A 72,089-nucleotide genomic window follows, 5' to 3' on the forward strand; every position below is an offset into this window, starting at 1 on the left:
TGAAGATGCCTATTGATTATTTAAATTCAAACGGTTTGTTATTTTCTCTCTCCCTCTGCCGATATAAAAATTTATAAGAACCAACAATTATTAGTATGGTATGTTAGGCTCCTAGAGAGGCTAAAATATTAGGAAAATTTAAGCAAAATCGGATTTTTTTATTGAAACAATAAAAATAATACACAAATTATTTATCATAAGCAGATTTGTTATCTTAGGTTGACTAATTATCTTCTGTGGCTCGTAATAGTCTGTTCATTTATATTGTGTTGACTTGTCAACTCCTGTAGATTCTCATGTCTGCAAGGAAATTCCTGGTTTCTTCAGGTGCAGTGGAGAGCTGATTCAATACAATAAACTTTCCATTATTAGAGTTTATTGTAAGACTTATTTAACAAAAAACACTAGGTCACTATATTGCTTAGGACAGATTTCATTTTAAAAACACTATTAAAAATTGCACAGTATTTTCGGGTTGAAGATGTAAAATCAGCATGACTGTTAGACATTAGAAGAGGAAATTAAAGGTAGAAGCTTTTACAGAATCATGAGAAAAACTGTGTTGTTTTGAGACTACAATTGAGAGCAAATTCGTAGTTAAAGCATTGACAGACGAATTTAGCACCTTTTTGATGTCTGACTGGCTGGCAAAATTGATACCACATCTTATGGATTATTAAAAGAAGGACTTAGTTGATAACGAAAAGCCTCAGCCATGGATGTCTTCTGTCGATTTGTCATAGTCGATCTCTTAACCCTCTGTGTATTAATGAGACTTCTCGGTTCCAGGCCTTTATGTGCGACCGGAATGCATTAACAACGGCTAATGTATCCGTATGCTGAGATTTAACTAACTTTAAAACGTCAAGAATCTTTAGTACATTGGTACAGTTGTAATAAATATTATAGAATGGTTTCATTTGTGCATTGGTTATAATCAGTAAATTTTTTGAATAGTCTGAACATTGCTTGTCATCTGCACATTTGCTATCATGTGGACATTGGTTATCATTTGTACATTGGTCGTCACGAGCCTATTGGTTATCATGAATCTATTGGTTATTAGTAGTGCAATGGTTATCTCGAATATATTTACCTTCTACCGTTAATTTTTATCCTTTGGGGAATACATTTGTTTGGTTATTTGTTCCTTATTTCCGGCTAGCTGTTTTCTGATTAATTGCGATCTCAAGTTCACTTTCTATCTTTTTCGCTTTTCATATTCCTTAAGTTTTATCGTCCCACGTAAATTCACAATCACGCGCAGATTGTCCAAGATATGCACGTGTGGATCTGCCGCGCTGGATAAGGAACGCCAGGCACGGACTCGCTGCTGTAATTGCGTCGGATTGCGTCGTGATTGTTGCGCCCCTCAAACTTGTTTAATATGACAACTTCGCACAGCTGGAGCGCGGGCTGTATTTTATAAATTGTATTTGATTCATAGTTTATGGCGAACATTTTGTGCACCAACTGTAGCGTGCTGCTGGTGCGTGTTTCTTAGGTGGTGCAGTTCAGCGGTGCGTTGCTGGTGCAGTGACAGGAGCGTGCAGCTGGTGGATTGAAAGCAAGAAAGCAAATTGTCTGTAGCGCCCAGCATTTTATTCATTTATTGTGGTGCGTAGATGGTGCAGTCAGCTGGACTAGTGCACTTATAGCTAGTACGAGAAATATGACGATATTGTATGACTATGAATAATTTACGTATACCCGTATTTATGGATCAACGGAGACGGAAATCATTTAAACGACGCCTCGTTTTCTGCAAAGATATCGCCGATATCAGATTCGCGGAGAACTTTTCCACTAAGAATATGACGTTAAAATAACGTTGATTACACGGTGTTGCAACAAAATAAACTCAAAATTCACGTTATTCAACATCATTTGCTGGAGGGTTGGGTCTCTCGCTAGCCGATGTTGAAAAGGAGCATCATTCGCAAATTATACTGAATGATGAACAGAGTTCAATATCTTCTCTTAGTCGAAGTTGCTTAAAAATAATGCCAATTGAAACCAAAGTGCTGAGAAGAGTTATTTTTATTGGACAAAGTAGCGTTGATTGCTTCCTAAGCGCCGTAAAGATCAGAATTGTTATTACCTGGCTCCGTTGAATTTATTCCTAATTATTGCAAACATATTAAAGTGGTCATTATTTTTTCGACATAACTGCAGACCTACGGAGTAGTTAATAATTTTGTTCGCTGTTTGGAAAAATTAAAAATGTCAACTGAAATTGATTGGAGTTGCTGGCTTCCATGCCTATCTTGAATCAAAGTAAGCATGAACTAACTAGATTGCGATGTCTTAATCATATCAAGTAACTAGCTCCGGAATACGACCGAAACTTCTTACTTTTACATTGATGTGATGTCCCACGTCGAGTTACTGTAAATAATAAATCAGACGCAATTGCTCAATCTGACAATCAATGTCGAGTTATTTCCGATATTTGACCGCTTCGCTAATTATTTGCCACACACAAGTAGCATGAAACGCGGATTACAGAAATAGTGAACGCCGAGATTTATGCCCTTCATTGTTTTCACCACCGTGATTTACGACAATCTTCGATCTTACCGTCGTAAGTTACGATCGTTGTAAATCTTGCGATCAGAAATTTCAAGAAGCGCATTCTGCCCAAATGTCTCATGTTTCCCACATACTTCAGCCAAGGACATGCTTTCATCCAGCCGTGATCTGATACATCAGTAATTGTTTATCTCTTCATTTTTGGGGCGGCTGGGAGACAAAACTGACAAGATCTGTCAGCGCGGCTGCCATACGAGCAGGCCAGAGATTTTAGAAGCTAGTAGCTCCACCATCATAAACTCTAGAGGATGAAGATTATGCTGAAAAAATTCAAAGTTATTTATGATAATTTAAGTGTCAATGAATTGAGCATAAACATTAGGATTTAGGATACATGCACGATATGGTCTATCTGTGTTTTAAAATATTAAAATTCGTTTCGCATAGCACGTTCAACATTCATTTCAAGTCTTGTGTCTAAAGTATGCGAAATCATTGAGAATGTTTTCTCAATAATCAATAATTACTTCCCGATAATAAGAACCGTCGGGTAAAACTGGGAGAATATTAAGATGGAACCAGCTAAGGAAACCTAACCAGAGAGAGGAGCTTTTGTATTTAAATTCTTAAAATGAATATGAACAATAATTGAGAGAATAGTAAATTAATTTTCGTGCGCACAAAATTGTCTCTTCTATTTGTCAAAACCAACTCATGCATGTCAGACAAGTTCCATGATGGAACGTTGGACTTGTTACTCCATTTTATTACGCTGTATGGAGCATTTTTTATTACCTTATTCAGGAAACTCTGGACGCGACTATGTGGCCAACCATGCGTACACTGCCACGTGTTACTTTCTTCTCAGATAGTTGGATAAAGTAGCGAGGCTTGCCTCCAAACTTATTGTTAATCAATGCAGCTCGAGTTCTCGAATTGATGGCTGGGGAAGACGAGAGGAAGTTACTGAAGTTACTGAACAATGCTGCGGTCTAGGAGCGATATTGCATTGTATCCTCGACACATCAACTATACCAGGGAGCAAATAGCGACAGAAGAGTACAATATTAAATAAAGAAGTATTGCAAGAAAAGTTATAATTTATATGATAAATGTCAATTATGTCGCCTGAAAAATGTTTTCTAACCACTTATGTAAAAACAAAAGCGGATAATTCAATAATATTCCTTTTGATAATTCCATTAATTTATTATTATTCACTGAAGTACAGAAAAAGGGAAAGAGGTGAAAAAAATTGTATAAAATCAAATATTAACTCATCGAAAACCATTTAAAAAAATGAAAACTTGAAGGAATTCAGGAGAATAGTGCGACGGAATGAGTAAGAATTATCATTCACTTTGAGGTATGTAAATGGGCTGGGTGGTTGACGCCTATTTAAGCGGCATAGAGGTTAATCCCTGTCAAATGAGGGTTAACGAAATAGTATTGAGACTGCAAATAATTGCGAGTCTAAGTTCTGAAAACAGTGAATTTGCCACCACTTGAATGAATTGTTGGAGCATTGTTTTCTTGTGTAACTATCAATCGCAATCAGCTTGATCAGATTCACGGAAGTAGTCACTAGCAAAGTTATCTAGTTTCTCAATAGGTTTAATTTCAATTCTAACTTATATTTTATATCTCTATAGCACCGCACAATCCTTAATTTTTCTGATTATTTGTCTTAATTTGCAATGCTGAGACTGAATCGTTCATGTTTCAATTTGACTACTAAATTCGAAGAGCAAGAAAATAATTTTGATTTGCGTTTTATCGGGTAATGTGGGAGAATCTTGCATTCTGGTAAATTTTAGAGAATGTTGTGGGTAATGTGGAAAGGTCGGGTTGAAAGTTGTATTAACTGATATTATTCCCGGATAAAATTCGCGTTCCCTTGCCTTTTGCTTAATTAATTAATTAATTAATTAATTAATTTTGCTTGCCACGGTGATACATTTTTATGTTTTCGTCTAGTCTGCCCATATATATAGCGTAGAGCGATTCAAATGCCCCAACCCTTTCCCTCATTATATGGGGGGAGAAAAGAGGGGGCTTTTTTCAATGCACTTTTCAGATTTTTCCGTGTCCATGCCGAAGCTATCAGGTGCCAAATACGCGCGCATCACGATCGCCCCAATTAAGCTCGCTCGGTCTATGACCGGATTCTAATCAGATGCTTATTTCGCTCGTACAACCAGAGCGTAAAGCGGACATAGAGTCGCTAATTTGCACGCTGGGCGAGCTAAAGGCGTCTTTACTTCAGAAGTTAACCATCCTTAAATTTTTGATAGGGAAGTACTGTTTTTTGTACAAATGATCGAAATATGTATAAATGTCTCTATTTAATCGGCATAACTGCCTGAGAGTATTAAAAATGCTAGATTATGAATCTGCATTCACTCGAGACACGTACATGAAAATTAATAATGTATGTATGTCGAAACTTAGAAAATTGAAAGAGTGGTGGAATTAGTAATATTAACTCAGAAAAATCTCGATCACAATATGAACAAAGTCCTGCAGTTGTCCTGACGAAATACACTGGCGAAAAATAGCAATCTAGCTATTTCATCTGGAGCAGGAGGACTCGGTGCAGGTGGCGTTACTTCGATGGTATTATTGCGGCGTTGGTGCGAGAAGTATCACTTATAACGCTCGGCCATATAACTCCCAGACACGTTGGTGCGAGAAGTATCACTTATAACGCTCGGCCATATAACTCCCAGACACGTTGGTGCGAGAAGTATCACTTATAACGCTCGGCCATATAACTCCCAGACACCTGCTTAACTTTCCGCACCCGTACAAGTCCCGAGCTGCACTTGCCGAACTTTTTAGCGAGTATCAAAAGGAAGTCGAGCGATGGTTTGCAACAGGGACTGCTAAATGTCATAACAACGCAATTCGCAATGCGAAGTAAAATTTTCTAAGTTCCTGGAGTATTCACATTTTATCAGACTACAGTCTCTGAATTTTTAAATATTAAAATGTAGGTATTAATAGTAAATATGTTTGATACGTGAAAATGGTACTAAACTCCGATCAAATATTGTTAAATTAAGCAATAAAATCAATTATAGACATTTTGGTTTCGGCGAATTCGAGTCGCATTTGGATTCTTGGCACAAGCTTACTGAAATTGATGCGTTAGCTATCCCTGGTAAAGCGTTAATTGTTAATTCATTTCACTTCTATTTAGATGAAATAGGGGTCGCCGGTCGGAAGGAAACCAATAATCAGAAACAATTTCCTCAGCTCGAAAAGGTTTATGTAATATATAAATCGCTTATGTTTTGTAATATTTGTGAAGCGATTTACTGTTTATTGTTATTTATTCTATATGTATGCATTATTTTGTCAAATTAATCTAACTGCAACAAATACGAATTCGAAGAAATTATCGAATAGAAATTACGAATAGAAATTATCGTTGAAAACCTCTATTTTAGATATACTATACTATAATATTACAACAATATCTGGCAATATTTAATGCTTCTGAACTTTTTTTCTTATTTATTACCACAATATATATTCCAGTTTGGCTTTTAATTTTATTATGTCATTATTTTCCATGAAATTGCAATGCTTCGCCAGTGAGCTCACTTAAAGGTCACTAAATTCCTCATCGAGAGTTCATTGCCAGAGTGAAGAGCTTTCACTGTAATTGCTTCAAAATGCGCTGCAAACGAGTGCATTTGCGCCGGCAGTGCGATGAGGCTGGCAAGTCTCTTTAATTTAATTTATTTCAACTGCGCATGCAAAAAATATATAAAATGCAAATAAACGTAACTTTATGCTCCTGAAATTTGAGGTGCTTAATTATTATGTCCGGAAGGGAGTTTTTCTCGTCTTTTATTGGCACAATTGGAAAACTGGTCGAGGAAAACAGGGAACTTTCTCACTTTCTTGAGTTTGTTTTCTTAGAAAACATCGCAAAAATTTTTTCCGAGAATTTCTGTTATTTTAATTTTGTGATCTGCAATGCTCCAGTCAACCTTAACATCCGAGTGCTCTTGGTGTTTAATTTTAGATTTTCCAGTAGATGCACAGCTTGTGCTATCTTGCAGGTATGACATAACTGCGTTGTACGGCATTAGATGAATAGCTTGTATGACTCATCATTAGATAAACATCGCATTCTATCCTGTAGCTTTTGATGCACGAATTCACTTCCTCTATTTTAAGTTAGAGATGCAGGCAACAGATTGTTCTTCTTGCCGAAATGCCGTCAAATAACCCAGAGTCAAGTGCAGGCAAAATTGTGAGTGCCGGAAATGCTGCAGTTTAGACAGAAGGTCTGAGCAAGAGAGTTAGTTCATGCAAACATTTGTTGAGTTAAAAGAGGCTTATTAATGGCTGGTTGTTGGTCTTTGCTTTCGTAACAGACAAGAAAATGTGTCATTAGTGATAAAATGAACTTGTGAATATTTTTCTGAAGTTAAAACAATTTAAGGAACTTCCTTCGTAGATTCAATGACTTTAGACGAAGAAAATTATTTCAATTCTTTCAATGATATTTTATGAACATTTATTAAAATCCTTTGATGAATGATCCCTGTATATAGACGGTTGGCGCAATTCTACCGACTAAATTCTACATATTGTTCAAGTAGAATAAGTCAGGCAAATTACTCGACATTATCCCCAGGAGTCTGTGACCCTAAATGATCGTTGTTGCCTCCAAATTTCCGTTATTTTAAGGCGCAGCAAATAATTCTGTTTCGCTGCCAGTTTATTTCCTCACAAATTTAGTTCATCTTCGGCCTTGGCTCATAAGTTCTATACGGTTGCATTTGGAACAAGCCTACAATCGAGAAAAAAACATCCCTGACATTTTTAAGAATAGTTGCTGGGCCTGGAGGTCCTTCAGGTATTCGGCCAGAGTAAACTGCTGCATTTAAGACACTGAAAATTTTTCGATCTCATGTAAACTTCTCATCGCATAGCAGGCAGATAGTTCTTGTTCTTTACATTATAATGTTATTTTAGCTGTGAATAATGCTTCACATTGGTTCCTTCATCTCGAAATGTTGTTCCGTATACATCTCTTTTGTTGTTCATTTATCGATTTTCTACTTTAAATGATTTATTTCTCCGATCAATTGTACGCCACTCCTATTTTGAGCACACAAAAACATGTTTAAGCGCTAAAATCATTCCTGGTAAGAGGTCTCGATTGATTGCGATGCTACAGGATTCAACCAAGAATAAGTTACGTATCCACTACAAAGTTCAGCAGGAAACTATAAAAGTTGACGAGCCATCGGACGGCTTCAGGGGCAAGTGAAATCCTCTTTTCTGAGAAATGAGAGCTCCTTGTGCTTCCCTCTCAGATCAAACAATGAGTTTGTTTTGGGATATTTATGAAAATATGACATGCAAAGGATTTTGAATTATCAGAGGACAGAAGATTGTATTCCTTCTCGATATTCCATTAGATTTGTCTCGGCATGTAAGAAATGAACGGAAGTCAACTTTATATATTATTTTATTAACACCTCTTGCATATTACAAACAAACATTTAATCGTAAAGAATAATACACCGAATACGCGAAAAATTCAGCATTCTCTTTTGGAAAGGTCTGAAGATTAGGTATCATTTTCCAAAGACAAAATTAAAAAATGACGTGAAGATAGGATTGTATAAAAATATAAAAATACTTGATTGAACAAAATAAGGGATTGGTCCATCACTCATGTCTCTTGCCCACTTGATTGATGAGGTCATTCTGAGTTTGATTCTTTATGAATTTTGCCTCAATAACAATTCAACAAACATATTGGTAGTGTGTAACCGTTGATAGTGCATCTTGCCGACCAGAGGAGCAGGTGAAGAATTGCTGCAGATATTAAAGGTGCAAGTGAAGAATTTTTGCTGCACAGCTCTGACCGGTAGGCAAATTTTTTTCGCCACTATATCTCGTGAAAATTATCAGCCTCCAAATCTTCTACTTTATCATCAAATTGATTCTCCAGCAAAGCAATTCATGTATTTAATCTTATATAAGTTCTTATGGGACGCGTCGAATTCTCCTCCTAACTTCTGCAGTTCACATGGTGGCGCAACTAAAAAGCATACATTGCCCATTCCCCAGTTTGACCTGGAACACTGCAGCTGCCATAAGCTTTGTAAGGCACGCCTTGCTGCCAAATTCAACGAGAAGCGCGCATTGTGTTGACTTGAGGCCAGGAATATCTTTGTCTGGTAGCGTTACACAAACTATAATGCAACTCGACGACTCAAATTCACACCATTTACCTCCTATTCAAACAAATCAACCTCACGCAGTGTGCTATGCTTAATGGAAATCTCGGCATCTAGAAATGATTTATATTATGAGAACTGAATTCAACAATTGGATTGAAAGGCAAAAAGACGGGATGGTTAAGGAATAAAAACAATATCATGAAAACGCAACATAACTTCAAAGGAAACTCTCGGGAGTCCAGCCTTCACAAACTGTATAATTGATAACAAGGTAACGGAACTAAGCTCAAGTAAACTGTGTGTTTAACATATAAATGGGTTAAAAACTGTAGGCGGTATTCAGCCAAGGCTACTGTATGATAATTTCAATGACTTCCACCGAGAATAAAAGGAAAATATTAAGCACGCCGTTTCGGATACCGGAAGGCTGTATTGTAGCGTGCCGTCATACCGACGTTAATAATACACATTACAACGATGGCATAGAGACTGCAACATTACTTCCATGCATAAAGAACTAAGTGATGTTATATTAATTAACAGGATTAGATGCACGTTAGAATATTAAAGGGAATCCATTTAATGTTAACTGTTTTCAATCAAATCAGACATATTTCAGTTGAATATATTTTCAAATGCAATAAAACGTTTTTACATCCTTTAGTTTTCGTCCGATTAAAATTTATAACGGATAGGTTTTTTTGCACGTGCGTAGTTATTTTTTCCTTGTTATTTGAAAAAAATCAGAGATGGAGAGTATAAAGATTACTGTTACATTTTATGCTGAAAAACTTATTACATCACTAGGTGTAAAATACTGTATTAAATATTCTAATGACACAGGCTTTACCTTTGAAAGTTTGTCAGCATGTCTTGATGAATATCTTGCAAAATTTTTCTGAAACTTTGCGATTTTTTGACTCCGGAAGGAATTTTTCAGCGCCGATTACTCAAACCTTCCGGTAAATTTCCTGATAGCGGAACTCTAGAAAGATGCTCAACTAATTCTTGAATTATTTTCATGCATAAGCTAAGAGGAGAGTTCCTGAGAAGCTGCACAANCACACCTAGCTCGAAACCCCTTGTGATGTACTATAGGTAACTGCCGACATGAGTGATAATCTCTCTCAACCGAGCAGGCATTCTCGCGGGGCATGCCTTCATTACTAGCGATAAAGCTGCGTTATAGAAAATAGCTCGGCTCTATCCTGCTATGTGCGGCTGTGCCGGACACGACACGCGCATGGCTTAGCTCTATAGTATATACATGAGTAATTTGCTCAAATTAATGTGGTCTAAAAGTACATCGCAATGCACTCCAGTTATATATTAAGCAAAGACCCAGCCAAGTAGACTGTGATCATTAAACTTCTAAATTTTACCTGTCTTGGTCATGCAAACCTTGAAAACCAAATAACTCGCGCTTTAGATGGATTTATTCAAGCAATGGTCAATAAAATACCTCTTATTTGTGCGCTATGAATTTAATCAAGGTAATAAATCAAACGTGACAGAACTGCATTTTTTCCTACTTTCATGATTCATCAAGCAATAAAGGTCGAGAGTTGCTGTCTGATGACTGGAAGCTTCATGGTCTCTTTGTTCTTGGAGATGCTGCTCGTAAAAGACGGTGCCATCTTTATGATCCTCCAGGAAATGATTATCATTGTCTTTGCAGTGACGGGGCGCTGTCATAGAAGGTTATATTAATAGGAATGATGAAGATGTAGGTAGCTTATAGAGGACGTGATCTGTTGTCATGCCTGAATACTTGAGCGATCGTTGTAGGTTCAGCTCGCGTAAACGGAATCTCAAATTGACAGCCTTTGCAGACTCGGAAACTGAAGTATGGCACCTAATTCTTTGTGCAGCAGTTTTGTCGAGGTGCCCTGATAAATTATAGATTAGGCTGAGAACTGTATGAGAACATTTATAGTCAAACGACTGCGAGCAGGAAGGAAATTTATTTTCAGTGAGATTCTTTTAGTCGATTTGCCTTCATGTAAGTTGTTTTCATAAGTTAGAAATTTATTTTCAAAATGAAAATACATAGTTAGAAATTTGAACCACTATGAATAAAGTGGTGCATGCTGACTGACCTAACATAATTACACTTACAGTACAACAAACCTTCTTTCTATCTAAGGCGTTTGAAGAAAATACATCAAATACCTCGTTCCATTTACATTCCTTCAATGAACTATTTTATCCACTGGTATTTTAACAGCTCGGGATGTACAGAGTTCTTTGTTGCACGCCCGTTATTTCCCGCATGCCGGCTCCCGCAAATGTCTGTGCAGAAAAATACTACAAGGCTATAAAAACAGCAATCAGCTCGGTCGGAGGACTGCGAATAAACAACGATGTTGTGCACAAAGTCTTTGTCTCGTTTCACGATTGGTCGTTTCGTTCGATGCAAAATTTTTACCGTGGAGCAGTTATCTATAGTTTTTCAAAAAGGTTTCTGACATTTTTATTGAGGTAGGCAAACGCTACCTATTATTTTTTTTGTTCCCTTTAGGATAGATAAACGACTCGTTCTATTCCCTGCTTGATATAGAATTTAGCATACATTTCCCATTCGTGTTATCTATTATTTATCTATCTCTCAGTGCCACTTTATTGATCGTAAAATGTTAAATGGTCGTAAGAGTGTTTTTTTTAGAATATTATCCAACGACATTGTTTTTATAGGGCAAACTGGCGAAAATTTGGGTCGATGATTTCTTCTGGCGAAAATTTTCATTGGATTCTTGAGAAGATGACAAAACTTTATTGAACATCCTCAAATTTGAATGTAGTTTACTTTCCGTTGTGCATTTGACAATATTCGTTAACCTACTTGAAAAAGTTTAACTCATTTTGAGAGACGATTTCATTTGTGATAGATTGGCAAGACGTCCGAACCGGACCGCTTGTTACGATCCAAACAACGTGAACGAAGGTTTCTAAAAATCTATTTACTCGATCGTGGTGTTGATTTCACGTGAACGATAACAAGTGAATGCTTATTGATTTCAGTGAATGCATATTAAAGCCGTCAAAGCTCTTACCCTCATCAAGCAGAAGGCCTCAGCAGATGACCCCGTAATCAAAGGCAAACGTGTCGGGCGCCGTGATATTGCTTTCTGTTCCGGACTGAATTTCCAGCCCTCCCGTGGCCCAGCCATTCGAGGCACAGGGTACGCACACAGTGAAAGCAGGTTGCCAGCGTGCTGGTTACCTGCTCAGGCTGGTGCCTGAAACCATAGAATACAGAAGCCTATTCGTTATCAGAAGCAGGTTGCCCGCGCGGGCAAACCTGCTTTCACTGTGTGCGTACCCATGGAGGGGGCATAATTGTTACGTCTAATGAACTAATTCTATGAGGTTTTATTATATAACCCGCAACAAGACATTGTCCATATTTGACTACATTCTGTCGTATAAGCAATTTCTGAATGAAGTTTGTTGAGTGAATTAACAAATACGATGTGAAATAAAATTCCACAATCAAGATATGAAAACAAATGTTAAATTTTACGTAAATTTATCAGCCGACACAAAAATATGAATCTCGTATTTGTTGCAGAACGCAATTTTTCCTTAGGAAAGCGAATATTATTCAATCCAAATCATCTGATCGTTTTTTCTCCGTAACTTGAGGTAGTAAATATATAACGTCATTATGTTAGGTTATAAAGTCCTCGATGAAAACATCACCAAATTCTTTGAAAGAAGACTTGACCTCTCAATAAGAGAGATATAAAAACATGGTATGGATTTCACTTTCACGAAAAGATTTCAATATTATTTCAATAGTCAATTCTCGGAACGGTTATGAATCATGTTTCTATCACGTGTATTGTTACAGTTTTGATTTATCTCTTATGAGTAAGTTTTTTTCCCGAAAGTAAACAAGTTTATTCACAAATAATGAACTTATTTATTGTTTGATTTATCACTCAAAATGAAATTTGAATGAACTTTTAAAATAAGCCCCATTTAATTTAGCTGTCCCCTTAGTGCATGATATTATCATTTAAGAAAGATCCTCTGTCCAATAACTGGTTCATGTGTTGTCACTAACGGCAAGCAACGAGATTGAACGACCCTCTTTGGATATTTTCCGTCGATAGTAAACCTTTAAACGAACCTTTAGTAAACCTTTTTTTCCGTAAACCTTTTTAAGCGCGTACTTCAGCAGCCAAGCTCCCTCCCGAGCACGATAATACTTTCATGAAACGTTCAATTGCGTTCATTTCGATCGAAAAGTTGCCGAGTTCTCTGTACAAGCCTTAGTATGCATCTAGGCGACCATTGGATGGCAGAAAGACGGCCGATGATAATACTACCATCTTTTCTCTGTAGGTCGCTGCAGATCGAGTGTTGTTCACGTGTTGTGCACAACTTCGCTTCAAAGGAAAGTAAAGAAGGTTCCCAACCTCGCACTCTCAATCCTGCCCACTAGCGGCAATATAGCATCTTGAAAATTTGTCGATTTCGTTCCAGCTTTTTAGCCGCTGCGCAGCCATATTTTTTCTCTCGTTAACTAAGTGCTGCGAATATTGAATATCAAATGTAGATGATATTCTTAATTATGTTGAAATTCTTCTTGTACGTTTATGAGGTAATACCATTATTTAAGCATATTTTATTTCACTCCGCTTTTTCGGAGCTCACTCGTTTGGTTTCCAGTTTTAAGGTCAGGAGTTCTGGAATGATCCGAGGTAACTCAGTTCTCTTTGCCTTCTTCCATTTTGGAAACATTTCTCACAACCTCATGGACCTCATATATAACACTTCTTCTTCTTTGAGCTGAGCTCGAACAAACCAGTGTTTTGACGCTGCTACTTAGGTTCTTACCGTGGAAACTCGTATTTTCATCACTAAAGCTCATGGATAGTCAAAAAAAAAAAAAAGACTCAATACTGATAGGGTATCTAAAAAAATGTCGCTCTAGATATCTCTGTAATGTACTCAGAGAGAAATTCACTAGATATTTTCTAGTGATTGAGATCCTTTATACAGTTCTGCGATGCTGTTAAAGCGATAATATTATTCGCAGTAAATCGCTGCCGATTGAGTTGATCATATGGCTACTAATATGGAAAAGTTTAAATTCGTTCTACGCACAATTAGATCTAAAGACTTTTACAATAAAAAGAATGAATTCAAGGCTGATTATCCAAAAATGAATAGAAGATTATTCAACTCTGAATTTATTCGTTGATCTTTAGGATATTTGAATTGTTCTGCAAAAGCACACCTACAGTAAGTGGCAGAAATAGTCTGTTAAGGTACATGATTGTGTAAAATGACTGAGGTTAACTTTCTTTAATCGGGATTTATTTCTAACATAGGACTTGAACTTTGAATACATGTAAATAAATATATCCTTATACGGCTTAGGCATTTTATGGTATGATAATTTTTGTGCTCTCGCTCATAATGAGATCATAAATATTCTATTCACCTTCCCACTACCCTGTTTAATTCAGAGCAAAATTTTCTTCTTACGAGTAGAAACATTTTCTACTGCTCATCTCTTGACACTTTTTTCTTCCATCTTACAATTCTCGAGCGTTGCAGCAATTCAATCAAATTTCTCCGGGCAGCTTTCTTCTTTGCTCTGCTCTATTTTTCTGATCCGAATCTTTATTTAACCTAAGCATAAAATTCTGCTCTTCCATTCCACATCGACCCGTTATTTGCAACGAAGCTGACACTCTCATTTTTTACTCACGGTGCCTCGAAGTGAAATTTATTTGAAGTGACGTCTATTGATGCTATCTAAGTCGCAGGTTTCTTGCTATCTTTAGTCCTGATCAGAGATCGCCTCCTGGAAGTTAGGCCAAAGTTCGCTGCTCCGGGTGGGTTCATGCAGCTCCATCTTCCGGACCAAAGAACAGTTCCGCAAACTCGAGACTTGAGGCATTAGCTCCTCTGGGAAAGTTGCTAGCTGCGCGAAGTCTGGACTAGAAGAGGCTTATCGTGACCACACTAAATTGCAATATAACGTTACCGGTAATTTGAAGTATTTAAAGGTAACAATAAAATAAACCATGTGTAATAATTTATCGTTAATTTAAAGTATTCATGTGATTATTCTAATTTAATTAGAAGTTTTAATGCCATTAGGCAAAAGTTTAGGATTAGTTATTGTTTTTGCATATTTCATGATGATTCAATTACTTTATCGAATGCAAAGCACCAAGATAACTTAATTGTTAATCAGGCAAGTTTAGAACAGTAGATTTTATTTTAACTTGATTCTCAATAATTTATGTGCGATGGCGTTGGCGTCGCTCTTCGTAATGTAATTATCATCTTGAATAAATTATGATGCAGGTTTGAAATTATTTGTGTAAAAGATGCATTCAAAGCGACGCATTTTGTAATTTATAAAAAATTTCAATAGCAACATACCACCTATAAAGAATTGATTATTATTAACAATTTTTTTATTATGAACACAGGGGCACTGTTACTTTTCTCTTTTCATAGAAGAGCCTCTCACTTAGTCGTTCTATTCGCTCATCTGAATGTTTTATTGATGCATTCGGATTGAATTGAATTAAAATTCGAATTCTGATGCTCAATTCCTGTAAGTTCTCACGTTTTTAAATTATTTCTTTCTTTTCAACCGTCATTCCCACTGACCCATGACCGGCCGGAATCTCAAAAATTCTTACCTCTCTGTGAATTCACATACTCAACTTTTGCCGACCGTGGCGATCGCAGAAGTTTTGGTGAACGGATACCACGAGTTCCTGAACTGACAATAGCCACAGGAAGAAAACGAAGTCTCTGATTCAAGATTAGAATTTATACTTCAGCTATGTCTCGTGCTTAGCAACAAATGCAATTCAGAGACTTAACTTTAAATATGGTCGCGTGATATATTTAACAAAACGTATGATAATCACGGAATATTTTTTCCTAATGAACTTTTCTGTATGATTGCCTATGGCATTTTATTTCTATTGATAGCGAAATCAGGACTGCATAGAAGTTCTATAATTATACTTACAGTCGATGGTAATTTCGCTTGTCTATTTAATTGCAATATAATTCTTCTCCAACAAAATTTCGAATAACGCAGAGGCTTCGGCTGAGGAATCGCTACACTCGGCCTAAAGTTATTCTGGGTCTGATTGGCTGCCAGATCGAAATTACCTTCTCGTCAAACTCTCCTTTCCGACTTTATAGTCACCTGCGGGCATGACAAAGAGCCGTGTCTTACCGAGCATTCAAGCTGCCCAGAGGCTGTCCTTCAGAATCAAAACCGAAGAGGACATAGGGCGGCTGATTTACGTGTTCCTTTTCAGTCCTAGGCTACCCTTATTTCGGAGTCGGTCACGCATCTAAATTTTGTAAGGGATTATATATCATAGCATAGTTAAACCTGCTTCATGGGAAGTAGCCTGGAGATAATGCACATTATTCGAAAAAATTTCGATTTTTTTTTGTCATTTTTAAATGTCAATGACTTCACCCATCGTTGTAATATGTCCAGTGATCAACATTGAGTGATCAGTGCTGACTGCTTAGCGGTGGGTGATCAGCGTTGAGTTAAAGTTTTTTTCAAAATGGTTTTCAAGATCTGTATGAGTTGCCAGAGCAAGGCGTACAAACGGCAAAAGGGCAGTGACTTCAGCGCCCACACATTCAGCTGGAAGCTGCAGCCAAATTGCCCGTGCATCATTTGCATCTGCGCCGCATGCAGCTAACGCCTTGGCTTTTGTTCACCGTCCTTGCTATTCACACGTGCATATGTGCTCCTGCCCTTGCTTAATAGCTGCAGCTGTGCTTACTCAATAAATACCTTCACAACAACCGTAGAGATATCTTTCTTGGATCAATGTTTTTGATTTTAGTTTCAATATTTTTCTTTGACAACACTTCTCTTTAACTTCACTTCTTGTCCGTCTGTCTGCAACAAATCTTATAATTGATATTTACCACACTTCTACCTGTCCAATCGATCTGAAATGTGGCACACTTGCATAAAGTTGGAGACAATGCATGAATCAATTGACAGAATAAATGATTTTAAAAATATATTTTTTTCAAAATTAAATAATAATAATAATTAATTTTGTTAGCTACAAATCTTATTATCGATATTTGACACACTTTAACCTGTCCGATTGATATGAAATTTTGCACACTTGTGTGAAGTCGGAGGCAATGCATAAATCAATTGACAGAATAAATAATTTGGAAAAATTTCATATATTAAAAAATGAAAAAATAATTTTTTAATATGCGAAGATAAAATGAGAAATTCATTGTACATCTGTAACATTGGAGACAATGTATTCTTTAGAAGTGTTGTCTTTAAAGAAAAAATTTTAAACGTATATATTTTTAGTTAGCGCACGCTTATTATGTGCAAATATATAATAAACCTTGTCGGATTGCATAGGTGCAGTTGTTTCTTATTTCTTTAACTATTATGCTTTAAAATCATACCGTCTGACACTTAACATGGCTAAAATTTTCTATTACCCAGATAAAATTTAAAGCTGGAAATGAAACCAGCAGATGCAGTCAAAGAACTGATATAAAGGCGAGAGAAAAACGCAGCAAAGCAGAAGTTTCCCTCAGGCTCCCTGGTAATAGAGACGATATAGTCAGCCCCGACCAAAGAACTCGTTATAATCTCCACACCTGCTATGACATGCTTCATCCCACTACTACTCAGCAACGTCACGCATCATATGCTCTAACCAGCCAAGCCCTGGCGCTAAATTGGCTCTTGCAGTGCACAGCTAGCGCAGTAGAGCTTAACCGTTTTTAAATGACAATTTTAAATAACTATTTAATCTTCTCTCACTGAAGTAATCGAAACTCAATTCTTACAGGTTATTTTTGCACATTGGATGGGATTTAACGACTTGAATGGGAAACTTTAACGGTAAAGTGAATGCTCTGGAATATGAATATCATTAGAACATTTCGATCTGAAATGTAACTGATTTTTCCAAATATCTTCTTCATTATATTTTTTATAATTTATTCGTGGCTTTGAGCATCAAAGATAAAAGATAAATACAAAGATAAATACGTTGTATTGTGAAGTTTTTTACAAACTTAAAAAATAACAATTCATGTTCCTTTAGCGCATTCTAAATATTTTAGCTGACCCGAAAATGGGCCCCAAATGTCTTATGGCGACACGGAATTAACAAGTCTATGAAGAAGTGACATTCACTCTTTGGTTCCTAATATTCCCACCTCTCCCTTCGCCGAACCCCACCAATGACCGATATAAGTAGTGAGCTGATATCTCTGACCGAGCAACTCCAATCCCAGAACTATCGTCGTTCACCCACCAATGCGATGCTGTGAAAGTCGATTAAAAAAATATCACAGTCGAAAGTCGATTCAAAATATCACATTTCAATTGCTTGGCATGGTAGGGGATGATGCTATGTGTGGAACGATAGTCAGATGATTGGTGATTAACGGAGGCATGATAACTTAGCAGCAAACACAAACTTGTGGCTGTTGTGAGTCTTTTAATTCTTGGTTCACACCATATTGCCGGGCACTTGCTAGGCATATGCTGGTCACGGTCCGCCCCCTGCCGATGGGCCATGGACTGTGTGAGGGAAAGCTCGCTAAATATTAGATCTACCCGCTAAAATTGTCACGTTAGGTTAAGCGCGCTGGAATCTTAGTCCACTGCTTTTCGAACGACGTGCCTACTTCAATCGTGGGCTGCTTCACCACGTCACCGTCAGGGGCCACTTCAACCTCGGGAATCTTGAACTTGCTTTAAGTTGAGTGGGGACACGTACGCGTGCTTCCATACCGGGTGTTGGTGTGCGAGCTCGTGAAAAGCCGACAAGGACCGTAGACTGTTTAGTTTAGTATTCACTGTCAACGCTGTGATTCAGTCTAGTATTCACTGTCATCTTTCGTTTATAATTTAGTCGATTGATAGTTTCCTTCAGACGCCTTCAGGTGTCTTAAGACGCCTTTAATCTTAATCTTTAATCTTAATCTTGCTTAAGACGCCTTTAATCTTAAGCAAGCAAGTTACCCGCTCGTAAACTTCTTGAATTATTGTTAATTCTATTCTTAGTTATACTTAGTATATAGAAATCTTCGTTCATTTGTCCTTCCTTCCGTCTACGGCCTTAGGGGTTGCCCTGACAGACTGAATATGTATAACATATTCAGTTAACTCGGGACTGAACATATCTTCAGTTCCCGGACTGAATATACGTTGGCCATGGGAAATTTCCGTACCAACAAAGCAACAACTTTTAGGCAACCGATGAAGCACCCAGCCTGGAAGAACACGTACGATCTGCGACCACTGAAATTTCATACTTCAACTGTTCAAGAAACAATCTTGGTTTTGTAATACTTAGAATGGCTGAACTTGAATCATGGTCTTTTTCCGGCACCAATGTTATGAGTTCCTAAAAACGAAAACATCAAAGGAGTAGAGAAGATCGGAGGTCGAATGACGAAACCTGTTAACGGTTAACGAACGTTACGGTGATCTTGAGTTAGTATAAAAATGTTCGTCAAGGAAAGTTCCGCATTTGCAATTAGATGGTTTTGTTCGAGTTAGTTTAGGTACTGTTGAATTTAAGATAACGTGATTGTCACAGAGAATTTGATAGCCTGTGAGCGACTTTCAATATAGGAGTTTACTTCAGTAACATGGATACGGACAAAATTTTTTGCCCCCCCATCTACGTAACCCGTTTACCTAAAGCTTGTTCTCTACCTACAGCTACACCCTAACCTTCGGAAGATGGCACCTTTATATTTATACCCTTCCCTAGGGGGGCAGGACAGATTGTTGTGGTGGGTAATGCCTATTGCTTGAACATATGCGGTGGGGGTCTGGGGGGCGAGAGTTCGCTTCCCCCGCTGGGGGGTTGGAGGTTTTTCAGAGGTGGCTTCGTCAGAAGTCCCAGCCCGGGATTCGAACCCTCGACCTCCAGATCCATCCTATTAACCCAAACCGACGCCTTTAACCACTACACCAAACTGTCTCGAGAGCTAGAAAGTTGAAACTTCTATTTGAATTGCGTAAAGCCAGATAATAAATTATTGATTAATTTCGCACGTAGTTTAACTACTCGTCAACTCCCAAAGCGATGGTGTCCTGAAAGCATTATTTGAAAGATATAGAAATTGAAATTTAATGTACAATTTAATAAATCAATATGAAAAATTAAAATATAATTTTTAGTATTTAGTTTTAGAGCCGGTGTTATTTTTTCGCTACCAACGACAGGCCGCGATCTTGGATTACTCTCCTGGACGCCCATGACTCGCCTCCTCAGCAAGCGGGGACAAGCCAGTCCCAACCCACCACCCACCACGCCCCTCCCCCACCCCTGAGCTTGTAACTTGGCTACTAAAAATTAAAGGAACCATAGGAAGTATTTATGATGAGTGGGACGCGTTCTGGAGGCTGTTGTTTGCAACTTGTTTTCAAAAGTCCTTTAGGCCTAAACTTTGCAGCCGCAAGCACCAGTTTAACCAGCATTTCATGTGCTAGCTGAGAAAATGATGAGAACCTGTAGTAATGGCTTCTGGGTAATAATGTAGGAGCAATTGTCAATTGTCATTCAAATAGTTGCATTTTAAAGAATATTTGAGGAATAAAAAATTCCTAGCATAGTAGATTTTAATTGAGTCATCACTAGGAATCTTCAATAAAGTATAAAAATTTAACTATCTTGCAGAAATTTCGAACTCCACATGCTAATATAAAAAATTTCTTTCTTAATATGCCAGGGAATTGCTTGGTACGGGAGTTCTAAAGTCTACGGAATTAGCTCCTGAAATTTAACTACAAAATCTAACCTCGTCTGCTAGGCAAATATAGCGTCTGTTATATATGACTTTCTTATAAGATTTGAATCGCATAACAGTAAATTCAGAAAAAATTATAGCCAAGTTCAAGCCAAGTAAATTTCGTCAAGCCAACTAAATCGCCACGCAGTTGGCTTGAACGCCGTTGTACCGACCATCGTTGTTACTGCTACCTTTGACAAGGCATTATTTTTTGCAAAATCCTCTCTAACATCATGTTTAGTTTCACTGAACGGTAATAAATGAGTCAATTTTGCAGTTGTACGAGTGTAAAAAATGTAATACATGATGTAAATATTGCCTCTGCTGAAAGTTAGCGCAATTGTGACATGTGCCAATTACACTTGTTGGGAGACAGTTTAGGGAAGGGGGAAGTTCGTGTGTATTTTTTATCATCTTTTACGTAGTGAAATTTTATTAAAAATATATATATGATGTTTAATTTGTGTATTTCAAATTTAGTTTGGAAATTTTGAAATTTGAAATGCGGAAGAGGTCTTTAATAGATTATATAGATTGTTCTGAGGTGTGAAACCCAATGTATGTAGCGTGTCAAGTCCTGATGAGTTTTTTTACAGTAGGATACGTGAATTGATGTAAACAATTGTTGGTATTATTTGAAATAATTTTTGTTTACTACTTTAATTTACGAGTCAGAAGTTTGCTCAACTTGTTCATTTAGGAAAGCCTCAAGACTGCAGGCTTAGTTCAGTACTACACGGTTTGCTTATACTGTAGTGGATGGATGCGTGCAATGTGCCATGAAGTGATTTCAAGTGGAGACTGTCGGTAAAAAATAAAACTCAGTACCCACNAAGTCAAGTTTCCCATTCTTCAGTTCAAGGTCTACAGATTGTGTCTCCATTCCCGAAAGGTTTTCATAGCTCGGCTAAGTTGATTGAAGCAGGCAGCATAACTTCTTAATTAAGCTCCAGGGGAAAAAAAACGCCGTAAAATAGTGAACTCTACGACTTCAACTAAATTTGAGGGCTCACTTGGTAGGGAGTTGCGTTACCTTCATCAAATGATCTCAAACTTCGACTGGAACTGCGTGGAGAAACTCGAGGTTTTTTGGTGGAGCGTTTCTGCTAAATTTGAGCTTCACAGCTGAAAAGGCTGAGCATAGATTCGGTAATAATTAGAATAATCGACATTTACTTTTATTGATCTAAGAGAGGTTTGAATAGCAAACTCAAATTCAATTTTTAGTTATGACTAATACGGGATCGGTTCGAATTAATGTCGATAGCCATGCTACATGATTTCTATCCTCCATTAATTAAAAATATTATATATAACGAGTGTTCCTTATTTCGGTGATAAAACATTAGCGGGTGCATAACACAAATTACACATTTTATTGAAATTTCAATCCCTTCAGATGCTACTTAACTCGAGATTCATTATTATCCATGTGGTTCTGTGTTAACATCTGATTGAATTGGAAATTTGTATTTGTATATACCTGGACTTGTTATTTTATAATATTTTTTTTCATGTCAGGATTAGTTCATTTATCTTAACTCAAACTATTTCACAACTAGTTTCATAATTACCTATTATTCTGTTAGGTTAATAATTGTAATACTACTTAACAAAGTAACTCCAAACCAAGTCGACAATGAAATGTAACGCATTCAGTCCTAAAGCTTACCATTTTACTGTATAATTTCGCCCTTAATTGCAAAGTTGTGTCGATATAATCGCCCATGATCAATGCAACGCATGTAATGTTTCGTGTCCTGACATATTCTGTATGTGCATCGGTAATATTGTTGTCTTATAAATCGAATCACTTATTTATTGGAAATGCATGGATATTTCACTTCGTATCAAGACACATTAAAGATTTTATTTACAAGTGCTGGCTCGATATTATTTTGAAAGAAAAAATACTAAAAGTATTTTTTATAATTTCAAATCAGTTTTAGTGTACTTAAGTTAAGTATTACGTCTCTTTAATTGATTTAACAATAGTAAAGCAAAATTTTGTCATATAATATGGAAAAAAGCGTTCGAAACCTTCCTGCAACGCGGATCAACGACTGTAAGCAGTTTTTGAAAGCTAACATGCTTGAAGCTCTGCACCTCATATAAAATTTAATGACAATTTCACGAACAAATCACATGGTTATAAGTATTTGCAAATGTTACAACACCATAAGTAAACTTATTAATGTTGGAAACAGGTAAAAGTTATTGTTTTTTGGCAATTGAAGCATTTATATCGAAAGCCATTTTGTCGTGAAATTATTTCTGTGGCCGCTCGTTTTTACGGGGACTGGAAAGTTCAACGCATCAATTGAATCTTCAGTTTGAACTCGAAACCAATGCTCACTTCTATTGTACTTCTTATTTTATATTTCGCAAAGGAGGTAATTTGAAACCAATTACTCAATCCTCGTTCTTGAATTTTCTCTTTAGTAGATTTAAAGTAATTTAAGCGCTTGTCCACCTGGTTATTCTGTTATTATTCATGTCATTACGAACCTTTAATAACTGCTTCTTTTTCCAATTGTCATATTTATTCATGTAAATATTCCTTACTGTAATTTTACACGTTGATCAAATATCTGACAACGTGTAATGTATTTCAGTGCTGTCATGTAACACAGAACAGATATGAATATATGTAACTAAACTTTTTTGATTTTAATCTCTTGCAGGCACATCCACCCTGGCAACATGGCTGCCAATTTCCTAGTCCCGTTTCTAATTCCTCTGGGCGAGCAGCTCGCAAACAGTGAGTCCTGCATTTTTTGCAATTGTGTACCACTAATATAACGGGGTTTGCTTTACTGATATTTATTTTTCTTACGGAATAGTGTCACAAGCCTTGTACGGGATTAAATACCACTCACTTATTTCCATACGATCTTAACATGTATTTGTTAGTTTAATTCAATTCTATTACGAAAAATCGCATTACCTGTAGGTAAAGAATGTGCCTGTAATAATGAATGAGACTGCAGTTGGGAAATTTCATTCTCTTCTTTCGTCATGCTGTCAGTGTTTCAAACTCATGGAAAAGTGTTCATATTTTAATTCAAAATAGTTCAGTGGGAGGATATTATGTTGAGATCAATACAATCCTAACATAAAGGTGCAAACTTAGGGTCAAAACGAAATTTCCCAATTCAATATAATTTATTTTGGAGTAGTGTACCCTAGACACTTTGCAGAATTGAAGTTTTTTCTAACATCACTAGTAGAAAACGAGAAAGAATTAGGGGCAACTATAATAATTCTCATAACGATATCTTTGCACCACGCTCTGATCCTAGTATTGTATAAGAAGAGGTGGGCAGTAGCGCGCTACATGTAGCGGCCGCTACATTTTCAGTAGCGGTAGCGGTAGCGGCGCTACATTTAAGCAATTGTAGCGGTAGCGGTAGCGCCCGCTACATATTTAAGTAGCGATACGAGGTTTTGCCGCTACTGCGCTACCGCTACATTTATATATAAAGCCATTAGATTTTACTTAAGAGTAATAAATATTATTTAAAACCAGCATGATACATACAAAATATAAATTACAGAATAAAACTGTACGAAAGATTTCGGGGTAATGTTGTCAACCTCAGCCTGTTATTAGTGTCAACATGTTAGTTGTTACTTGTTAAGTTGTTACAGTTACCACTTACAGGTATTTTTCATGTTTCAGTTTGCTTACAGTTATTTTTACTCAGTTATTTTTATGTTTCACCTTCCCTACATGGATATCTACTTTAATCTACCAATCTCAAAAATAATCCAGATATATATACAAATATAAGACTGATTTTTATAGTATATGTGGATAATTTTTGAGATTGGTAGATTGAAGTAGATGGTAGGGAAGGTAAAACATAAAAATAACTATAACTTTTATTTACTGTATCTAACCCGTACTAGTTCGGTTAGGTTAATTGCAATGAAGTTGCATTGATATGTTTTGAAAATGTGTTATTATCATTAAATGTTTATGAGTAAATCCCAATAGCAGAACAATAAATACCTAGAGATTTCCAGTAATTTTGGCCATTGTAGCGGCTACTGTAGCAGCGCTACATTTTACTGTAGCGGTAGCGGTAGCGCTCGCTACAATCTAGTGGGTGTAGCTGTAGCGTTAGCGCTCGCTACATTTAGAGCATGTAGCGGTAGCGGTAGCGCCGCTACATTTTAGAGTAGCGTTGCCCAGCTCTGTGTATAAGCTAGTTTTGGGATGCAGATCTCGTTCTATGGTTTTAGTTTGAACTATATTGAACGATTCATTTCTTCACTCATGGCAGAATTGACTCTCCGAATGTGCGTATTATGTCTAAATCGGTGACTCGAAGTCTCGGACTAAGTGTAAAGTGTGCTAGTCAGCAGCAAAATGCAATAGGCATATTTTACACTCGGCAGAACAACTTTTAGAAAACACTCATATATTTCTTAAACCTTGTAAACAAGTTTTTGAATGTAGTCCGACTTATATCTCCCTCGAGCCAGAGTTGTTTTGATATGTGTAGTCCTGAGTTAAAAACTCTGCGGATTTATAACACAATATTTAACTATCTCTTCCAGTACGTAATATACGAATGTCCTTGGCAAATGCATATTTTGAACTGTTAGTGATATTGATGACTTTATACAAAATATAAACTTGATAAAAAAATTACTGTGCAAATTTCATTTCAGTTTCAATATTTCATGTGCAATAAAACGAGGTAGCATCTATACAAAGAATAACGAGGAGAGGCTATCCGAAGTTAAAATGGAAGGACCCGTCTTTACCCAATGTTAGGAGTCATGAGCACAAATTAAATTTTTTGCGGGCAATCATATTTTTGCGAAATTATAATTTTTTATTTCACTCGCCACCAATAAGTAAGCAAATTTAATAAAACCCTGTGTCTATATTCACTCCTCAGTGATAGCAAGAGAAAACAACGACAGCATACTGCATGATTTCATCGGCACAGGAAATCAACAATTGAAATAAAAATGTAAGTTGCGACGGCTCTGCGGTCGCCAAAAACTTTAAGAATTCAAATTCTCTTGTAGATTGCCAATGCAAAATCGGAAATCATTCTCGTTTCTAAATTTTGTGACAGATATTTCTATTGTAAATGAAATCAGATAACTTCTACTGCATTTAAGTTTCCGGCCAATCATCTGACTAAATACAAAGCTCATGGTTAAATAAAATTAATGCCCTGCCTGCTTTTGTTGGAGATTTTCAGGCTCTCAAAGCTTCCTAGTCATTTGTATGAACATTTAATCGCGTCATCTGTCAATTCTCAAGCCTAACAATTCCCGAAGCAATTATTGTGATAACAGAAGCTATACAATTTGCTAAATACAATTAACATCGCAACTGGAGCTTGAGGCGAATATTCTCTTTTTTTTTTTGTAATGGTAGGTTTTTGCCTGGTATTGGATTAATTGAGCAAACACTAAATTCAATCTTTGCCATTTTTAACATTTTGAATAATGAAATGTTGCGCGCAAGAACTAAAGACTCGCTATGCATTTAGAGAATTAAGGCTTTTAATTTTAATAATGGCCAGCATAATTATGTTTCTCAAAATTTGAGGTTTAAGCAATGAATTTGAACACCAATTATTATCAATTCACAGACAAAGACTCTTATCATGTTCGTTCGATGCGACAACATATGAAGGGTTATGACATATTAAGTCATTTATATTGGTGGCGATATTCCTTTTATCATGCTCAAGTTGAATATGAACCTGCTCACATGAAAGAATTATTATCTGCTTATTTTAACTTCTTTTTAAGGGCAAAAACACATGGTTAAGAATGTCTGAATGCAATTTGTTCTTGCTAGAGCCTAAATGTAATACTTCTCTTTCCACGATAGAAGCGAATTGTTCAGCTCGTCGTCCGCAGATGATTCGATGATTGCCTATATCATGGCTCCGTGGATAGTACATGTTATTATTTTCAAATGCTTGCTGGCATTCAAGAAATTAATTATTTAGCATTCACAACGGGCGTATACTGATTTGCTTGATAATACATACAATGCACTTCATCCCTTTAAGTTTAATATAACGTGAGCGCGTGTACAGTAAAGGTGCCGTAGAGGCCGCGGTACAGACTCTGCCGGCGGGTCAGTGCGACGCCTGGCGTCGCGGTGTGTGTGGTGAGGCGTCCTGCGTACCGCGCCGCCGCGTGGCTGGTGATGTGGCCGTTGGAAGTTCACTTGTATTTCGAAGTTATTAACTTGTTAGAGGTGCTTTCAGGAGAACCTACTGTGTTTTATTGTGAACATGGAGCAGTCTTTTCTAAATTTTCGTAGGAAAATAATCTGAAAATAATTTATAGTTTTTGTGATGCGCGGAATGCATCGAAGAACAGTCACCACACATCACACTTAATTAAGCCATGAACACTTTTTAGTGTCTCATGGTTTATCGTTGGAAATCATAATACTACATGAGCGTTCTATCGCCCCATTATCGCTTGCCCGCGTCGGCGTAAGCATAAACAATTCTCGTATAATTTGAGTATCTTCAATGTTATCGGGCCCCCTGCGCTGCCCAATTATAAGTTCACTATTTAAACAGCGATCATGTGACGTGACTCGGCCATTGAAGCGCAAGCCGCTGACGCTGCAGGGCATCCAGGCATTCGTGAGGGCGCGCGTGTGAAGGATTGCATGGCCATCGCGATGTGAAGCCGCTGATGACTTTAAGCTTGTGGCTTGCGATTGCGTCATCAATAATTTTAATGTGAGAGATAATAGCTGAAGACACATCAATATCTATCTTAAATCGCAAATCTACAAAAAATACTAACGTTCTACATCCTTGATTGTTCTCAAGGTACAAATATTTGTTGGCAATTGAATGCAATTATATTATTTTTTGCATGAAAAACTGTCAGAACTGGCCTATAACATTTTTCTGATTTTTATTTTTTCACCGAAAAATTTTTGTGTCCAAGAATAGTTCGAAATCATTTAAAATTCGTAGAGTCTTTTCCATGAAAATTTGATAGCACTAATTTGTATTGCAACGAAATGACTCGCATATCGCTCGAGTTACACTCACTTATGTCGGTAATTTATTTTGTTCGAGATTTTCCTCATACAGTATAATTAAAATTTCGGTTAAAATACTATGTTATTCCATGAATTTAATAGAATTAATCTGTGAAAGAAAAACAGTAGAGACTTGTATTGATTTATTGCTAGGATTTCTTGTAACCAAAGCAATAGGCAAGTTCCGCATGGAAAAATCTTGAACTCACAAATTTCGTTTGCAAATTAAAATAAAACTTGAAAATAAGTGTCATGAAATATTTTTAATGTCCCTAAGTTGAATAATATTTTACTCAGCGAGTCGATGAGTGCGAAAAATTCTCTGTTTTACTAAAAGTTTTTTTAACATGGAGATGGCAAACACAGAAAATAGATGGTGGCAAGTACAGAAGTGCGTTAACTATTTCATAACTTGAAATACCAGGATTATAAACACAGATGAAATGGGTGTGACAGACATCGTTCGCTTTCGAAAATTAATTTAAAAAATATACTTGAGCGCAATAAATAGTTTTGTACGACTTAGTGTTAAAAAATCGGATATCAAAACTTTTGTTTCATGTATTCATTATCCTTATATCATCGAACGAAAAAATGAGTCAGAGTAATTAATCTCTACGTATTTCTCTGAATAAATTAAGTTATCTTAGCTTTCAGTTGGTGGAAAAAGTGTTTGTTATGAAATTGATAGAAAATCTTGATCGCACGTTTCTCATTGTCTGTGCGTGATTATTTTCATTGTGACGACATCAGCGGCTTTAAAATTTAAACCTCTGCAAGAAATACGGCGATAGGAAATATTTAAAGTATTATTTACGTGGAGCAGGGAATTTCGAGGTCTTCTTAAGCACCCGCGACGCAGGGCTACCTCAAACACTCCCCGGGCGCCGTGTTTGTCCATAATAATGAAGTGGAGGCTATCATAATAATGAAGAGGAGGCTATCAAACTTTACCTGCAGCGTAAAACTCAGACTTATCCCTGGCTACAGGCGTGTTTGTCCATAATAATGAAGTGGAGGCTATCAAACTTTACCTGCTGCGTAAAACTCAGACTTATCCCTGGCAACAGGCGTGTTTGTCCATAATAATGAAGTGGAGGCTATCAAACTTTACCAGCTGCGTAAAACTCAGACTTATCCCTGGGAACAGGCGTGTCTTTCATGAATGTTATGTTTATAGAAGACTATGGAAGTGTTTCTTCAGTTTTGTATAATTTATTCATGTGAAAACTATGTTTGGTGATGAACAAAGGCATAGAAAAGGTCAACATTTTCGAACACGACCCAGTTTTTGAAACGTCATAAATGCAATTTTTTAATGGCCTGAAATAGTTGAACTTAAACATTTCATGTAAGCAATTCAAATCGGTATAGTAAATTATTGTCATGCATTTGTACTTATTATAGATCGGTAACTAACTTCCATGCAGATATTCAAATTTAATTTTATTTTAATTCGTCTTCGCATTTATTCAAACATATCAATTCAGACCTTCAATTGATATATAAAAAGCTGTTCACACGGCAAACTTAATGAACTCTGGAAATTACTTCCTAATTCACACGACCTCATAATTTCTTCCTTCAATCTGCTCGAATGGATCCTGATTGCAGAAATGCATTCAATATCAGCACGTTTTTAATGCAGATCGCGTCTGTGCCTCTAGAGTTTCATTGGATATTCATCACGAGGCTCTACTCAATGTCGTCGCTCTATGATGCACAAGCACAGTACATATGATGGAAAGCGAGAGACTATCAATTCAATTACAATGGTCCTATTTGTCATTGGTAGATGCAAGTAATTAAATGTTCGAAATTTTTTAACTCTTCATGATTGAAGATTCACTAAAATTTTCATCCACATTGTCGTTGTGATCTCATGAAGCAGTTGATATTAACAGAGATGAGAGTGCGATAAACCTGGACGCGATGGCGAGAATGCTTGTTCTTTGTTGATTGTCATGCAGTATTAGGTCTGATATTACTATTGATATAAACAATCGTACTTAAATTTGTCAATATTTGATCTTTTTTTTGCCCGATTGATGTAAAAGAATTGTTAGCCCGATGCTTAATCTGCAACTCCTCATTTATTTAAGCCTTTCATTTTTTACAATTTCAGCAATTGATTTCGAATCTCATGAGCAGACCTACAATCTACCATTTAAAGCCGACAACAAGCCTGTTACGGAGCTCGCGAATGATTCAGAATTTGAGTATAATTTTTAATGTAAGCAGCTTGTTTCAGATGATCGGATTCTGTGAAGCTCAGTCCAATTTGGTGTTAATTTAAATGGCGAATTGCTGCAAGGCCGAAATTATTCCCAGATATTATTTATTGAATTTTGATAGGCTCATTAGATCCCTTTAGAATTACAATGGGAATTGTCATCGTCTCATGAATTTATTCAATACGGTCTTGCAGTGAATGGTGTTTGAAAAAATCTGAACCTTTGTAATTTGAAATGACAAATCAAACGGAAAATTACAAGTGTTTCATCCACGAGCACGAAGCAGTGATTTTAGTTGAACTTGAGCTAAAGAAAATATTTTATTGCATAATTCATGAATAAATGCGAGGTTTTGAGCAGTTTGAATAAAAATATAATTAGCGATGGACCCCGCGACAATATTCAAGATAATAACAAACAGCACCTGGATTGGTGAGTCTGATAGTTTGATTGTTATTGTCATGAGTTGATTGTCATCACCTTATGTATATTTAATGAGACGTACATCTCCTTGTGTACACATTAATCTCATTTTATTAGTAAACATTTATGTGTTTCTTTCTGGAGGTTTATTGTGTTTGAAGCACGCAGATAGAGATACTGTATCTAAGATACCATTTTGTACGTACTTATGTCATTCCCAAATTATAATTTTAAGCGTTGCAAATAAATCTTCACTTATGTGATAATGATTACTGTACACTCGAAACGTCGTAAATTATAATAAAATAGCTCTCGAAACGGTATTTTTGAACTTTCTAATCCCACAAGTAGCCTTATTAGCCAAATAGAGAAAAGCAATAAGAAAATCATCAATAAGATAAACTTTCTGGTCTTCAATTGAACTTGTATTAAAAACAGCTTCTACCAAACTACACTAATGTATAGAGAGAGGCAGGTATTCGCGTTATTTATCATGTCATGATATTTCCTTTTCTAATGTCATAATTACTTCTAATGATAGAATGAGCCATTTATAATTAAAGATTTCTGATCACTTTCCACTCAAAAGAAAGTCTGCGAAATTTCACCATGAGCCTTAAATATCGATCATAAATCGCGATCCATGGATTCACGATCGTAGCTTGGCTTCTTTGAGCAATGAAGCCGCGTCTTCATGACAAATTCGCCGTCTTCGTGACGTAGATAAATTAAGAGGAGACTTAAAAAAAATAACGAGTACTATATTTTGAGCATTCAAGTACAGTTGCAATCACAAATAAAGAGTCAAAGTTTCCCCAAATTTCCCAACAGGACTTGAATGAGTTTCGTGCAAACTTGAGTTTTGAACAGTTCATTCATAAAATTACGGTGCTTTTGTTTAAAAATAATTAACTGGATTCAGATCGATGGTTTGCACCTGCACATAAATTTTTCCCGCGTAGCCTGCAATCATTTTTATGAAATTTAAATAAAGGGGAATTAATTGTTAACCATTCAGATTTTATTCAGGTGGTTCTCATTATATACAATTTTGTATTAAGCTTCAAGTTTTCACAAATTCACTTATTGAAATGAATTACCAAATTTAGAAAGTTCCTCTCACAATAATCATTCTCACCAACAATTATATTTTTAAACTTGCGCATTATTCTCATTAAACCATTCTATATTACAGTTGCATATCACAAATATCTCACCGTTGATCGAACCATCATCTCCTTTACCAGGCCATTCCGTACCCGCTCTCAGCACTGAAACTTTTCGCGTCAGTAACAATTAACATCCAGGAACTTATAATTCGGGGTAACTCCTGGAAATTTCCTGCCAAATTTTATTGAATTCATGAGTGTTTTCTTACGAATTTAATAGAATACTTGTTCTTTTTGAACTTGGCAGCTTGAAAGGAGGATTAAATTGCCATCTTAACGCATGTTGTTAGTTCTACGCCTTACTGAAGCAAGTTCGAAATAATTTCATCATTTTTGAAATAATGTGATTGGTTTTGAATAATTACGTTGTTTGGTGTGTAAATAATTATCAACATGCATATAATAATATTAATCAAATACAGAAATCAAGCGGTAATGTCACCTGATATGTTTCTCAGAAAGCAATGTTCAGCCGGTAACGTACATACGAAAAATAATCTGAAATGAAGGCGACAATGTTATAAAAAAACTCTCAATGAAAATTAGCAAAAAACAGCTGCATGGCCTAATAATTTAAAATAATATTTTGGAATACATAAAAATCTGAATTCTTATGTTAATAATTATGTTATGTTATTAATCATGTTCTGATAATAATTAAGAGGATGATGATGTCTAACAAAAAATCAAAATCTTATAATCATCAAACTTTATTTCAGAGGATTGAAGGATATTCGAGTATCAAAATTTTCACTAAATGATTATGAAATAAAAGACGGTAAAGATTTTTCATTTCTTATTTCAATGCCGCGTTATGAACGATTTGAAAAGTCTCGTTCTGGAAATTACAGATCCTGGTCATACCCCGACAATGTAGGTATCGTGGATACGCGCTTGAATAACAGCTAGTGTGTGTAGCGGCAAGTTCCAATACGCCATCTAACACCTTAACAAACATACAAACATTAGAAAAAAAAGTGTAGCTCGACATAGCGAGTTACTGATGAAGACGCTTTAAGTTAGTTATGACGGAGTGTTGTGACTTTTAGTTCACAATCACAATTTTTATATATTTTATTTACGTTGCATATGATCTCATATACGCTGCTGTAATTGATGAAAGTGTAAATTAACTGAAATCTAATTGGACTCGTATTAATTAATGTCGCCGATGTGCGAAATTTTCTGCGTCACAATTTGGTGATTGCTTTCGAATTAAGTTTTTCTCGATGCGATCATTTTTTTAAGGAAAAATCTATGTAAAAATAATTGTTAACACCCACAATTGCGACTTAAGATTTTTAATAAGTTCACGTAAACCAATTCCATATTTTCCTGCGTATTTTTTACTCAAAACTTCTTGGAATTGGTTTACGTGTAATAATTTGGTTTACGTATAATAATGTATAAAGTCAATGCAGCTACAAGTTCTTTATTTCTTCAATGCGCTTTTAAATAATTTTTTAGGTTTTACTACATTCGAGTTATCTGATATCTAGACACTCGTATATATAATCCACGCAATAAAAATATTTCGTATTTTATCAGCAGCAATTTCCATGAATACGATCGTTCTCTTATGATTGATTGTTGGCTGCCTAAAATGAAAACAAATGATCCATCTGCAAAGGCAATCGTGTTGCTTCATTTTTTGCGCCGGTGTTGATTGTCAAAAGCGACAGTTTTGTGGAGGGTTTTTATATTAAGTTTCCTTCTGAGTGTTGAAAAACATATGAAACTTTTTATGGCTTTAGAGATAAAAGACAGAAAATTAATTCACTCGAATATTTTTTTTAGTTGCAGCTTGAAAATAGGTTTTTGAATTCGTTATTAAGGTCAATACATCGACTTATTCGGAAAGTTTAAAAGTTGTTCTCAGGCAAGCAGTTATATCGAACACGGTAATAATTTCGTGACAGGGCGATGTTGTTCAATAATTAGAGTACAATAACGGGTAATAAGATATTGTACAACTAGCATGGAATCTTTGCCATTAATTCGGGTTTTTTGGCCTTCAAATTAAAGTTTTAAGAAATTTGAGCATTCGTTGCTTAGTAACCAATACAAATCAAACGTTCAACCAGAGTTGCTTAAGAATTCATTCCATTTATTACCTTTATCTTATCATTTGAGCTTTTACTCATTTTTTGCCGAATTATATGCACTATTTGAAAACAATTTCGTTGAGTCTTGTAATGAAAATAACAGGGAATTGGTAATGTTTGTGAATAAATAGAGGTTACTTATCAGTGAAAGTTAATAATAGTCTGCGCCATCTATCATTCACTATTCGCATGCTATTCTCAGTACAAAGCTCCAAATAAGTAAATCTTAAAGCTAATTTGAACACAACCTGCAGACTAAACCTTGTGTTGCAGTGACGCAGCTCATGAGCGGCCAGTCGGTTCAGTTCAGCCAGAAGAATTACGTAGTCCAGGTCTCTGAGGCGGCCGCCCCGGGCACCATACTTCAACTACAGGCAGTTTCTCCTGATGATGGTACGGACATTTTCGTCCATTGTTTTAAGCTATAAAGTTCATTTTGTTCCTTGTCTATTATCCCAGATAATATTTGTCTTTTTCTGCTGTTTTTTTAGAAACTATCACTAGGTTTCTGTTTTCTTGATTCTAGATAAAAAAATACAATTGAACGTTCGATGTAAGATGAAAATGTATCTTTCCGTTCATGTGGCAATAATCTTAATTAACTCGGTAAAATATATATGTAGCATAAGTGCAGAATTTTCACATACTGATTGGCTAATTACAAATTTCATTTTTTAACGCATGGTTATCTTTAGAATTATGAAATTTTTTAAAAAATCGGTGTTCGTCTATTTGGCTCCAGTTAAATGTTTTATTTGACATTTGAAATGTTTTGTACATCTTTAATAAAAGAAGAGTCAGATACTGGAGATTTATGTGCTAAAAACACAGGTCGTTAGAAGTTATTTACTCAAATCCAAATTACGGCAGTTAGAATGTGATTAAAGTTTGAATTTTATTTTTATTATTACTAATATGTTTAACAGCTTAAGCAGTCTCAACAATAACCTTTAAGCTATTAGCATTTTAAATGTCGGCGAAAAGTCTTGACAATATATAGATCGAATTTTCTATCGTGCTTATTTTGCACGCAAGTTTAAACTTCGCGATTCCTGAAAGCTTTTCGAAATAAAATTACATTAACCCTCAGAGATTGCCTTGGGAATGTTGTTCAGCGCCGCGGTCGACTTCTCTAAAGGCACCAGTGTAATCATCATTATAACTTAACGTAATTTTGCATCACGATAATTTTACTCAATAGGCCTCGAAGATTCAGAAGAAATCTTGAATAAATTTATTCACCGTAAACAGTCTGCTTTGCATTAAATGGTTTACTCATATAGATCATAAATGAAGGTTCATTATCGCGAAGAGTTCATTATGAGAAAGAGTAGATGCGACCATAATATTATCAATGTATCAATGAATTTTCGTGATATTATTTATGGAATGAATATGCTCGCGCGGCTAACTTTGAGCCGTGAAAAAAACGAAAGTTGAACTCTTCTTAATGGTTTCCCACAATTTCTCGAAGACAAACGAGGCAAGTAGAATGATTCATGAACAAATTAAACAAACATTACAATGATATAAATATGGTCCTAAATGGTATTGCTATTTCAATATCCAGTAATAATCAAATTATTTGTTATCAGATCTGAAGCATGTTCAAGTACAGAATAAATGATTACTTACTGTATCTATAAATTCAATCTGCAAAATTGGGCTCATTAGTAATTATAAATTGATTTGAGCCTAACAAGTAATTTCTGCTTATAATATTATTTCAATTTTCCGCTCTCTGTGTTTACAAACTTTGGTTTTTAGATAGGCTAACGGTCAATTTTTTACCTATTCCGGTCAATATTCCAGGTACGTTGAATCATTCACTGTTTTTGGCTTTTGACTATTACTTTTATTTTTTTAGCGGATTTTCTCATTTATGGAAAAAATGCACTAATGTGCTCGCCATGTCCATCTGTTTGTCTGTCTGTCTGTTTATCCGTCCGTCCGTGACCTTAAGTTTTCGTCGACGAGAAAATGCGCTCTCTGTCACTCACTGCAGTGAGTACTGAGTTATATTTTTTGTATCCTAGGGGTTACTTTATTTTTTCCCTCATTCATCACCTCTATTTAGATATATTTTGAAAAGTTGTTAAGGCTTATCGCCTGTGCTCTCAATGTAAAATTTTAGTTGTTCTGGCTAGAATTCCAAGGGCCACTTAATAATAGCCAGGCAGGAACAATTAGAAATAAAGTCTTCAGATAACTCCATTTAAATCTTCTTTATTTCAGGTTTTGTTAAACTGCGGGACAGAAACGCCGCAAATAAATAGAAAGTCAAATACACAAATAAAAGTATTTCAAATAATCAAGGATTCAAGGTAAACGACAATTAAATCGCAATGTTGCCAGATATATCACTATGACTCGCCTATGACTGCAGGTTATTGAACTTACGTGAATGGCAGCCCTAGTCTGAATTGTAAACTTAAGGTGGAATTTGGTCGCTTTACCCTAGCTCTGAGAAGTAGACAAATTACGTTACAATGTTAGGGATTACAATGGGGTTCGTTACATTTGTCATTTCCGTTTTGATTCACCACCGATGACTTCGCGAATGAATGTTTACTTATTTGTCATTGCTATGTGATCCACCACAGAGGTAATTACTAGGATTGTTTATCGTGTTCATCTTCAGTGTTAATATAGTAGTAGCCTTTCTGGAAATATTGAATATTATTATTTATATTAGTTTATCGTTGTGTGTTATATTTATTTGTTAGTGTTGCGTTAATTCGAGTCCTCAATTTGTATTTATTTGTTTTTTTCAGCTCGGCTCCGAACTTAGGACGTGATTAGGAATTAGTGGGCAAGGGTCAGAAAGAGACACGGTTTATAGTTTTGTTTTCTTGTATTTATCGTTATTTTGTTATTATAGTTCTTAACTTATCAGTGTTTATTCATCCTTTTTTATTTACGATCATTGGCCAAGTGTTCGGGGTCAGATAAAGTTTACTTGTTGACTAGTCCCCAACATAATGGTGCCGTGCCTGTAGTTTTCGTACCTGGGTAAATGTTTCGAAGATAAAGTAACGTAAAGTAAACTACCGTAAAGTACAAGTAAAGTAACGTAAAAAGTAAAGTAGCGAAGTAAAGTAAAGTAACGAAGTAAAGTAAAGTAACGAAGTAAAGTAACGTAAAAGTCAAGTAAAGTAACGTACAAGTAAAAGTAAAGTAACGTTCACGACATCGTGTGTTTCGGAGCCTTGTCTCTTGTGGTGGATCCCCGAACGCGCCTGACAGCTGGTCACAGGACCCCGCAAATTTGTGAAGCTTGTTGCCCGCACGATCATACCTTCTCGAAATGTTAAGTGATCGCAACGAAGGCCTAGCAGTTTCCAGCCTAAATGAATATGCTTTCGTGAAGGAAAACGTGGATTATTTCGGCCAATTTTTCTCGAGACTCCAGATCCTGGAGGAGTCCCTATCGAATGATGTTCAGGAAGTGCTGAGTAACTTCAGGAGTACGTGGGCTCCGTTTTTCCAGAAAAACGGGCAAGTAACGCTGCAGAACAGAATTAACCGCGAGCAGTGCAAGAAGACGAAGGATACCGCTACTCGGTACGCGCCTTCGTCTAGTTTCCTTCAACACGATAATTTTCGGCTTCATCCCCGAGATTTTGGAGCCCAGGCTGAAGCAAAAATGCCTCGTGTAAGAAGAAACGGCAACCGAGCAGTTCGGAATGGCCAGATGTCACGCGGTGACTTTAGTCAACAGCGAATGCCTGATTCTGGCGACGATGTTTGCGATTTCTGTGGACGCACCGGTCACTCAAGTCAGGAGTGTCGCACTCGGTTAAAGCTATGTTTTATTTGTGGGTCTAGTTTCCATTTTCTTCGAAAATGCCCAAGATTCAGACATGCTCGTGTGAAGAAGTCTACAAATAAACCAGCCTCACGTGCAGACGTTTCTCGTGGAGTTCCGGAACCTGCAGATATCGTGAACCTAGCCGTGGACGTATACAAGGATGAAGATTTGGTTGACAGTGGCATGTTGCAAAACGGCGTTAAGGTTTCGTCGTCAGAGGCAAACTATTGTGGATACGCTTACGCTGTGCCCAATGTTGTAAAGGATCGAGGCAGTGAGCGCGACTCGTATAATTTAGCAACTGCTCATAATGTCACCCATCGAACAAACAATAGTGGTCTTACTGAGGAGTTTTATGATTTGAAAGCCAAGTATCATCTTTTAACCATTCTACAAGACCACAAGATGGAAGCTATACCAGAACGAGAGCCACGATCTGCTGCAGAAAAAGGTTCACTCGATTCGAGTTTTGAATCTAATGTTGAAAATACTCCAGATGAGGGAAGAAACGCGAAAGCGGAGAGTAAAATTTCGACCCCGGTAGATAGAGATGTTCAGCTCAAGCCTTTAGGTTCATCCGAGTCGATTTCTGCGAAAGTTATGTCTGAGAGTGGACCAGACCACAAAGGTAGTTCTTTGTTAGATAGTTTCATGTTGTGGCTCGAGCGGTCGGTAACTGTTCACGAAAACTTGTTGAGCCGTTTAGTCACTGTATCGGGGACTTTTGACTGCAACTGGCTAGATGATATGTCAGATTTATTTGAGATGGGTCGTGAACCAGGTGATTCGGTGCAGCAAATTATGAGGAAGAATGCGTCGAAGGTTGTGACTGAGCATCTAAAGTATGTGCGGGAAGGGATAAAGGGTTATAAAGAAGGCGTGGCGGAACCGTGGCAGAATGAATATGTAGGAGAAAGTATCTCGGGAGCGTAATGTTTGATAAAGTAGAGCCAACCTAATGTTAAGGGTAGTGTGATGGATTTGCGTTAAAAGGAGGTGTGGTAATGTCTATATTTCAAATGTTTCGCATAGATTGTTCTAATTATAAAGGTTCTAGTTTTCAAATGTTACATATTGAATGTATTAGTTCTAATGTTAGGCTAGTCGCCTTGTTACCAAAATGTACATATGCTTCGTGTTAGAATAATAAGGTTAATAATGCGTTTTAGTGTGCAGTAAAATTGTAAATGGGGAATTTTATACTAAATGTTCATCGTTTAATACGGGAGATATAGGTTCCAGGTTTCAATTCTTCGCTTTCATGCCCTTTCACTTTAGCTAGAGATTTTTTAAGTGCAATAGAATTTTTGCACTTGGTGGGGGGTGATGTTAGGGATTACAATGGGGTTCGTTACATTTGTCATTTCCGTTTTGATTCACCACCGATGACTTCGCGAATGAATGTTTACTTATTTGTCATTATTCTCGTATCCGTCATTTGTTTATTATTAAAGTTATTTATTAAAAGTTTGGGGAAACCAGAATTTGTTTGCTTATTTATTGAATAGACCCCAACAACGTTCAATTTAGAACAATTTTAGTTCCCAATAATCACTATGATCAACATAAACCGATCAATATTTCAATGCATACGATTGTCAAACAACAGTACAGATAATTTGTTTAAGTTTCGAAAATATATTGTCCTTACTGCGAAATGTTCAATTTAGAACAATTTTAGTTCCAAGTAAATAAAATAATAATTTCAGTATTTTGGTTTTGGATCGCAACGTTTTGGTAAATATTTTATTTATTTTATTAGGAAAAAAGATGACGTTAACATGTAAGACGTCAGATAAGAAAGCGCCTAAAGGCATTAAGACTAATGGATGAAAGGGAATAATAGAGATGTAAGGTAATTATGTAAACTAATATTTAATATGAATATGAATAATATTACAAATCATTATAAATATTTTGCAGGCACTCACCAGCGTGGATGAGAAGCGGACAGTTCTCGCGTCAGACGCTCCGTTTGCCCTGCAACAAAACAAGCATTTTTGATATGAGAACTGTACGTGATTACATCAATGATATGTTATCAATAAAATCATTTTTAAGAAAATAAGACGATGTTAACAGTAATGATGTCACAAAAGAAGCACCTAAAGGCATTAAGACTAATGGATGTAAGGTGATTATGTAAATTAATATTCGCTATCATTGACACGACTGACTCTTGCATCATCGTAATATTCTACCTGTAAAGAATTTTTACTGAACATACTTCTCCCGTGCTCAAAAAATTTGGACCTTTTAAGTAGGACCAGAGTCGATGAGCTCGAGTAAAATTCATTTTTAACCAAACTTGCCCTAGATTGTTCAGCAATTTGGTACGTTATTATTTACTTACGTTATCACCATTTTATTGTTTGTTTACCTCGATTATTTTCTCTATATTGCTTATAATTGCGGCTAACCTCAACTTAGTGTTCAAATTATTCATTCTTTGTTTTCAGACTCTATTACAATCGTCTACAAGTTTTCATTCCTAACAATTCCCTGAACTAAGAGCCATATTCTTTATAGTAATGATTGATTTGATAATCAATCAATTGATTGATTGTGTCAATTGATATGATCTATTGATATGATAGACATGGCTGAAACTTGCATCGTAATAACAGCTAGAATATTCCCAAATTACGATGCAATTTTTTCTTCTGTGCTGCCATTATATGACCCAGTTTGACGTGAACGAAAAAGTGTATATAGGTGCTACGCACAGAAAGTATGCAACTATTTGGCCAATATAACCTATATATTTTACCCTAATATTTTTCTTAGTGCTCGCATGATTATAATGAGGATTGTTGCGGATGGCCTGCAATACGGAAGCGTATTGGTGCTACGCGCAGAAAGTATGCAACTATTCGGACAATATAACCTATATATTTTTCTTAGTGTTCGCATGATTATAATGAGGATAGTCGCGGATGAACAGAAAAATGGACGGACAGGAACTGGTACATTTCCCGGACACGGATGACCGGATAACGTCCGATCCGCGAAGATTTGTGCGGATCTTTTGCGCGCCACTGTCACCGTCGCGTACATGTAAGGTAATTAATGGATGTGAAGTAAAAATAAATAAATGCAAAGCAAAAAATAAATAAAGTAATAGTAAAAGTAAAATAAAAATGTAAAGTAAATTGTGTAAACTAATATTCAATATGAATATGAATGATATAATAAATATATTATCGTGAGGTTAAGTAGACTCATAAACATTGATGGAATATAATAAAAGTAGACCAGTCATAAAAAATGATAAAATAATTCCAGGAATGGCTATGAACCGAAAGCCATCAGGAAATTGAAATTATTATTGAGATAATCAAACTGTATTATGAGCGTATCATGGACGTACAAATTACGCGTATACAGAAAAGTTACGTGCCCCTGAACACGAATAAATTATAAACATTATATAGTTTAAATTTATATGATAACTTATGTTTATTTATAACAGTATTGAGATTCGGCTCTTAGTGATAAGCTACTCGTGTCTCCTGACTGTAACAGTTGCCGGTTGGGTGTTTCTTTATTTTATTGTATTTAGAAACATGATTTTGTGCTACAAAATTTCAATAATTGCTTTATCTTTCATCATTTCTTTCAATTCATTGGTACTTGAGTTTTGAGCACCTGTATATTTTATGTATCTGTTCAACACCTGTATATTCTGTATATCCGTTGAGCACCTGTATTTTTGCGTGTCTGTTGAGCACCTGTATATATTGTGTATCTGTTGAACACCTGTATATAATATGTGTCTGTTGATCTCCTGAATATTTTGTGTATCTGTTGAACACCGGAATATTTTGTGTATCTGTTGAGCACCTGTATATTTTGTGTATCTGTTGAACTTCTGTACATTTTGAGTATCTGTCGAACACCTGTATATTTTGTATATCTGTTGAGCACCTGTATTTTTGCGTGTGTGTTGAGCACCTGTATATATTGTGTATCTGTTCAACACCTGTATATTTTGTGTATCTGTTGACCACCTGTGTATTTTGTGTATCTGTCGAACACCTGTATATTTTGTATATCTGTTGAGCACCTGTATTTTTTGCGTGTCTGTTGATCACCTGTATATATTGTGTATCTGTTGAACACCTGTATATTTCATGCATATTTTGAGCTCTTGTATATTTTGTGTATCTGTTGAACACCTGAATATTTCATGCATATTTTGAGCTCTTGTATATTTTGTGTATCTGTTGAACACCTGTATATTTTGTGTATCTTTTGAGCACCTGTTTATTTTCATGCATTTGATGTCCACTCCTGTATGTTTTGTGTATCTGTTGAGCACCTGTATATTTTGTGTATCTGTTGAACACCTGTATATTTTCTGTATTAGTCACGTGCTAAGCCCTTCAGTGTTGATAATCGTCATGTATGCGCCGCTCAGTTCTCCCTCGACAAAGACTAACGCTCACGATGTCATCCCGTCTCTCGTCTTCCGGTCCATACGCTTAAAAAATCAAAGAAAAACCCACACAAATAACAGAAAACGGAGTCTGTGTCATACAGAAAACGGAAGCTCAAATACGGACAAAAAGTCATTCGCAGGTTTGCCTGAGAGTTACACTGTAAAACTTTTTTGCGAAAAAAAGAAGCTAAGAAGATCGGGATAGTAGTTATAGCGAAATTTTACAGGCGATAGTTTTGGTGAGATAAAGGTGAGTGTTATAATAGCCGTATTTAAAGTAACTATTTACTCATATAGCTCAGTACCAAGCTGCACCAACAGAAGGAGTTTGTACCGGTAGGTATTTTGTATTTATTTCACTTTTCACTTTAGGCGACATTTTTCACTTAGGCGACAACGATCAATTTGAACGATCAATTTTGAGCATTTTTCCTGGAACCACAATTTTTTTCTACACAAAATTACTATGAATAACTACATAGAGTTCCATGAAACCATTAACAGAAATACCCATTAGTTAAATCAAAAGTTCGAATAAACAGACCTCTTCAGTTTATTCTCATTAATCTTTGGTGAATGTTACTGCAATTATTATCTCTTTTTCAGATTGCAACACATACATTTTTTCAGATTTCGAGATACATTTTTTACTATAAATTTTCCCCGAAAAAAAATTATTTTCCTCACTTAAATGCCGAACACTTTTACCCAGCAGCTCGCTGTCAGCAAGGCACTTTAAAGTCCCAGCGTGCTAGCCTCATCAGAGACTCGCGCGTAAACAACAAGAAACACAAGAACAAATCCTAAAAAAATCCGACGAGAAACACAAGTTTGGGTCAAAAAACTCAGAGCCTCCGCCTGGTGTCGTGTAAAAAACCTGGCACCTTACACCGCCTCAGCCGCCGGAACTCTACACAAGCAGAGCCTACACAAGTACACAAGCAGGACCTACACAAGTACACAAGCAGGGCCCACACAAGTACACAAGCAGGGCCCAAACACAAGTGTATAGACCCGCAAGTACACAAGCAGGGCCTACACAAGTGTATAGACCCGCAAGTACACAAGCAGGGCCCACACAATTGTATAGACCCACGAGATAAGCGAGATCCACACAAGTGTATAGACCCGCAAGTATACAAGCAGGGCCCACACAAGTGTATAGACCCGCAAGTACACAAGAAGGGCCTACACAAGTGTATAGACCCGCAAGTACACAAGCAGGGCCCACACAAGTGTATAGACCCACAGGCCATGAGTCATCGTCAGGGCATAGGACACTGAGAGAAATACGTGAGACAAAGCAATTGTTGGGGATGTAGAGCAGAGGGTGGTTTTAGACGAAAAATTGCTCATTTACTCTATAAATATTGATGAAAATAGATATAACTTGCTATGTTTAAATAATAAATAATTAATTTAATATAATTATATAATATTTATAGATACAAATGATATAACTTGTTATTTGATTATTTATGTAGTTAGCTCTAATTAGGCGACTAATACGAGTAGGTATTTAAGGATCTTTGAATAGGTTGCAAATTTATAAGTGTTGAGTTTAGAATATTTACGAAGACCACAAACGAAGAGGAATGTATGCATGAATAGAGGGGAATATTTGCCCATCATTCTGATATATTTTTCCTAAGTTTACTATATTATTCATTTATATGAAAAACCTACACATACATCAAGTGGATTCCAAAATAAAAAAATATATCAACGCAAATTAAAGACCAATTCATCTTAATCTCATTCTCTTTTGCGAGATTAGTTGTAACCAAGAAATACAATGAATAATATAATATTTTAGTCAAAACTACAAGTACAATTAGTTACTAAAAAAGAATTACCTACAATCAAAACTAAAAGTACATGCATAATTACTTACTAAAAAAGAATTACTTACAATAAGTAAGTAATGTTGCATTTTATTCAACCTTACATACATTGTAAGGTTGAAATATACATGTACATTGTTCGCACCCAGTACAGTACTACCTACACACATTACCAGTACATTAGTAAGACCACGTTCACAATACCTGGTCTTAAAACAAAGTCTTTAAGTCCATTAGCAAGCCATAATCTTGTTCTCATTTAAAGGGCTCACGTCCACTTCAATGGCCGGGGACAGGCGCTAAAATCCGGACCTGCCAACGGCGTATCCTGGATACTGGACGCAACCGCAAGTCCCATTCATGAATTCATTCATTCATTCATGGATTCATTCATGGATTCATTCATTCGTTCATTCATTCATGGATTCGTTCATTCATTCATGAATTCATTAATTCATTCATGAATTCATTCATTCATTCATGGATTCATTCATTCATTCATGGATTCATTCATTCATTCATGGATTAATTCTTTCATTCATTCATTTATAAAGGGGAATGGGAGGTTGGTAGGTATTATTATAAATATATATAAATCACTGTTGATCATATTTTTTAGCTACAATTATTTTATGTTACGTGTCTAAAAATATAATTAACAGTGATTTATATAAATTTGTAGTAATACCTAACAAGGTATGGCCGGCTATTCGACGGCTAATCCACGGCCATCCATTGACCACGGAAAAATTCAGAAAATTCTGAAAATTTCGGATTTTCCGAATTTTCGGACTACGGAAAAATCCTAAAAAATTCGGATTAATTACCATTACCTGCTGGTATCAATTCACGGGAGTATCATGAGAGATACACTTCGGTAACTCGTCTTTATTTTTGGTTACCTCAGAATTTACAACCACCACCAAGCATTAATGAGTTCTATACTAACTAATGGTGATCGATAATTAATTGTGATCGATAATTAATGGTGATCGATAATTAATGGTGATCAACAGAAGCAATGAATTCTATACTAACTGCTGGATTGATGGTGATCGATCAATGGTATGCACGGTAACTTTTGTATCGTAAGAAACATGTCATCACGACGCACTTCATTTATAAGTATATAAAATGAAATTATAATTTGTGGTGGACTTTTGACGGCCATTTACAGAGGTAAAAAGTGTAAAAGGTAAAAAGGCAAAGAAATACAGTTACTTTTACAAGGAGAGCGTCATTACAGGGTGCAGTGTGGTGGTGATGAATGAGTGGTTCACGCGCAACTGCAGAATAGTGGTGATGAATGAGTGGTTCACGCGCGACTGCAGAATAGTGGTGATGAATGAGTGGTTCACGCGTGACTCCAGAATAGTGGTGATGAATGAGTGGTTCACGCGCAACTGCAGAATAGTGGTGATGAATGAGTGGTTCACGCGCAACTGCAGAATAGTGGTGATGAATGAGTGGTTCACGCGCGACTGCAGAATAGTGGTGATGAATGAGTGGTTCACGCGCGACTGCAGAATAGTGGTGATGAATGAGTGGTTCACGCGCCAAACTGGATTCTGAGACACACACAAGCGCAAAACGTGTATCGCTACTTGGACAAAATTCCATTCATTTTCTGAGAGTGTGAATAAATTATTTTTATTTTGCTGCCATTTTCAATAGCTTGGTTTCATTAAAATATTCATAATGCACAATAGCTGCTTCTCGTGTACATGCGCAGATTACAGTTTTTATTTAACAAAATCTCTACATTAAAATTTCCCTTCCATTTATTTATTTCAAGGCAAATGCAATAATTTTGTTCCTTAAATGACAAAATTACAAAAAATTAAATGACAAAATTACAAAAAATTAAATGACAAAATTACAAAATTCCGTTGTTTAACGTGAAGGTATAAATGATGTGCTATAATCACCGGAGCTGCGGAAGATCAGGCGAGGTCCGGCAATAGCATTAAAAGAATTACTTAAATAGCATTAAAGGAATTACAGAGATGATCTCTTATCAAAAGAGGCTCGAAACTACAAAACCTAAATTCCAGACCACGGACTAATGAACTGAAAAGTCCACAGGAAATTTACGGACTGGAAAACCGTCAAAACAAAGGCTTAGTCATGCCTGAGACACGCTAAACTCAGTTCAAGTTCGTTGAAAAAATTCTTATTTTTATTGAAAATTTCTTTTTTTCTCTCGTCATAAGATACTAAAATAAATGAATTAAATAAATGGTCGAATAAATTATATAAATGGTTGTATACGTTATTCAGAAATTTAAATTGGAATCGCACAAAAAAACTCTTTCACGAGAGAAAAAAAAAACTTTGCTGGAATTAATTTAGAAATTTCTAAGGAGGCAGAAAAAATCTAAAAATACTCCAACTCTGCAATAGTTCTTCCTCATCACCTCAATATTAATATTGTTCTAAAAAGAACCATTTTAAAAGTATTTATTGGATAGTGAATGTCAGTGAAGATTTTCTGTGCAGTGCCCGCAAGCTCACAACAAGGATTATAGAAGGATTATGAAGGATTAACTCGAGTCTCTGCGCCGGAAACAGAAGCGAAAACATGGCTTACGTCTCGCAGTCGCTAACGACTCAGCATTTAAACCGCTACATTTGCGTATTCAGTGAAGAATATTAATATATAAATAGCCAAGCTCACAAAAAATATGAATACTTTTGATTATTAATTGGTATATTATATTTGGCAAGTCGTGTGATCTATTTTGTATTGATTGGTACGGTTGATGTCGTGTGATGACAAGTGCTGCCGTGGTGCCTTGAATGTGAAATTTGAAATTTTTTTTAAATTAAAGAGAGCAATATTTTAGAGCTTTAGTTTTTTTTTCAAATTCAGTCCTCAGTTTTCCATTAGGTTATGAAAAACAATTTGCTTTAAAACTTACTCCGTCAAACATTAAAACATATTTTCTTCGAAACCAGCATTTATACTAAATTTTAATTCTAATTCATAATCAAACCGGATATAATTCAAGTGAACTTATGACGTTCGTTAATAACAAAAAATATTTTTAAGCACTAGTCCCAGATCGATAGAACTAACATTTCATATACATAATAAATATTTATATATATTATATATGAAATATTTCAAATATATTATTTAAAAACTTTCCATGTCAAGTGACAAGAATTTTTCATGTAGAGTTGCGTGAACTCTCACGTACCCTTGCACAACATTCCCCGAGGGTCAGAAGCGCTTTTCGTTAAACTACTACGAAAATAACTACGAATTCTCGAATGCGTCTCACGAACATTAGAGGGCAACCCTCGCATCCCTCTTCACTTCAGCCAGACCCTCGAGAAATTCCCCTCGTAGGCGACCAGAGGGATAAAAATAACAACGAATTCGCTGCAGTGAATTCACTGTGAATTCTTCAATTATGAAATTTTTCCAACATATAAAAAAAATGTAAAGCCAACGTGCATTTAAACCTTTTTGGTGTTTATTTAAAGGTTATAAACATCAATATTATTATATCAACTATTGACTACGATTTCAAGAATATTACTTTTCAAAACTATGTATCAAACATTGAAAAAATTCGAGGAAAAAATAATCAATATTATTAATATATTTAATAATTTATTATAATCCTCTTAAATAATCATACACATCAATAAAACAACAGTCTAATTAAGGGATTTTAACCTCCAAAAAATCATTTAAAGCATTATTATAATATTTTCACTTTTCAGGTATATAATCCTCGAAATGAATATTAAAAATACAAATGAGGTGGCTTTTAATACTCACGGGTAGGTTATTCAGGCGGTACGTGAATGCTGAATTCACGTGAATGCTGGAATTTGTTCCGCGTTTCTTACACTGAGGATAATTGCAGAGCTGGAGTTTCTGTTAGCGGATAATCTGGAAGCTCTCTGTAAAATAAAAAAATATAATATTTTAACATTATTTGCTGTAAAATAAATTTATAAATATGAATAAGTGTAACTGAATTAGGAGTGCTTTGAAGAGATGCGTAGGAGACTGAATGTTGAAATTGTTTATAACGAAAAAATACCTGCTATTGAAATATTATACTAATAATTCAAGTGATTAGTTATATGGGTAAAAATTCAGTAAAATTAATAAATTAAAAGTAAAAATTTAGACTTCATATATGCTAATCGTTGAGTGAATCGCCTTAACGATTCATGTGAAATTGCCGAGTGGAATTTAGTTGTAGAGAAACCGTTTATAGCCTCCAGCATATAAATGAATGAGGCTGCAGAAACAGCTGTAAACTAAAAATAACTGGTATAGACAAAGCATAAAACATTAATTTTATCTAAATAACATTAAATAACGGTCACTTCAACACCATTCCACATAAACATTAGACAAATTCAGTCAAATAGGACGTGGCATTAAAGAGAGCTGGACGGGAACAATGGGCGCGTGCTGGGGACAAAAGACTCTGTACCTGGTGACAGTTTCTGCTTAACTGCCCCTGCCTGATGCTATTATGCTAAACTGATGTCCTAATGTCCACCTGATGCTATTATGCTAAACTGATGACACTTGATGTCCTAATTTTCGATGCCATTATGTGAAATTGATTTTTTTATCTATTTCATGTAATTTGCTTTCAAATGTGCCCTAGATATCTTGTAAACCCAAATGGTTGTTTCAAGAATTTCAAAAGTAGAATTTTCCGCTAATAAAATAAATAAATAAAACTTAACGGTCCATATACTTCCCGAAACCTTGCACCCAATTCTCCCGTAAAATGCGAGAAAAGCATACCTCATTCCCAACGATGTCATTATTTGAAACTGATTTTTTTTATCTATTTCACGTAATATTACTTTTAGAAGTGCCCTCAGGTACCTTGAAATCCCAAATGGGTGTTTCAAGAATTTCAAAAGTAAACTTTTTCGCCAAAAAATAGAAATAAAAAAAAACTTCATGGTCAACATATTTCCCGAAAACTTGCTTCCAATTCTCCCGTAAAATGGGAGGAAAGCATACCTCATTCCCCTCGCTCCCTAACACTCATTCCCCTCGCTCCCTAACACTACTCCTCGCTGTCCCCACGCCTGTTTCGGCTGAGTGATTTGCCCCGAAGGGGAACAAACTATCGCTTTAGATTCCCCTGGGGATAAAGTGAGGGCTGTTTGGGGAATAGACGGGGAATGTTTTTAAGGATAATTTGTTGCTGGGACTTTCTTACGAGAAGTTCTTAATGCGACCCTTGAGGGATGACAGACGTACGAAATATTCGATATGCATGAGAACGTACAAGTCATGCAGAAAGAAAAAACATACGTTCCGTATATAAGTATAAATAATTGGCAGAGGTTATCAATATTTGTTTCGAAGCTCCAGCCTAGAAATAAAATTAAATAACTTTACTGATCATACAAATAAATATACAGACTACAAATTTCCGTCCCAAGTCTTTGTGTATGAAAAATTTTGTGCCGAATAACATTAAAAAGTTCTCCGATTACGTTTTTGGCAACACTAAAATAATAACAGAAGGGCGAGTAGTGATAAAATTTATATATAAATTTAAAATCGATCGCTGACTTCTTCACTGATTTTTCCCAACGTCACGCCTAACGTATGTGCGATTATGGGCACTAGATTTCAACATCCAAAACTCATTATCTAGTAAACCTCGCATTTCATAGCTAAATAAAATATCAGATTGAATTAATTAAAGATACTTGAACGAATCACATTAAATTAATCAACTTTTCATAGATTATTCAAACGAAACTGATTAAATTCATAGACATTTCGTAGATATTTAAACGAAACAGATTAAATTAACAGGCATTTCGTAGATATTTAAACGAAACTAATTAAATTACCAGACATTTCGTAGATATTTAAACTAAACAGATCAAGCGGAAAGCAACTCAATGAAAGTACCTAGGTAAATAACAGAGAAGCTCAGCCATCCAGAGGGCCAAAAAAATTGAGCTAAATGACAATGCACAGAAAACTAAACAAATTTTCATCCAACAAGCAAAAAACACCAACCAAGAAATAGGTGATAGTAATAATAATAATCAATATCTATGACTGACCTTAAACTATTTAAAGCATTTTAAACTATTTTAAACTAAGCATTCGATGCATGTAAATTAAATTCACACACTCTATGAATTCAGTATTAAATAACAGGTAGTGTCAATAAAAACAAATGTACAAAAAATGTACAATGTACAAAAAACATGATTTCATACCTTTATATTCAGGCATGGAGTGCATAAAATTTAATGGGAATAATTTAAGAAAAAAGCTGTATCTATAAATTTTTATATTTAATTACCTGCAGCATCCTCAAGCTTAAAATTTCAATGTGTAAAAATCATATAATTTGGTAACTGACAAAATAAAGTAAACCCGAAACTCACCAGATCGTTAAGGAGAAGGCTGTAGCACGACAGGTTGAAGAAGATATCAAGCGTTCTTTACCATTTATGCTTTTGTAGATAAAATATATAATGAAAAAATAAGGCCAATTAAGCCTGGCTATTACCTATATACATATACTATGGGTTTTTGCCTACGAGTTATAAAGTTCGTTCGATGACATCTTCTCGTTCGCAACTTTACAGCTGAAAAGAAAATCAAGACACTTATATTAAATCGCTCAATGAATTAGACATGAAATGATATCAAACTTCACGGAGAAGTAATTATTAAATTAGAATATTCATGGAAATGTTCAAATATGAAGGAAATCTTCTAATTTGAAGCACACGATTTGAGTTGCAACAACACCGCGACAGCACGGAGGGAGAGGACGAGCGTGCGCACCCCACCGCGGTTGGTGACTTACTGCCCAACGGGTGCGGTTGCCTGCTAGGCTGTTGCTGCTGCGCGGAGAGGAAGATTAAAGTACGCTGAACGATGCCCTCGGGCGGAGGAAGCGCACAACTCCGGTTCAAAAATCACACTCTTTACAGGAAAACCACTTGATAAATGATAAAACTGAGTAACCATAGGTTATTACAGACTATAAATAGTAATAGGTATATTATATGATAGAGGAATTAGATATGGTGTATCCAGCGCTGCATCTTCAACGTGATATTAAGCCCCGCCCACCCGTCAAGGCCATTCGTGAATACAGACGCTATCAAATGATAGGGCCCGGGTAGACTGGGTAGACTGGCTCACAAAAAAGTACAATGAAAAGAATGACATCGCTGAAAAGCAGGTGCTTCGGTCCAAGAAAACTGAAGAAAATTGTATGCCTCTGAGAAAGATAGAAATAAATAAAGGATCGATCGTGAGCGTAGCTAGTATACTTGGAGTCGAGTTACGAATTGTGTAACGTTGAAAGCGTTGAAGAGGTTGAACTACAAGTGGCATCGTTCAATGGCTAAGAAAATAATGCGTTACAATAACTTGCCCACAGGCTTTGTTATTGTAGTGAAAACAGCGTATGAAAGCTGATCGAGATCAAAAGCTATTAAGGTTTACTGAATAGAACCCATTTTTTTTCACAACTTTTTTATACGTCAAAACCTGTCTAATTTTTATCAACAATCTTTTTACCTTGAACTTTAACTCTTTAACATAAACTTAAACTTCACTCTCATAATAAATGTTCTGAAGTCTGCGTTCACCACATTTCGTTTGCGTCAAAAGTTTTACCGCATAACTCAAAACTTTAACATTCGTCGGGATAAGCGACATATTTAAAGCTTTTAAAACATTTCTAACTTCCGCTACTTGCATGCGCTTTCGTCAAAAATACAAAGTATTTTATTTTCGAAGCAGGCATGGCTGAAAATAATCAAGAGCTATCTGTTTTATATAGTATTTATGATAAATAATAACGTTGTGCTTAGACCATTTGATCACACTATTCACCAGAATATATTAAGAAAATTATTTAGTCGATAATAGTATAATTAAAGTGTTTAATGAATATAATGTAAATTTTTAGCTATTGTCTGTAAATTCAAACATAGTTTGTTCATGTAACCAAAAGTTCAGTGTATGAACTTAGGTTTAGATATAATTTTTTACTTAGTTTGTCTGTTTCATTAGCTGCACCATGGCTGCATTGCGTTCATCAACCAACAGAACAATAGTATGCCGATAACAGTTGTTCACAATACCGGTATAATACCAGCATATATTAAATAGTGTAAACAATATTCAAATTGTATCCAATATACCCTTGATTTGTACTATTGTCGTTTCCAAAATTCAATTTCAAGTGTTGTAAAACCTTCATCAGCTTGATAATGAAAATTGTATTTTCGAAACGTCGCAAACTATTAAAATGTCATTCGGAAACCTGCTTTTTGATCTCCCGGCGCCAGCAAGAAATTTTGTTCGACTCATTAAAAAAACGAAAAAGAATATTATTAATAAATAGCATGCTCTGGTCTTCAATCAAACTTGCATAAAAGAAAAGCTTCTGCCTTACTACACCAATAGTGTAAACAGTATATAAACAGTATAGATGTATACTGTATACTAGCGTATACTAGCTCTTCCGATTTTTTCCTCCTTCCTTTAACAGTTTATTTAAAACTACACGTGGGCTACCGTCTTTTTACAACAACTTCCACAGACCATTGCCATTTTATTGCCCTTTTTCGAGGATTTTTTCAGCAGAATTTCTTTTCGCTGATTTTTTATTTTTCTTCGTGAACAAATTAAGCTGAAACGCTTCGGCACTTCAGTAAATTTTACGGGACGTCAGCCTCGTGAGCGTTTTTTTTTCAACTGAAGTATTGTGCCGTACTTTTTTCAAGAGAAATAATTATCTTTCATTTTAGTCAACATCAAGAAGCGTTTCTTCGTTGCCAGTCCTAATGGCTTGCAATCCTTGGCATCTCGAGCAACAAACTTCACGAGCAAAAAATTTTTTCAGCAGCGTTTATATGTTACAGGCCAGGACATTGTAAACTCTGTAAAGTCTATAAACTTTTAAATTAAACTAGAGCACCCGAATCATTGTATGTACATTACCTTTGGAAATAAAATTTCTAGCACATAAAAATTGTTATCTGAAGTTTTTTCAATGTCGATTTTAATTGAGTCTATAGTACGCAGAGAAAAAAGTTAAAAAAACGCCCAGCAGAAACGGAAAAAATCGAATGAGTAGACACCCAAAGCGTTTTAGCCGTGCGCCGTTTAGAGCTAAGTTTCGTCATGGCTGGACTGATGAACAACATTGCTGGTAGAAACGAATTAGGCGCATTTTTAGCGCATTTTCTCATTCATGCTTAGCGCATTTTTTCATTTATGGAAAAAATTTTCTGTTGTGCTCGTCATATCGGCCTGTCTGTCTGTCTGTCTGTCCGTCTGTCTGTCCGTCCGTGACTTCACGTTTTCGTCTATACGAGAAAATGCGCTCTCTGCCACTCACTGCAGTGAGTACTGAGTTATATTTTTTAATGAATATATAGGAGCTTTCAAATTTATGATCCAAATCGTCGCTGTATAAGCATTAGAATTATTAGTTATTATATAATCCGAATGGAAACTCCCATCAATTTCTATATAGTCCATTAATTTCTTATTTGTGAATTCCTCACTTAATAATTTGCTTCAAAATCAGACAATAACATAATTTTTAATGAAATAATATTATACAATGATGGTTGTAATATTTACACAAGTATACTGAACATTAGTTTGAGACGGTGAACAACTATAATTATTAATCATAATATGATCATAATAATATTATAATAATAAATCATATTCATGATATATTCTGCAGTAAAGAGGCTTGGCAGCGCCGTTGCCATCCACGACGCCTGTCAAGGGCAAGACCGTTGGGTGAGTCATGCCTGTACTCATGAGGGCTGTGAGTGAGGGGTGGGTGAAGGGTGAAGTGAGTGAAAGACTGGGTGGGTGGGTGGAGGATGGGGTGAGTGAAGAGTGAGGGCATGAGTGGATTTGGGGTGGGTGAAGGGTGTTGTGAGTGGTGATAAAGTTATCAGCGATTTCGGTTTTGAATTGGGGTGGTGAATGGAGGCTGGGTGAGTGGGTAGAAATCAAGTGAGTGATGAGTGGGCAAGTGTGGTGAGTGGTGAATGCACTAACACTATAAATAGTTAATATTGATGGTACAAAAGAGCATGGACATGACATGGTAGTTCTTACATTCATAATAACCTACTCCTTGATATGACATTTGTACCTACAGTGACCCCTCCTTGCACACAAATAAAAAAATAATTCACAAAAATGTCATAACGGCTGTTACGTTGTTAACACTTGTTCTATCCTAACATTTACTTGAATTTATAACGAATTTGTATCGTAATTTCACATTTTAATTGTAGATTGAAATTCAACAAAATTTTCCGACAATTTCAACAATTTTGTATTCGGGTTTCTGAAAATGTAACCGATTATTTTAATTTTCCTTAGTGAACCCAAAATATTTTTCGAACCCGTTACTTCCGTTTCCGACCTCGAGATGTGGACATCGACTTCTTTACGTAGCCCTATTTTAGATCCTGGTTCCATGCTTCAAAAAAAGTTAAGAGATCGTAAGTTCATCCGCCAATCATTGACGGCCTTTCAAGCAAAATCCACCAATCATAGACAAGAAAATAGAGCGTAAGTACTTACGTTCACTTAAACATAGTCAAGAAAATAGAGCGTAAGTACTTACGTTCACTTAAGCATAGACAAGAAAATAGAGCGTAAGTACTTACGTTCACTTAATCATAGACAAGAAAATAGAGCGTAAGTACTTACGTTCACTTAGCGAGTTTTGAAAGTATGGGCCCAGTTTATTATAGGAGCATAGGATATGAGCCTCCGGCAGGATCTCTGATCTATCGTTGTGCCTAGCTTCCTGTAGGAGAGGCAGTAGGAAATGCCTACGGGGAGCCTCGAGGCAATTTTCATCTAGAGCTGCGACGTTTCTTGATCCGATTCTGGATAGAAATTGAATCTAGATTCCAACTAAATGCGATCTAAACGCGTTTTAAGGATGAATCCCCGCATTTTTTCAACGCATCAACGATTGAAAGTAAAAATTTGAGACGATGAACTAACATGGCGAACTGAACTATTAAATAAGTACGGATAAATTAAAAAAATTATGTACTATTGCTTCAGAAGAATTGTGGATGTAAATGTCTAGGTTTTTTAAGTGTAAAATATTCGAAATTTTATTCCTTACTTAGTCATTTGAATTAAATTATAACTCGATTTGAATTTTAAATTTGACTTATATATTTCAAGATAATAAGTATAATATAAGATTATAAGTACTAATATCGAGTTACAAAGAACTATAATATCCAGTTTGAAAGTTATTGAAGGACTTCTTCCATTCGTACTTCTGACGCCATTAGAAAATAAGACGGTCTATGAGAAGAGCACGAGTGTTATCTGTAGGAAGTGTAAGGGGAGAGTCCTGACACTTGTAAAAGTCATTTAAGTGTTTTAAAGGCTCTTCGACAGAGAGATAATGTCGCTTCCGTCGTGCTTATGGCTGACTAAAGAAGATAAACGAGCCTGTATTGTTTTCTAGATCGCTGACTGCTACTCAGGAGTTACTAAAATGTAAACAAATTTGTTAATATCAATGAATGTACGGTTTAAAATAAATTTGAACAATTAGACATTAATGGCTAAGTATACGTCCATTTTTTTAGCATTATTGCACTATTGTGATGATTTTTATTGTTATTCACGGATAACAGAAGGCTTCGAACTGGCTATGTATGTCTCCGGCCGCATTAACTCAATAGATCTGTGTTACTATAAAGGTATAAATAATAATAATAATAATAATAATAATAATAATGATAATAATAATAATGAAGAGTATGATAGTTTATCAAACTTACTAATATACTCAGGATTTTAATGTCATTGCTAATATATAATTTTGACTGGGAAGCTGTCTCGTAAAAGCTTATTACCAATAATTTACCAATTATACTATGTTACTATACCATTTATTTCAGAATATTAAAATGAACTGAAACATTATCCGCAGGAATTAAAATCCATTACTTTTTTTCTCGGGTGAAATGTATCGTGCACATGAACGAAAAAAATGCTTTTAATAATAAATTCACTCAATATACGCAATGCTCTTGTTACTTCGGTTGATTTTTTGTACCTTGTAGTACCCTTTAAGGATTACAATATGGAATATGTTACTGATAATTAGCATTAGCATGAAGGTAATTAAACGTACAATACACGCGGCTGCGGCCATCATTATATATTCATGAAAAACTACATGAAAATCAGTTTAGGGTTCACTCACGAAACAAGCCATTCTCCGCTGAATATTACTTTCAGATTTTTTGCCATCCAAAAAAAAACAACCGAAAAAATATAATTAGGATCCGTAATATATACGTAACTTAATTTGCTTAAGAGTGTTTATAGAAGAGGAATATAACGGACTGAAGGTTCATCAAAATATGGAGGGATGATAGCATTTGGACGGCATTTCAGTTTAGGGTTCCGGTAACAAATGTTGAATTAGAAAAAAGATTTTTTTTTCAGTACCATTTTCAGTGCAACTGATTTTTTGCGACAATAATTTCATCGAAGAAATATAGCGTTTTTTCATGTATTTCATTTTTACATAAGGAGGCATTTGAAATATATGCTTCCTTGAAGCGTATATTTTTAGCAAATTTTCTCATGTGTGGAAAAAAGGCGCTATTGTGCTCGTCATGTTCGTCCGTCCGTCTGTCCGTGACTCCACGTTTTCGTCGATTTTGAGAAAATGCGCTCTCTGTCACTCATTGCAGTGAGTACTGCGTTATATTTTCATAGGCTTTTACTGAATGTACGTGAAAAAGGTCCACATTTGTTCTAAGGGAATGGAAAGAAAATAAAATGGAGTTTAGACTGGATTTCCGTGACGTGTTAAATTCAAGACGCGACGGGTTTCAGACCTGCAACTCGCACGTCTCCCTCACGTGCTTCGTGCTTCGTAATCAGTTCCTCGCACGTCTCCCTCACGTGCTTCGTGCTTCGTAATCAGTGCCTCGCACGTCTCCCCTCACGTGCTTCGTGCTTCGTAATCAGTGCCTCGCACGTCTTCCACGTGCTTCGTGCTTCGTAATCAGTGCCTCGCACGTCTCACTCACGTGCTTCGTGCTTCGTAATCAGTGCCTCGCACGTCTCACTCACGTGCTTCGTGCTTCGTAATCAGTGCCTCGCACGTCTCCCACGTGTATATATGATAAATATACATCACAACGTTTTGTACGTACACCAACGTTATATAATGTACTCACTGCAAGGTTTCGACGTTATAATGTCAATTGGCAAGGAAATATATAATATGCTATTTTTATTATTTCTTGTTTTTCGTATTTTATATTATCAGTTTAAAAATGAGGAACTTAAATCTAAAAGGTTTCCGTTCGTTAGTTTATTACAGCTGGTAAACCCACAGCGTCGAGGAAAGTTTAGATGCTCGTCTGCATAACAGAGAGCGCAGAAAAAATTACTTTCTTTTCAAGTTTTAACTTTGGTATCGTGAAAATTTTACTATGCATGGGCTGTAGAACCTGAATGGGCGAACCCATCAACAAGTAGCGACGGTTCGAAAGAGATTTTGTCTAAAATTTGCCCTCGCAACAATTAGCGACGATTCGACTTAGACGGTTCGCTCAGACGCTTCAGGTTCGCTTTCCAATTTTGAATGTTAAAAACATTAAAATAAAAATAAAAATACACAGTGTATTTACTTGAAAACGACATTATTAATTTTAGAAACTTCGTCTAAATAGGTATGTACTTTTTGCCTTTTTATGGGCCATTCTCATTCAGTTCGCTCCAAGCAAAAGGTCGCAATTAATGCTACATGTAAAAAGTGTAACACTGTTGAAGAATATGTTCCATTTATTTTTCTGATTGTTTGGTTAGCAACTCTAGGTGTGCAAACGAAGTTCCCATGAACACGAGACGAAGTCCCGCGGCTGCTGAAGGCTGCCGTATTACCGACCCGTATAAGACTCGTAGGACTCGTAGGGTGCTTACCGACCCGTATAGGACTCGTAGGATGCTTGTCCTGCCGCGACCGCAGGATTCCTGAAGCTGTCAGCGGCGCAATTAAGAAGCTTCCTTAGGTTACACTTAGTGAGGGAGTGAGTAGAGTTATGCGAGGGTTGGGTCTTCACTCTTCATGTGTAGAGTTTTGATACTTTTGTTAATAAACGCATGTTTTCTAAGTGTATCTATGGTACATTGGAAGATATTGCCAACTAGAAAATCACATTAGCTATTCATTTGATCTGAAATTCAGAAATACTTCTAGAACACTCTGCGATTCTGAACATCGTGGTCTATTTCACGTAATTTATCTTTCTACACTGATGCAAGAGAAACCTGGCCACCTAAAACACTCATTCCTCAAGAATTACCAAACAAAAGATCCTAGAATACCAAGAAAATTTAGGTTCCTACAGCATCCTGGTCCTCAATGAAATTTTTTTGGTTATCTAGTTAGATTTATATTGTCGAATAGTCCTTGCATGCAAGGAGGTCCCGCATAGGCTTACCTACTATCGCCCAAATTAGTTGGAAATGTGTAGCAAATCGCTGGCAGATTACCGTATGTTGACATTTTTTGTAGTAAAAAAAGGTTTGCTAAAAATCCTTCGTCTCCTGATAGGATTACACCATTGCATGCCAATAGTGGTGAGTGGTACACGTACCAACAGTTGAGAAACATGTAATCAAAATGTGCGTTAAACGCAATTCGCATGGTGTCAAAATACGATGCAACAATTGCATTAATGCTGCAGTGAATTAATAGTTAGTGCACTTATACGTACATCGGGTCTTTGACAATTACGCTTTCATTCTTGTAAAGGATTTTCCCTGATTTTCCACCCACACATTTTTCTTTTAGGGAAAATCCTTGAATCAGTTCATAGAAGTCCTTGCCTCTTCAGTAATAAGGAGGGAAACGGTCCTAAACCCACCCGCGTATTAAGTTGAATGTTGAATTAACTCAGGTAAAATTAAACTCAACCTTCGCGAGAGTTAAAGTGTGCTGTATTAACTCAAAATAAAGTAATATTAGCCCTGTTTCTAGTCGCGATTGTAGCCGTGTTCCCTCTCTCTGTGTAGATTGAATGAGCGGCGGTGATAAAGGTGCCCTAATCGGGATTATCGGGGGCTTTTGAAAGGCATTTAAGGTAAAGATTTTACGGTAGAGAATTTACGTTGAATTTGATGCTCCAATTCATGCCTGTGACACGCCCCTGTAAGTCAGATTTATTTCAGGATGTGTAACATTAAAGGGAGTTTTTTTTTAACTTTTTAGATAATTTCTCGAGCGGAAAAGATTTTGTTGCAATGTAGAAATCATGAATGCGATTTTTTTCACTATTATACATAGATATTTTTCCCTGTGGGAAACCATGAATACATTAAATAACTGAACGCAAATTTACTGAAAATTTTTGATATGCTACATTGGACGATATTGTTAATTACGCTTAGAAATTTTTTGACGGTCAACTTAACCGTTTAACGATCTTTTATATTAACAGCACAAAATTTGTATTGGTTTGAATAATTGAGTCATACCTTGCGTATTGTAACAGACGTGCATTGTTGTCGAGGATAATAACCTGCAAAGTGTAGTGCAACATTACCAGTTTACTTGAACGGCCACATGAGTTCCAAAAGTCCACCACCCACCTACCACTTGAGTGCCAAAAGTCCCCATACTGACTGCCACTTGCGTTCCAAGTCCGCAAGCTGGTAGGAGTTCAAGAGTCCGCTAAGTAACTAACGCCCGAGTCCCAAAACTCCACCACCTAACCACCGCGACAATTCCAAGTTTCTATCACCTAACCACCGCGTCAGTTCCAAGTTTCCACCACCTAACTACCACCTGAGTTCCTAGTTTCCACCACCTAAGTTCTAAGTTTCCACCACCTAACTACCACCTGAATTCCTAGTTTCCACCCCCAAGTTCCAAGTTTCCACCACCTAACCACCTGAGTTTCAAGTTTCCACCACCAAATTACCAACTGAGTCCCACTGGTTTGGAGAAGCGCTCTCAGTTTCAGTCTCGGAATTTCTGACAAGACATTCCGCTTCCAGTCGATGGCCCACGCATTAGCACGCCTCTGGTGTCCAGGCCTCACTAAACGCAGGCTTTCTTCACAGAAACTCAAGCCCCTTGAATGATCTTCACTTAGCTCTTAAATAGCTTCCACTTGGCCTCTAAAGACCATGAATTCTGTAAAGAATTTACTTGACTAAAGGACTAGAATAGTCGTCCCGTAATAGAGCCGTAACTACCCTCCACTCCATAATGGCTTCAGTAATAATTCTATGCCCGTAAATACTATTATAACAGATTTAATTACAGTTCACTTAGCCGCAAACGATCTTGTTCCTAGTATAAAATTCAACAGATTGAAATTGACTCGTAATTTAAATTAATATAAATTATATGTTCGTATCATTTTTCCATGTAATTGCACTCTAAATACTCGATACATCGAGCCTTATTCCTCTATTAAACTAATTATTATCAGATAACTCAATATTCTTCACGAGCCCTCTAATCATATCTCCGTGACTTCTCCATATTTATAGTGACTCATAAAGATTTTTTACTCATGCCTTGCGTACAGCCTCTACAGCTCTTTAGTACTCACCTCGTGCCTCCAACACCCATCGTAAGTGCCTATAGCGTTTTTCTTAAAGAATACCTTTTTACTCATGCCTTGAGTACAACTTCTACAGCGCTTAAGTACTCACCCCGTGCCTCTAATACCCACCGTAAGTGCCTCTAGCGTTCTTCTTGAAGAACGCCTTTTTACTCATGCCTTGGGTACAGCCTCTACAGCTCTTAAGTACTCACCCCATGCCTCTTATACCCACCGTAAGTGCCTCTAGCGTTCTTATTGGAGAACACCTTTTTACTCATGCCTTGAGTAAACAGCTCTTAAATACTCTCGCCTCTAATACTCGCCTCTACAGCTCTTAAACACTCATCCCGTGCCTCCAATACCCACTGTAAGTGCCTCTAGCGTTCTTCTCTTCTTCATTTTTACTCATGCCTTGAGTACAGCCTCTACAGCTCTTAAGTACCCACCCCCGTGCCTCAAATACCCACCGTAAGTGCCTCTAGAGTTCTTCTTGAAGACTTACAGGCGCGCGAGAAGGCGTTTCCGAGCCAGTGAGTGCATTCATGACGCGGAGAGCAACATACGCGATGAAAATTTACAGACGCATTAGCTCCTTATTTGGGGTACCAGAAGCTGGGGCGACTCTAAATTTTGTTAGGGTACGCGATCGTCTTGGAGTCCCAAGCTGTCTAGAGGCGGTAATCGGATGGCCGACGGATGGCCGACGGCTGGCCGACTCTGACGCGGCCAAAAATTTTAGTTGGGGCAGGAACATTACCGATGGTTGTTGCACTTCGGCACAAAAACTTTTCCTTGGGCCCAGCCGTTTAGAAAATTCTTCACATTCTTCCTTCATTCGAATATAATGAGTGCCTTTTTGATTAGTGCATTCTTTATTTAATTTATTATTCAATTTCTATTTAAGTTATTTAATTTTATTTGTGCGCAATGCAGAATGAAAAATTAAATGCATCTTCGGTATCGCTCTGCCAGTCTTTTATTTTTTTTTAACGGATAAAAATAAGTTTAAATTCTTCAAGACCATTCTAGTTCAAGGGTAAATTTGTTTCTCGTACATTGAAACTTATTAGATAATTTTATATATACGTATGTACATGAGAAGCGACCGTAATTCAACTCAATATCATAGAAACAGTTTAATAACTCTGATGAAATCAATCATGTTATATTCAGTGTTTATGAAATTGAAAAGTTATAAATCTTCTAAGCAAGCCTATGTTTATTACGCTAGTGAAAAATTTTATTGCGCTCGATCTAAATTTCAAAATCTTTAAAAGTCATTAGTAGTGAAATTATGATTATATTAATAATACATTTCATCATTAGTTTGATGCGACAAACCAATTATTAACTTTTATTCTATGCTGTCTTCAGAATGATTTTATCGAAATTTTATTCATATATATTTTAATAATATTAAAATTAACTATAATTATCTAACAGGAACTTAAAGTCGGAGAGGATTTATGATGACATTAGTTATAATGATATTTTTCATATTAGGGGAAAAAGTTTACTTAAAGTTAAATAAATTATCTCAAAATTTTAGACGTATACCTTAAATTCACACAATGTTTCTCCCATTGTTAAATTGTTTCTGTATATAATATTTAAATAATAACTAATAGATGGCAAATATATATCGGGGAAGCCTTTTTTTGAGGCAGGGTTCAGGTAAAAAATAAATGTTTTCATTTGCAATTATTATTGGCTGCTTCAAATTTTGCTCATGTCGCAATTATTTACAATAATTATGAATAAATAATCAATTGATAACAAATAAAAATTTTTGAGAGGGCTTTATTTCCCTAAATATATATCAATTAAATTTTATTCGCCCATTTAAAAAAAAATATAAATAAACCTTAGATTTTGTTATCGTTTGCTCTTTATAATCTTTGTGCTCGAAATTAGTTGAAAAATTGCATAAAATTCATATTTAGAACATTATATTTCCCGTAATAATCGGGTGAAAAATATCACTTATAGTAGCGTTCACCAGAGTGCAACTCAATGGCATGAATAGCGTTCACCTTCTATGATTTTGTTTACAGTTTAGGCTTGGTAAAACCAACACCGATGGATTACTTCACCCAAATTCCCACATCCTCTCGGGATAAGCCGATAATTCCCATGATGATTCCAGAGTTCCCATGGTATATGCAGGAGTCAAGTCCCACGAGATTGCCATAGTATTCCCAGATGATTGCCACTATGCTAACATGCCACCTCGTCGAAACCCGAACCTCGAGTTCCTTCAATCTTGTCAATCTTCCGTGTAACAAGCGTGAGAAATTTTCAGCATCGTACCAGGTAACAAAAAATTTTAATTTGAGTGCTACGGTTAGGTGAACTTGTGTGCCAAGGTTTAAAATTGATGAATTTCACAAGAATTTTATTAAAGAACGAAACATTTGATCGACGACGAAAATAATAGTAAATATATAAGTCTTTCAATATCAATTGAAATAATCCCATAACATTTTAAACGAGCACAGGAGTGGCTGACTAAGTAATGGCTCGCACTGTTCTCTCTACGAAGAAATAAACAATAAGATAAAGAAATAAATAATTGTGTAGATTTTCGATACTACTTCAAAGTATTGATAAAGAACAAGTAGGCGATTAGTGTTAGATGACTCTTATACCGTGGCAGAGGATGTAGCTACCTACGAAGCTGTGCACATAGGTTATCCTAAATTATATTAATAATTAGCGAGATCCATCAGCTACAGAGGTATGCTTACAAATAGTAAATAGTTGCTTATATGTAAAATTAATGCAATGCAAATGTAATTTTGAAATACCGATTATTCATGGCCACATTCATGATAGATCGACTTGCTTGGTTAACAGTCTTCAAGCCGCGATTTTTGACGGTAGAAATGCTGCAAATAGGATACTAATTTATTCTATTTAATTATTATTTCACGCTCACTGCTTGTTAATTTAAAGATCATGAAAGTAAACCAACCAAATTAAAAGAAAAGAAACGGTTGCGAAAAATTATGTTCCCATTTTTGAGCGGGACTTGAAACTGTTTTCACATTTAGTCACAATTAAGGAGCTCCATTGTCTGTAAAATGTAACATGTAATAACAGACATAAATACAAAAAATAATTAATATTTGAACAGAATACAACTATTTTATACGTCAGTTGTAGAGAAGAGTAGTACTCGGCTTTTTATTTTATTAATGAACGTCGCTACTATAAATTACATGAGCTTTGTAGAGGTAAATGACTATTGTATGGGAAAATGAATGTTGCATATTTACTTAACTGTAGCACACTTAGTGAGTTATTCATACTCACGACTGTTATTGTACGACATACACAACAGTTATTTGTTTATGCGAGCTACTGTATCAGATTTATTAACATGAAACACTTGTTTCGTGTTCAACTCTTTATAACTCATGATGTGACTGTTCATGAATAATTCTCTTAATTCCTAAGCTGTACATGATAGTGGTATATTCACTGAACGTCATTAAGAAGTAGAACTAGTACATTGCATAGCATTAGTTGAGTAGCTGGACTACGAAACGTCTTCCTTGATTTTCTCTGCCTCTGCCTCTTGATTTTCTGTGCCATCTTCTTTGTTTTTTAATTCCATTTTTAATTTGCGATTTAAGCAATCAAGTGATATTATTATCATAACTTCATTGCGTTTATACCGTCAGCACTCACGACGGTGGTAATTACAGTGTTTGTGCACAGCAGTAAAGCACCCAGTGACTGTACATGAACAGCACATGGCAGTTCTCACGGCAGGCAGTCACGGCAGAAGCTTTGACGGCTTTACTGCTGCTGTCTGGCATGCCGAAGCCTAAAAATATCTTGCGTGCCTTAAAAATATTAAAGCTTGACGCAAAAAAATTCTAGCATATTGTCTACAAATTTGTCTTCTTGCCTGTTTGAGCAATTTTCTATACCGGTCTCAAAAATTACCCAGTCGCTGAGGGGTAAATTCTGGTGCGAGTTTTTAAAATTTTTGGCATCATTATTACACTTTGTCAAATTTAAAATGATTTCATATGCTAGTGCTAATTTTGACGTTTAGTTGCTTTAGATTTTATTCAAATATCTCGAATTATTTCTTTCGTAGGGAGTAGTTTTATGCTGTCTTCCCACTTGTATATATTGGCTACAAAAAGTACCTGTCATTTGAAAAGTTGTCGTTTCTTCTGTGTGGTTGAGAAAAAATTTCAGGTTAAATGTGATCACATTTGTCAAATCTCTTTATGTTGAATTTGCAGTCCGTTCTTGCAAATTTGTTACCTGGTAAATAAATTTTTCTGTACTTCATACTCATAATATGTCATCCACTTATATCGCCATATCCGCACAAATAAAAGTAATATATGCACACATTTAAAGACATAAATAAGCAAATTGCTACATAAATACACACACATTCATACATATTAGATACTTACATACATATAACACTCATACACACCTACCTGCATACACGCACAATAACTGAAACATCAATATGAACAATTGAACATGAGTCGTAGCTTACAAAGCATATTGTATGTGTCCAAAATATACATGCACAATAACCGAAACATCAATATGAACAATTGAACATGAGTCGCGGCTTACAAAGCATATTGTATGCGTCCAAAATATACATGCACAATAACCGAAACATCAATATGAACAATTGAACATGAGTCACATCTTACAGCGCATATTGTATGCGTCCAAAATAAACATGCACAATAACTGAAACATCAATATGAACAATTGAACATGAGTCGCAGCTTACAGCGCATATTGTATGCGTCCACATACCAAGCAAGCACCACGTCAAATTACCGGAATCCTAAGTGCCTTTGAATGCCAAGTATTCCAGTTTGCCAGCCGCTGCACAAATCAAAAGAAGCAAAACTTCCAAAGAATGTTTTCGGAATCGGTAACGAACTTGGAATGTAGCACGTTGAATAATATAGCATATGTCCTTTAGTTATTTATTGCCCATTTAATGCAATTGAAGGTTATAAATGTTCGCAAATCAAACGAAGAAAAATTTCCAAAGAATGTTTTCGGAATCGGTAACGAACTTGGAATTTAGCACGCTGAATAATATAGCGTATGTTCTTTAGTTATTTATTGCCCTTTTAATGCAATTCAGGGTTATAAATATTCGAGATAATGAAATTTTAAACGGAGAACAGAGATTACAAATTCCCATTGGATTGGTTTGAGAACATTCGACTTCGAAATTTACAGAGTTAGCTCTAGTACTTAAAAACTAAGTATTAGAGCAACTGTCTGGATCTGATATTCATGCAAAACTTGATATGAAGAACTTAAGTTTCAACTTCAGGAACAATTGAACAGGTTGTAAAACATTCAATAATTTGCATATGAACCAAGCTCGGCAAAAGAATCTATCCAAGCTATGCCATCTAGGGAGGGGTATGCCGACTATGTGCTGGTATCCAATTTCCAACCCAACTCCATGCACTAAATTTGACTAAAAGGATCCTGAATTACTATAGCTCTGACTTAGGTTCAACATGTGTCCAATATGGTGTCCAATATTGACAATATCCCAACGTTTTCATGAAGATATGATGAATTTTCTTGGCATTTTCGTTGTTTTTGAATTTTTGGTTAACTATCCAACGAAAAATATTAATGATTTAAGTAAAAAAAATGTAATGGAAATGAGTACAGACTACCAACGAATGATATTCGACGTGTCTAAATTACGCAAATTAATAACATTACTGCATATGCATAAAAAATATTTGTTTTTCTACATTAAATGTAATTATATTGTAATTGAGGTCTAACTTCAGGAAGGGTTACATGGTATCCGAGATATGCGCACGTCAAGAGGTGATGTGTGTGGGCTACCACATGCTCGATGGTCGCTATTGTAATGTGAAGAGGATTAAAAGCGACTATTGTTCCTTCTTTTTTATCTCTGAAGTGGTGTGGGAATAAGTCAAGTACGGACACCTAGCGATCCGTCATGCCGTTTTTATAGCACATTTTTGTTCCGCCATTCTTCCGCGTGCCTTTCAAATCTACTCAGTTTCTTAAGGCATCACTATTTTTCGTGCATGTTGCATGCATTATAAAAAAAGTTTAACAACGAAAAATTTTAATTTTCAGCGCATTTTCTCATTTATGGAAAAAAGGCGCTATATTGTGCTCGTCATGTCCGTCCGTCCATCCGTCCGTCCATGACTTCACGTTTTCGTCGACGAGAAAATGCGCTCTCTGTCACTCACTGCAGTGAGTACTGAGTTATATTTTTCCTGTTTTTAGCTTGTCTTATTTCTTGAACAAGGAGAATATGGAACCTACTGTGACAGAAAAAGAAATAAAATACTCTTTCGGGTACGGAAGCTACTTTTATTCTTTCGTAATTTATAATGAGATGTTAATTAGAGCATTCGCACGTTATCCAGTATTTGTTTGTCAAATTAAACCTTATACAATTAGAAGCGTAGTATTCAACATTATTGTGCCTTGTATTTCTATTCAATTTCCACCTTTGAACTTTTCGCTCAATTGAATTTCACTTTGAACCTCAACGGACGGCAACTGATAATTATTTCTGGACTATAAATCGTATCCTAATATTGATACGTTGTAAAGATACAAGAATCTATGTACAACTAACTTTTATGTAGCATTTCTAAAGCACGTTGATTCCAATACAATGTCCCCTTATAGACCCATTTACATAAAATCCAATTGTACCATATCAAAAATTTTTTAACTTCCTTTCCCCTTGGGAGATATTTCTACTAAATTATTCTTTGCTTTCTAAAGCATAAAATGTCATTCGGGCAAAATTTCATTCGCGATATAATATTTAATATATTTATAATATAAGCCAGTATAATATTTAAATTTTTGGTCATCAATTGTTGCTTCAGATAATTTCGTCAACAGTTTCAGCAGGGATTTTCATTGAAAAATTCCTCTTCAAATTACATTATTATTAATTCCTCTTCAAATTTTTCATTAAAAAAATTAGCATTCTTTCCTAGCATTGGAATTCAATCGCAAAATTAATTCACACCATAACACTTTCGTGAAATTTAATTTAATTTTAAATATCGATCAATTTGTATTAATTACAAATACTTACATTTTACTATAGAATTGATCATATAAATGAATTTGTAATCAAAAAATAAATTTCTTTTTTTTTTCCACGGAAATGCCTGTAAATCTTGCATAAAAAATTGTAAAAAATTTTGTCAAATCAACGAAATCAATCTATCAGTATATTTTCTTGAAAATGCGTAGTTTAATCGGTAGCAAAGTAATCCTGTCATCATTATTACAACTCCCAACGAACACTTCCATCATCATTATTACAACCCTCATCATTAAACGTCCATCGTCATTATTACAACTCTCATCATTAAACGTCCGTCATCATTATTACAACCCCCAGCTAAGCAACATACCTTAAATATAAAATATGCAGTTCCTAGACACACTTTCTCGGCACTTCATTAAACGTCCATCATCATTATTACAACTCTTATCATTAAACGTCCATCATCATTATTGCAACTTCCAGCTAAGCAACATACCTTATATATAAAATATGCAGTTCCTAGACACACTTTCTCGACACTTCCCACATCCCAGTTCAGCATTTACATCGTAAAGAACAACTCGAGTTACCGACAAAAAGTTAACGGAATTCGATAGACACAAAAATCGTTTGGTGACACGAAAAAAAAACACGATAGACACGAAAATAGTTCGGTGACACGAAAAAACCACGATAGACACGAAAATAGTTCGGTGACCGCTTCAAACACTCAAAGATTCCTGAGGCTGGTCAGGACAATACGGCAGCCTAGGAAGATTAACTTGCTCAATTGTTGGCCGCTGGGAGGCACTTTGTTTTAGGGAGGCACGGCGATTGTCAACGAGAGGCATGCCGATTGTTTAACGATTGTTTGAGATCGTAGCGACGATTGTATGAGATACTCGCCAAAGACTGAACAATTGTTTGAGATTACTGACTAAATTAAATTGATTTCAGATTTATTTCGATCTTTAGATTACAATCAAGATTACAATCATTTAAATCTTTAGATTGATGCATGACTTAATAAGAGGCATGTGGATTGTTTAACGATTGTTTGAGATCGTAGCGACGATTGTATGAGATAGTCGCCAAAGACTGAAGAATTGTTTGAGATTACTGACTAAATTAAATTGATTTCAGATTTATTTCGATCTTTAGATTGATGCTGGACGATTAGTTTGAAATGACTTAAATTTCTTGTACGAGTCAGTGTTAAGTTTTTATGATTGTCTATCTCATATTAGAATTTAACAATAATTGCATAATTCAAACAATTATAAAATGTCTGAAGTAGTTCACTGGATTTCTGCAGTAGAGCGGTTCAGTTGTTTGAGAGATCAGACTGTTTGAAACAGTCCACAAGGCTGTAGGAGAGAGGCATTACAATAGAGTGACTATCGTCACCTATTGTACTGAGTACTGTGATGAGCTTTCTGCCTATTGTTGTTAGATTGTGTTACAATTGTAGAACTTGTGCGTGTAAAACAGACACCGCATGGCTCCGGTACTTAACTTACAGGTATGCGCTTTTGGACAATTGTGTGTCCGGTGGAGACATACGGGGGAACTATGCAGAGTTGGGATTTGGGTTTAACTGTGCCGTGTAGGGAAAATATTCTTGAAACTGAAGTAAATTGAAGAAGCTGTAGAAAATGCATAAACTTTGTGAAAGTAACAAGACAGAAAAAACATGGAAGCTGCACAAAGAAGTGAAGTAAATAGACTAAATATTAGAAAACTTGCGTTGAGAAAAAAAAATAATTGAAAATAGCTACAAATACAAAAACAAAACATTGATTGAAGTGTTGATGCGTTTGTTGAATAAATATATAAGCTAAGATGCTCGTGAGTATGAGAAGTGTGCCAAGTGAACTAAATTCCCCATCCTGGTTATTTCATCCTGTCAGTGAGCTTTCAATTGACACCTACATCAGAAGAAGTGAAGAATATTTAAGATAAGATCAGATAAGAAGAATATTTTATGCATATATTAAGCCAATATTCATATATAAATTTTACATCCCCGAAGTAAATATCTTGGATACTGAAAACTTGAATTTGGATCAAGTTTTAACTGGTCAACAAAAAAATCATTAAAAATTAGACTCTTTTCTAAAATATCACTTGATTGAAAATTGGTTTGATACTAAACACAATTTTTATCCCTTATACGAGAGAAATAATGAAAATTTCTGACAAGGCAGGACAAGGCAGTGTGTCATGTAAAATACGTCAGTAGTCAAATTTTCAACAATGTTTGATGTTTGTGTTCCAATAAACAATGCATCGTACAGCTATATATATAGAAACTTACACAGCATCAATAATCATGCATTTGTATACCGGTGTTTTATTTGATGTTCATTTTGATGTTCATGCTGAACGATATTCCTTTCAATTTACATCGATAAATTGCCATGGAACTAAAATTACTCTAAAAAGAAGTGCAATGAGAAGACTTTGTTCTATATTTATACTAATAATCTATACGCATGGCAATGAGAAGTTGAGCAAAGGAAAAGTACATTTTGCTATAAATAATTTTCACTATCATTGATTGAGATTTAAGAAAATCTATTAGTTGCAATTGATTGACGCCACAAGTGAGTCACACCTGGAATTTAAAGGGCCAGTAATAGGTCAGTATGACACACAATTTAATGGGGCAAGTGAGTCAAAAAAATACATCACTATTTGGACGTGGTTGACTCATCTAAGTGTGTCATGCAGACCCACTCATTTTTCTCAGTGTATGCTGAAATTTGAAAAATCATTACCGACATATATGTGTAATGATATACTAATTTTTCTAATTTTTACCCGACACTGATCTCAAAATTTGCATAATTTCCATCTGCTAGGCTGACGGCATGAATTTAAATATTATTTTCTTCAGAACGATATAAACATCTACAAGTAATACATACGACAATGCCATAACTACAATAACAACAACAATATATACTCGCAAATTCGTCACTGCTTGTACAGTATAAACAACTACAATTAATACATACGCCACCGCCACCACTACAGTAACAACAACAATATATATACTCACAAATTCTGTTTTTACAGTATAAACATCTACTATTAATACATACGCCACCACTACAACTACAATAACAACAATATATACTCACAAATTCGTCACTGCTTGTACAGTATAAACATCTACTATTAATACATATGCAACCACTACAATAACAACAATATATATACTCACAAATTCGTCCCAGCTTGTACACAAAAGCAGTCAATTGAAGGAACATTCGATGACGACCAGCGACTTCCCATCCACATAAATTAATCTAGCAAATCTTTTGACGGTAAACCACAAAGGAGGAAACACATTATCCTCCTGCCATATTCCTTTGCGGCTGGGAAAGTCGCTCCTATTCTGAGCCTGGACTTCGCAAATACCCATAAAGCCGTTCTTTTCAATTCCTGACACTAAAAGGAAAATTTGAAATTTCTCCGCAATACATTTGGACGTAATTATTGGCAATATTTAAATAAAATCAACAGTAACTGCAAAATAGACGTTGTCATTTTTATTAGATAAAACATGACTCCATCGTACTCTTAAACGAAATTGTTTGTTAGATTCGAAAACTATTTTCGGTACTATGTACCATTTCACTGATCGGTTTCAAATGTGCGTAGACTACTTAATATAAATACGAGTAATTTCACACGCACTGTTGGGTTGCACATCAATATTGTCTAAAAAGTATGCTATGTTTGACCCTTAGCGACCCTTATAGATCAGTGGCACTGCTATAAGCATTGTTCACTTCTAAAAGTCCACAGTATACATATCATCCTATTATGTACGTACATAATTAGCAAGCAAAAAATACGCACGGTTTATAGTTTTGTCTCCAAATTTACCTTTGGTTCTCTTTGTTCCGTAGAACATACCACATATTTTTTCCAGTATCGTCCGACAGTACAAGTAGATACGAGTGAAAGTACAGACAATTGTCTTCTTAACACGTTTGTTCTTTGAAAAAGCTCGTTGACTTCCTTCTTATTATTAGCGATTGGTCGAGTAATGGAACAGCTAGTTACGACTTTATGGTAATAAAACGGTTAATAAAGCAGGTAAAGTCATTTGTGTCTGGCAAACATCACAATGATGGTTTTACACATGCACTTTCCTACAGACATTGTCGTTGAAATTCTGCCAAACTTCTCAAGGGTAGTTTTACACTTGCACATTATAATAATTAACATTTTGAATCGCATCGCATGCATTTTAAATCTTCAACTGTATACCGCGTGAGTGTTCGAATTTTAATTTTGTACTTTATAAAGCATAATATGCTATTATACTGAGACACTTCTTGCCAATGGCAATTAATTCTGTAATGCGAGTAGGCATCAAAATATATGATATTGTGCGTGCAAAACGTACAATTGCACATCAAACATCCAACAGCGAAGATATTGTACTCCGTAAGTGTGTACACAAAACTTCACTGCGATCTCACATCACATTGTTTGCTATAGGTCCTGCCAATCATGTGCACGCTGTAACACTGGAACATGCAAGGGCCGCGTCAAAGGAAGCGAAATCAAAGGACCTGTTCCGTGACGCTCAAACGTCGCTTCCAGCACCTCCTTTGTGCTGCATATGGCTGAGATCTAGTACAGTTGCGTCAAGAATTACAGTGTCTGGCTTAGTTCCCATACAGTTGTGTCAAGAATTACAGTCTCTGG

The 72,089-nt window shown here is 35.8% G+C and overlaps 1 long non-coding RNA gene across 1 annotated transcript; it reads right to left on the reverse strand.

The window, feature by feature from the left end:
• Window positions 1-39,283: 39,283 nt before the first annotated feature.
• On the reverse strand, window positions 39,284-50,449 carry LOC108669546. The gene is made up of 3 exons (XR_001930670.2): window positions 50,048-50,449; window positions 47,433-47,557; window positions 39,284-39,334 (listed from the first exon to the last, which is right to left on the reverse strand). It is a non-coding gene; the product is annotated as an uncharacterized LOC108669546 (long non-coding RNA).
• Window positions 50,450-72,089: the final 21,640 nt, after the last annotated feature.

This window comes from Hyalella azteca, unplaced genomic scaffold (assembly GCF_000764305.2).
Source record: "Hyalella azteca isolate HAZT.00-mixed unplaced genomic scaffold, Hazt_2.0.2 contig12555, whole genome shotgun sequence".
NCBI classification, from domain to species: domain Eukaryota; kingdom Metazoa; phylum Arthropoda; class Malacostraca; order Amphipoda; family Hyalellidae; genus Hyalella; species Hyalella azteca.